This window comes from Oncorhynchus mykiss, chromosome 23 (assembly GCF_057628025.1).
Source record: "Oncorhynchus mykiss isolate SJ-2025 chromosome 23, ASM5762802v1, whole genome shotgun sequence".
Classification (NCBI taxonomy): Eukaryota; Metazoa; Chordata; class Actinopteri; order Salmoniformes; family Salmonidae; genus Oncorhynchus; species Oncorhynchus mykiss.
This window is the reverse complement of record NC_143044.1, coordinates 42,588,055-42,660,143: the sequence shown is the minus strand read 5'-3', so window position 1 is coordinate 42,660,143 and position 72,089 is coordinate 42,588,055. Positions and strand designations below refer to the sequence as shown.

The 72,089-nt window shown below is 46.8% G+C and overlaps 1 long non-coding RNA gene across 1 annotated transcript; it reads left to right on the top strand.

Moving 5' to 3' along the window:
- The first annotated feature begins 50,992 nt into the window (after positions 1–50,992).
- Positions 50,993–68,775, top strand: LOC149972607 (uncharacterized). The gene is made up of 2 exons (XR_016491217.1): positions 50,993–51,210; positions 62,861–68,775. It is a non-coding gene; the product is annotated as an uncharacterized LOC149972607 (long non-coding RNA).
- Positions 68,776–72,089: the final 3,314 nt, after the last annotated feature.

The following is a 72,089-nucleotide window of genomic DNA, read 5'->3' as shown; positions in this document are numbered from 1 at the left end:
TGACCTAACCAAAATATATAAAGAAAACAAAGAATACTCAGGTCAGGGCGTGACACAGATGAAGATCTTCAAAAGTAAGGGATTTATTTTATCGCTATTTCAGACTTTCGCAATGCATCTTCTTGGTTGGAAAATGTTTTTAATGCTTTTGTATGCGGGGTGCTGTCCCCAGATAATCGCATGGTGTGCTTTCGCCATAAACACAGTTTAGCTTGTTGTTAATCCACCTGTCGTGTCAGATTTTGAAAATATGCTTTACAGCCAAAGCAATCCAAGCGTTTGTGTGAGTTTATCGATCACTAGACAAAACATTATGAACACCTAGCATCAAAGTAGCTTGGTCACGAAAATCAGAAAAGCAATAAAATTAATTGCATACCTTTGATGATCTTCGGATGTTTTCACTCACGAGACTCCCAGTTACATATTAAATGTTCCTTTTGTTCCATAAAGATTATTTTTATATCCAAAATACCTCCATTTGTTTGGCCCATTATTTTCAGAAATCCACAGGCTCGAGCGGTCACGACATCGCAGACGAAAATTCCAAATAGTATCCGTAATGTCCACAGAAACATGTCAAACTTTTTTTATGATCAATCCTCAGGTTGTTTTTAAAATATAATATACAATCGCTTTTTCAATAGGAGAGGGAGAGACAATGGCTGCCCCACTCTGTTGCGCAAGCAAAACTTATACAAACGCCCAGCTATCCACTGACGCAATGTTATCTTTCTCGCTCATTTTTCAAAATAAAATCCTGTAACTATTGTCTAAAGACTGTTGACACCTTGAAGAAGCGATAGGAAAAGGAATCTGGTTGATATCCCTTTAAATGGAGCGAAGGCAGGCTATGGTACATGGAGCTTTCAAAATAGAGGCCACTTCCTGGTTTGATTTTCGTCAGGTTTTCACCTGCAATATCAGTTATGTTATACTCACAGACAATATTTTGACAGTTTTGGAAACTTTAGAGTGTTTTCTATCCTAATCTGACAATTAAATGCTTATTCTAGTTTATGGGCCTGAGAAATAGGCAGTTTAAAATGGGTACGTTTTTCATCCAAAAAATCAACAGGAAATGGAAGTGCGCAATGCCAAATGCTAATAGTATTCGATAAAACTCAAACTTTCATTAAAACACACATGCAGGGTACTGAATTAAAGCTACACTCGTTGTGAATCTAGCCAACATGTCAGATTTTTAAAATGCTTTTCGGCGAAAGCATGAGAAGCTATTATCTGATAGCATGCAACACCCCAAAATACCCGAAGGGGACGTAAACAAAATAATTAGCGTAGCCGGCGCTACACAAAACGCAGAAATAAAATATAAAACATTCATTACCATTGACAAGCTTCTTTGTTGGCACTCCTATATGTCCCATAAACATCACAATTGGGTCTTTTTTCCGATTAAATCCGTCCATGTATACCCAAAATGTCCATTTATATAGCCCGTCTGATCCATGGAAAAGCAACATTCCAAAACGCAACGTCATCTTTTTAAATTAAAAAAGTTGCCTATAAACTTTGACAAAACACTTCAAACCTACTTTTGTAACCCAACTTTAGGTATTTGTAAACGTTAATAATCGATCAAATTGATCACGGGGCGATCTGTATTCAATAGCAGCTACTCTTGAAATCATCGTCCATTGTCTCTCTCCCATAAGCCTCTTCCTGTATACTGGATGAGAGGAAGGGTCTATTTCTCATTCCACCAAGGATTAAATCCCATGAAATTGACAGTACTGCCGACATCGTGTGGAAGCTGTAGGAACTGTCAACTGATCGCCATCTATTTTCTCTTGCCATAGACAATTCAGAGGCTGGTGGATGAATACTTTTTTTCTTTTTTTTTGTGACCAGGTTTTTCTTGGGATTTCGCCTGCTGTTCACGTTCTGTTATAGTCACAGACATGATTTAACCAGTTTTAGAAACTTCAGAGTGTTTTCTATCCACACATACTAATCATATGCATATACTATATTACTGGCATGAGTAGCAGGACGTTGAAATGTTGCGCGATTTTTAACAAAATGTTGAAAAAATGCAGGGGAGCCTTATTAATGACGGGTTTCGAAGGTACTATGGTTTTAAATGCTGAGCTGTGTTCAATTAACAGCATTCTTACATAGGTATTCCTCATGTCCAGATGGGATAGGGCAGTGTGCTGTGTGAATTGATTGCGTCGTCTGTGGACCTATTGGGGCGGTATGCAATTGGAGTGGGTCTAGGGTATCAGGAAGGGTGGAGGTGAAATGATCCTTGACTAGTCTCTCAAAGCACTTCATGATGACAGGAGTGAGAGCTACGGGGCGTTAGTCATTTAGTTCAGTTACCTTAGCTTTCTTTGGAACATAAACAATGGTGGCCCTCTTGAAGCATGTGGGCACAGCAGACTTTGATAGAGATTGATTGAATATGTCCGTAAACACACCAGCCAGCTGGTCTGCTCATGCTCTGAGATGCGGCTAGGGATGCCCTCTGGGCCAGCAGCCTGTGAGGGTTAACACGTTTAAATGTTTTACTCACATTGGCCACTGGCATTATATTCTCCTCAAAGGGAGCAAAGAAGTTGTTTCATTTGTCTGGGAGCAAGACGTCGGTGTCTGCGACGTGGCTGGTTTTGTTTTTGTAATCCGTGATTGACTGTAGACCCTGCCACATATGTGTATGTATGCCAGCGTATGTGTGTGTGTCCGTGTGTGTCCGTGTGTCCGTGTGTGTCTGTGTGCCCGTGTGTGTGGGTCTGTATGCCAGTGTTTGTGGGTGTGTGTATGCCAGTGTGTGTGTACACCAGTGTGTGTGGATGTGTGTGTATGCCAGTGTGTATGCATGTCGTGTGCATATTGTGTGCATGCACATGTGTGTTTCTATAATTACATTGGCACGGTGCCAGTATTATTTACTCATAAAAAGGCAACAGAGGGGCCTCCCGGGTGGCGCAGTGGTTAAGGGCGCTGTACTGCAGCGCCAGCTGTGCCATCAGAGACTCTGGGTTAGTGCACAGGCTCTGTCGTAAAGGTCCGTGGGGCGACGCACAATTGGCCTAGCGTCGTCCGGGTTAGGGAGGGCCTGGCCGGTAGGGATGTCCTTGTCTCATCGCACACCAGTGACTCCTGTGGCGGGCCGGGCACAGTGCGCGGTGTTTCTTCTGACACATTGGTGCGGCTGGCTTCCGGGTTGGATGTGCGCTGGGTTAAGAAGCAGTGCGGCTTGGTTGAGTTGTGTATCGGATGACGCATGACTTTCAACCTTCATCACTCCCGAGCCCGTACGGGAGTTGTAGCCACGAAATTGGGGAGAAAAAGGGGTAAAAAAAAAAAAGAAGGCAACAGGCTCATATCAGTCTAAAATCTACAAATAGCCACTTGCTGGCATGTGCTCGCTTGCATGTGCTCGCTGGCATGTGCTCGCTGGTATGTGCTCGCTGGCATGTGCTTTCCTCTGTTTCTCTTTATGTATGCTGTGTCATACGTTCAGACGTCACTGTAGATGTACTAGTGGGAGTATTTTCAGCTTGAGAACCATTCATCGTTTTAACGATCCTGATGGCTCTGCTTTATGTCTCACTAGATGGACAGAAACCCAGTTGTTAGATATCATGTTAACACTGATGTTCCCCATCTGTTTCCATCTGTTGTAGCCATGTTGAAGTCATGCAGTTGACAGTATAGATTGAGTATTGATAGGCCTATATTTCCTCACCACGGGACACCGTTAAAATCAGCCTCAAAAGCTGCTCTTCTGTCTATCTCTCTGATTGTGTTGTGTTGTCAATCATGCAGAGTTCCTTGCCTTCCTGTTTCACAGCCAATAAAATGATAAGAACTTGCGAGTGAGTGTGTTTGTATAAGTGAGGTTGATTGATGAAGGGGGAGAAGGGGTTAGTTGATTTAGTTCAGGCACTGCATCAGCCCTGAGAATTTCCTTTATGGCCGGGACATGATGGACTCCCAAAAGGTCAGAGGTCAAACCTGTGTGACAATGACCTTGGGCTCAGTTTTGACCTTGGGGAACCTTGACGAGAGAGTTTGGAGAGTCTGATATCCCCGAGAAAGGCAGTTCAATGGCCAGGGGGGTCCAATAAACCATGGGCCGCTGGGCTTTTCCCCTTCATGATGAATAACTGTCTCAGCCACTGGAGAGATGGGGAAAAACCCAGCCTGTCCAACTCTTCAAACAGCACTCTGGGGATGGCAGGGTTAGTTCTATCAGGGCCCATGAAATTGACCTGTTCCTGGGTTACACGTGATGACTAGAGCCACAGCTGACCGAGATCATGTTCTTCAACAACCACCGCCCTCAGACTCCAACCCTTATGGATTTATAGACCCTTTGGGAAAGAGGTGCACCTTGAGCAAGGGTCATCTTTGAAGAGGACGGTGAAGTGAAAGCACAAGAACTCTGTATGTGTGTGTTGGGTGATATGTCTGTGTGTCTCTGTCTGTGTGTGTCTGTGTGTGTGTCTGTGTGTGTGTGTGTGTATGTGTGTGTGTGTGTGTGTATGTGTGTGTGTGTGTGTATGTGTGTGTATGTGTGTATGTGTGTGTGTATGTGTGTGTGTATGTGTGTGTGTATGTGTGTGTGTATGTGTGTGTGTGTGTGTGTGTGTGTGTGTGTGTGTGTGTGTGTGTGTGTGTGTGTGTTTAAAGCAAGCAAGGTCAGATCTCAGATCACAGCCACCTTTCTAATCTCACACAGCTGCATGTCCAGGCAAGTCACATCAGATCGACTTCAGGATTCAACGTTTGTCCAGGTCCCAGGATATCGGGAGAATCCTTCACTACAGTCCACTAGGGGAAATGTGAGTGACTATTAACATCTAGTAGGCTGGAAGCTTGCTAAAGTGTTGTGGTTGGGGAGAGAGGAAAGGATTTACCAGCATGCTAGGGCATTGTGATTGGGGATAGAGGAAAGGATTTATCATCTTGCTAGGGCGTTGTGGTTGGGGATAGAGGAAAGGATATACCAGCTTGCTAGGGTCTTGTGGTTGGGGATAGAGGAAAGGATTTACCATTATGCTAGGGCATTGTGGTTGGCATAGAGGAAAGGATTTACCAGCATGCTAGGGCATTGTGGTTGGGGATAGAGGAAAGGATTTACCAGCTTGCTAGGGCGTTGTGGTTGGGGACAGAGGAAAGGATTTACCAGCTTGCTAGGGCGTTGTGGTTGGGGATAGAGGAAAGGATTTACCAGCATGCTAGGGCGTTGTGGTTGGGGATAGAGGAAAGGATTTACCAGCATGCTAGGGTATTGTGGTTGGGGATAGAGGAAAGGATTTACCAGCATGCTAGGGCATTGTGGTTGGGGATAGAGGAAATAATTTACCAGCATGCTAGGGTGTTGTGGTTGGAGATAGAGGAAAGGATTTACCAGCTTGCTAGGGCGTTGTGGTTGGGGATAGAGGAAATTATTTACCAGTATGCTAGGGCATTGTGGTTGGGGATAGAGGAAAGGATTTACCAGCATGCTAGGGCATTGTGGTTGGGGATAGAGGAAAGGATTTACCAGCTTGCTAGGGCGTTGTGGTTGGGGATAGAGGAAAGGATTTACCAGCCTGCTAGTGCGTTGTGGTTGGAGATAGAGGAAAGGATTTACCAGCTTGCTAGGGTGTTGTGGTTGGGGATAGAGGAAAGGATTTACCAGCTTGCTAGGATGTTGTGGTTGGGGATAGAGGAAAGGATTTACCATTATGCTAGGGCATTGTGGTTGGCATAGAGGAAAGGATTTACCAGCATGCTAGGGCATTGGGGTTGGGGATAGAGGAAAGGATTTACCAGCATGCTAGGGCATTGTGGTTGGCATAGAGGAAAGGATTTACCAGCATGCTAGGGCATTGTGGTTTGGGAATAGAGGAAATAATTTACCAGCATGCTAGGGCGTTGTGGTTGGAGATAGAGGAAAGGATTTACCACCAAGTTAGGGCATTGTGGTTGGGGATAGAGGACAGGCTTAACCAGCATGCTAGGGCATTGTGGTTGGGGATAGAGGAAAGGATTTACCAGCATGCTAGGGCGTTGTGGTTGGGGATAGAGGAAAGGATTTACCAGCATGCTAGGATATTGTGGTTGGGGATAGAGGAAAGGATTTACCAGCATGCTAGGGCATTGTGGTTGGGGATAGAGGAAATAATTTACCAGCATGCTAGGGCGTTGTGGTTGGAGATAGAGGAAAGGATTTACCACCAAGTTAGGGCATTGTGGTTGGGGATAGAGGACAGGCTTAACCAGCATGCTAGGGCATTGTGGTTGGGGATAGAGGAAAGGATTTACCAGCATGCTAGGGCGTTGTGGTTGGGGATAGAGGAAAGGATTTACCAGCATGCTAGGATATTGTGGTTGGGGATAGAGGAAAGGATTTACCAGCATGCTAGGGCATTGTGGTTGGGGATAGAGGAAATAATTTACCAGCATGCTAGGGCATTGTGGTTGGGGATAGAGGAAAGGATTTACCAGCTTGCTAGGGCGTTGTGGTTGGGGATAGAGGAAAGGATTTACCAGCCTGCTAGTGCGTTGTGGTTGGAGATAGAGGAAAGGATTTACCAGCTTGCTAGGGTGTTGTGGTTGGGGATAGAGGAAAGGATTTACCAGCTTGCTAGGATGTTGTGGTTGGGGATAGAGGAAAGGATTTACCATTATGCTAGGGCATTGTGGTTGGCATAGAGGAAAGGATTTACCAGCATGCTAGGGCATTGGGGTTGGGGATAGAGGAAAGGATTTACCAGCATGCTAGGGCATTGTGGTTGGCATAGAGGAAAGGATTTACCAGCATGCTAGGGCATTGTGGTTTGGGAATAGAGGAAATAATTTACCAGCATGCTAGGGCGTTGTGGTTGGAGATAGAGGAAAGGATTTACCACCAAGTTAGGGCATTGTGGTTGGGGATAGAGGACAGGCTTAACCAGCATGCTAGGGCATTGTGGTTGGGGATAGAGGAAAGGATTTACCAGCATGCTAGGGCGTTGTGGTTGGGGATAGAGGAAAGGATTTACCAGCATGCTAGGATATTGTGGTTGGGGATAGAGGAAAGGATTTACCAGCATGCTAGGGCATTGTGGTTGGGGATAGAGGAAATAATTTACCAGCATGCTAGGGCGTTGTGGTTGGAGATAGAGGAAAGGATTTAACACCAAGTTAGGGCATTGTGGTTGGGGATAGAGGACAGGCTTAACCAGCATGCTAGGGCATTGTGGTTGGGGATAGAGGAAAGGCTTAACCAGCACGCTAGGGCATTGTGGTTGGGGTTAGAGGAAAGGCTTAACCAGCATGCTAGGGCGTTGTGGTTAGCATAGAGGAAAGGATTTACCAGCTTGCTAGGGCGTTGTGGTTGGGGATAGAGGAAAGGATTTACCAGCATGTTAGGGTGTTGTGGTTGGCATAGAGGAAAGGATTTACCAGCTTGCTAGGGCGTTGTGGTTGGGGATAGAGGAAAGGATTTACCAGCTTGCTAGGGCGTTGTGGTTGGGGATAGAGGAAATTATTTACCAGTATGCTAGGGCATTGTGGTTGAGGATAGAGGAAAGGATTTACCAGCATGCTAGGGCATTGTGGTTGGGGATAGAGGAAAGGATTTACCAGCTTGCTAGGGCGTTGTGGTTGGGGATAGAGGAAAGGATTTACCAGCCTGCTAGTGCGTTGTGGTTGGAGATAGAGGAAAGGACTTACCAGCTTGCTAGGGTGTTGTGGTTGGGGATAGAGGAAAGGATTTATCAGCTTGCTAGGATGTTGTGGTTGGGGATAGAGGAAAGGATTTACCATTATGCTAGGGCATTGTGGTTGGCATAGAGGAAAGGATTTACCAGCATGCTAGGGCATTGGGGTTGGGGATAGAGGAAAGGATTTACCAGCATGCTAGGGCATTGTGGTTGGCATAGAGGAAAGGATTTACCAGCATGCTAGGGCATTGTGGTTTGGGAATAGAGGAAATAATTTACCAGCATGCTAGGGCGTTGTGGTTGGAGATAGAGGAAAGGATTTACCACCAAGTTAGGGCATTGTGGTTGGGGATAGAGGACAGGCTTAACCAGCATGCTAGGGCATTGTGGTTGGGGATAGAGGAAAGGCTTAACCAGCATGCTAGGGCGTTGTGGTTGGCATAGAGGAAAGGATTTACCAGCTTGCTAGGGCGTTGTGGTTGGGGATAGAGGAAAGGATTTACCAGCTTGCTAGGCCGTTGTGGTTGGGGATAGAGGAAAGGATTTACCAGCTTGCTAGGGCGTTGTGGTTGGGGATAGAGGAAATTATTTACCAGTATGCTAGGGCATTGTGGTTGGGGATAGAGGAAATGATTTACCAGCATGCTAGGGCATTGTGGTTGGGGATAGAGGAAAGGATTTATCAGCTTGCTAGGGCATTGTGGTTGGGGATAGAGGAAAGGATTTACCAACTTGCTAGGGCGTTGTGGTTGGGGATAGAGGAAAGGATTTACCCGCCTGCTAGTGCGTTGTGGTTGGAGATAGAGGAAAGGATTTACCAGCTTGCTAGGGCATTGTGGTTTGGGATAGAGGCAAGGATTTACCAGCTTGCTAGGGCGTTGTGGTTGGGGATAGAGGAAAGGATTTACCAGCTTGCTAGGGTGTTGTGGTTGGAGATAGAGGAAAGGATTTACCAGCTTGCTAGGGCATTGTGGTTGGGGATAGAGGAAAGGATTTACCATCATTCTAGGGCGTTGTGGTTGGGGATAGAGGAAAGGATTTACCAGCTTGCTAGGGCGTTGTGGTCGGAGATAGAGGAAAGGATTTACCAGCTTGCTAGGGCATTGTGGTTGGGGATAGAGGAAAGGCTTAACCAGCATGCTAGGGCATTGTGGTTGGGGATAGAGGAAAGGCTTAACCAGCATGCTAGGGCAATGTGGTTGGGGATAGAGGAAAGGATTTACCAGCATGCTAGGGCATTGTGGTTGGGGATAGAGGAAAGGATTTACCAGCATGCTAGGGCATTGTGGTTGGGGATAGAGGAAAGGCTTAACCAGCATGCTAGGGCATTGTGGTTGGGGATAGAGGAAAGGATTTACCAGCATGCTAGGGCATTGTGGTTGGGGATAGAGGAAAGGATTTACCAGCTTGCTAGGGCATTGTGGTTGGGGATAGAGGAAAGGATTTACCATCATTCTAGGGCGTTGTGGTTTGCGATAGAGGAAAGGATTTACCAGCATGCTAGGGCATAGTGGTTGGGGATAGAGGAAAGGCTTAACCAGCATGCTATGAGATTGTGGTTGGGGATAGAGGAAAGGCTTAACCAGCATGCTAGGGCATTGTGGTTGGGGATAGAGGAATGGCTTAACCAGCATGCTAGGGCATTGTGGTTGGGGATAGAGGAAAGGCTTAACCAGCATGCTAGGGCATTGTGGTTGGGGATAGAGGAAAGGCTTAACCAGCATGCTAGGGCATTGTGGTTGGGGATAGAGGAAATTATTTACCAGCATGCTAGGGCATTGTGGTTGGGGATAGAGGAAAGGATTTACCAGCATGCTAGGGCGTTGTGGTTGGAGATAGAGGAAAGGCTTAACCAGCATGCTAGGGCATTGTGGTTGGGGATAGAGGAAAGGATTTACCAGCATGCTAGGGCATTGTGGTTGGGGATAGAGGAAAGGATTTACCAGCCTGCTAGTGCGTTGTGGTTGGGGATAGAGGAAAGGATTTACCAGCTTGCTAGGGCATTGTGGTTGGGGATAGAGGAAAGGCTTAAGCTTTCCCTCGATATCAGATATGTGTATGTCCTGGGAAATGTTCTTGTTACTTACAACCTCATGCTAATCGCATTAGTCCACGTTAGTTCAACCGTCCGGTGGAAGGGACACCAATCCCGAAGAAGTTCACCAGCTTGCTGGGGTGTTGTGGTTGGGGATAAAGGAAAAGCTTAACCCTAGGCTTAAAAACCTCTCTGGGATAGGAGGGACAGTAGCGTCCCACTTGGCCAATAGCAAGGGAAAATGCAGAGCGCCAAATTCAAATAAAATACTATAAAAATCTAACTTTCATTCAATCACACATGTAAGATACCAAATTAAAGCTACACTCGTTGTGAATCCAGCCAACGTGTCAGATTTCAAAAAGGCTTTTCGGCGAAAGTATGAGGTGCTATTATCTGATGATAGCACAACAGTAAACAATGAGAGGGTAGCATATTTAAACTCTACAGGCGCGACACAAAACGCAGAAATAAAATATAAATCATGCCTTACCTTTGACAAGCTTCTTTTGTTGGCACTCCAATATGTCCCATAAACATCACAAATGGTCCTTTTCTTTAATTAATTCCGTTCATATACAGTGCTTTGCGAAAGTATTCGGCCCCCTTGAACTTTGCGACCTTTTGCCACATTTCAGGCTTCAAACATAAAGATATAAAACTGTATTTTTTGGTAAAGAATCAACAACAAGTGGGACACAATCATGAAGTGGAACGACATTTATTGGAAATTTCAATTTTTTTTAACAAATCAAAAACTGAAAAATTGGGCGTGCAAAATTATTCAGCCCCCTTAAGTTAATACTTTGTAGCGCCACCTTTTGCTGCGATTACAGCTGTAAGTCGCTTGGGGTATGTCTCTATCAGTTTTGCACATCGAGAGACTGAAATGTTTTCCCATTCCTCCTTGCAAAACAGCTCGAGCTCAGTGAGGTTGGATGGAGAGCATTTGTGAACAGCAGTATTCAGTTCTTTCCACAGATTCTCGATTGGATTCAGGTCTGGACTTTGACTTGGCCATTCTAACACCTGGATATGTTTATTTTTGAACCATTACATTGTAGATTTTGCTTTATGTTTTGGATCATTGTCTTGTTGGAAGACAAATCTCCGTCCCAGTCTCAGGTCTTTTGCAGACTCCATCAGGTTTTCTTCCAGAATGGTCCTGTATTTGGCTCCATCCATCTTCCCATCAATTTTAACCATCTTCCCTGTCCCTGCTGAAGAAAAGCAGGCCCAAACCATGAGGCTGCCACCACCATGTTTGACAGTGGGGATGGTGTGTTCAGCTGTGTTGCTTTTACGCCAAACATAACGTTTTGCACTGTTGCCAAAAAGTTCAATTTTGGTTTCATCTGACCAGAGCACCTTCTTCCACATGTTTGGTGTGTCTCCCAGGTGACTTGTGGCAAACTTTAAACAACACTTTTTATGGATATCTTTAAGAAATGGCTTTCTTCTTGCCACTCTTCCATAAAGGCCAGATTTGTGCAATATACGACTGATTGTTGTCCTATGGACAGAGTCTCCCACCTCAGCTGTAGATCTCTGCAGTTCATCCAGAGTGATCATGGGCCTCTTGGCTGCATCTCTGATCAGTCTTCTCCTTGTATGAGCTGAAAGTTTAGAGGGACGGCCAGGTCTTGGTAGATTTGCTGTGGTTTTTAACGCTTGCACAGTGCTCCTTGGGATGTTTAAAGCTTGGGAAATCTTTTTGTATCCAAATCCGGCTTTAAACTTCTTCACAACAGTATCTCGGACCTGCATGGTGTGTTCCTTGTTCTTCATGATGCTCTCTGCGCTTTTAACGGACCTCTGAGACTATCACAGTGCAGGTGCATTTATATGGAGAGTTGATTACACACAGGTGGATTGTATTTATCATCATTAGTCATTTAGGTCAACATTGGATCATTCAGAGATCCTCACTGAACTTCTGGAGAGAGTTTGCTGCACTGAAAGTAAAGGGGCTGAATAATTTTCCACACCCAATTTTTCAGTTTTTGATTTGTTAAAAAAGTTTGAAATATCCAATAAATGTCGTTCCACTTCATGATTGTGTCCCACTTGTTGTTGATTCTTCACAAAAAAATACAGTTTTATATCTTTATGTTTGAAGCCTGAAATGTGGCAAAAGGTCGCAAAGTTCAAGGGGGCCAAATACTTTCGCAAGGCACTGTATATTCAAAATGTCAATTTATTCCAACATGTTCCAACTTGACCAACGTAATTACAAAATACCTCAAAGGTTACCTGTAAACTTTACCAAAACATTTCAAACTACTTTTGTAATACAACTTTAGGTATTTTTAAACATAAATAATTGATAAAATTGAAGACTGAATGATCTTTGTTCAATACAGGAAGACAACAAACTCAAGCATGCCTTCTGGTCTTGCTCAACTATCAAACAGTACACATGACATGACACTTTTTCAAGATGGCCGTAATTCTTCATTACACAAAGGAATAACCTCAACCAATTTCTAAAAACTGGTGACATCCAGTGGAAGCTGTAGGAACTGCAAACAAGTCCCTTAGAAATATGGTTTCCCAATGAAACCCAATTGGATAGACAGTGACCTCAAAAAATAAATATTTTGTCCTCTGGGTTTTGCCTGTTACATAAGTTATGTTATACTCACAGACATGATTCAAACAGTTTTAGAAACTTCAAAGTGTTTTCTATCCAAATCTACCACTAATATGCATATCATATATTCTGAGGATGAGTAGCAGGAAGTTGAATTTGGGCACGCTATTTATCCAAAGTGAAAATGCTGCCCCCTATCCAAATCAAATCAAATTGTATTGGTCAAATACACATGGTTAGCAGATGTTAATGCGAGTGTAGCGAAATTCTTGTGCTTCTAGTACCGACCATGCAGTAATATCTAACAAGTAATCTAACCTAACAATTTCACAACAACTACCTTATACACACAAGAGTAAAGGAATGAATAAGAATATGTACATATAAATACATGGATGAGCGATGGCCGAACGGCATTGACAAGATGCAGTAGATGGTACAGAGTAGAGTATATACATATGAGATGAGTAATGTAGGGAATGTGAACATTATATAAGTGGCGTAGTTTAAAGTGACTCGTGATACATTTATTACATACAATTTTTAATTATTAAAGTGGATAGAGATTTGAGTCAGTATGTTGGCAGCATCCACTTAATGTTAGTGATGGCTGTTTAACCTCTCTAAGATAGGGGACGCTCGCGTCCCACTTGGCCAAAAACCAGGGAAATGCAGCGCGGAAAATTCAAATAAAATGTATATAAAAATCAAACTTTCATCAAATCACGCATGTAAGATACTTAATTAAAGCTACACTTGGTGTGAATCCAGCCAACATGTCAGACGTTAAAAAGGCTTTAGACGTTTAACAGTCTGATGCCCTTGAGATAGAAGCTGTTTTACAGACTCTCGGCTCGGGTGGTTGTTGTCCCTGATTATCTTTTTGGCCTTCCTGTGACATCGGGAGGTGTAGGTGTCTTGGAGGGCAGGTAGTTTGCCCCCGGTGATGCGTTGTGCAAACCTCACTACCCTCTCGAAAGCATTGCAGTTGTGGGCAGAGCAGTTGCAGTACCAGGCAGTGATAAAGCCCAACAGGATGCTCTTGATTGTGCATGTGTAAATGTTTGTGAGTGTTTTTGGTGACAAGCCAAATTTCTTCAGCCTTCTGACGTTGAAGAGGCGCAGTTGCGCCTTCTTCAAATCGCTGTCTGTGTGGATGGACCATTTCAGTTTGTCCGTGATGTGTACGCCGAGGGAGTTAAAACTTTTCACCTTCTCCACTACTGTCCCGTCGATGTGGATAGTGGGATGCTCCCTCTGCTGTTTCCTGAAGTCCACAATAATTTCCTTTGTTTTGTTGGTGTTGAGTGTGAGGTTGTTTTCCTGACACCACACTTCGAGGGCCCTCATCTCCTCCCTGTAGGCCGTCTCATCGTTGTTTGTAATCAAGCCTACCATTGTAGTGTTGTCTGCAAACTTAATGATTGAGTTGGAGGCGTGCATGGCCACACAATCGTGGGTGAACAGGGAGTACAGGAGAGGGCTGTGAACGCACACTTTTGGGGCCCCAGTGTTGAGGATCAGCGAGGTGGAGAGGTTGTTTCCTACCCTCACCATCTGGGGGCGGCCCTTCAGAAAGTCCAGGACCCAGTTGCACAGTGCAGGGTCAAGACTCAGGGACTCGAGCATAATGATGAGTTTGGAGGGTACTATGGTGTTAAATGCTGAGCTGTAGTCGATGAACAGCATTCTTATATAGGTGTTCCTCTTGTCCAGATGGGTTAGGTCAGTGTGCAGTGTGATTGAGATTGTGTCTTCTGTGGACCAATTGGGGAGGTAAGCAAATTGGAGTGGGTCTAGGGTATCAGGTAGGGTGGAGGTGAAATGATCCTTGACTAGTCTCTCTAAGCACTTCATGATGACAGGAGTGAGTGCGTGAGGGCGATAGTCGTTCAGCTCAGTTACCATAGCTTTCTTGGGAACAGGAACAATGGTGGTCCTTGAAGCATGTGGGAACAGCAGACTGGGATAGGGATTGTAAACACACCAGCCAGCTGGTCTGCGCATGCTCTAAGGAAGCGGCTAGGGATGTCATCTGGGTCGACAGCCTTGCGAGGGTTAACATGTTTAAATGTTTTACTCAAGTTGGCTTTTGGTAGCGGGCTGTGTCGGTGGCACTCCTCAAAGCGAGTGAAGAAGTTGCTGCAAGACAAACTAAACAAGACATCTGTCCGTGACGGGGCTGATTTTATTTTTGTTGTCCATGATTGACTGTAGACCCTGCCCCATTCCTCTCGTGTTTTGATCCATTGAATTGCGACACTACACTGATGCTTAGCTTGATTGATTGCCTTGGGGAGCTACACTGTTTGTATTCGGTCATGTTTCCGGTCGCCTTGCCCTGATTAAAATCAGTGGTTAGTGCGTACCATCAATCCACAGTTTCTGGTTGGGGAGGTTTTATTTATTTTACCTTTATTTAACTAGGCAAGTCAGTTAAGAACAAATTCTTATTTTCAATGACAGCCTAGGAACATTGGGTTAACTGCCTGTTCACGGGCAGAATGACAGATTTGTACCTTGTCAGCTCGGAGGTTTGAACTTGCAACCTTCCGGTTATTAGTCCAACGCTCCAACCACAAGGCTACCCTGCCGCCCCAACAGTCGCTGTTGGTACAACATCACCAATGCACTTGCTAATGAACTCGCTCACTGAATCAGCATACACATCAATGTTGCTGTTCGACGCTATCCGGAACATATCCCAGTCCACGTGACTGAAGCAATCTTGAAGCGTGGAATCAGATTGGTCGGACCAGCATTGAAAAGACCTGAGCACGGGCGTTTCCTGTTTTAGTTTCTGTCTATAGGCTGGGAGCAACAAAATGGAGTCGTGGTCAGATTTCCCAAACCTTAACCCTTGCCTTAACCAGTTGGAATCTTACAGACAAAAGTTGAATACTGAAGTTACAGCGTGAGATCTTGTTGGCACATCTTTGCCCCCTTTAGCCCTCTATATCCTTCCCTATTTTTTAATTAAGAGAGAAACTGTTTAAAGCTACTATTTACCTCCATCCCAAGGAGCCTTTACTGGGGTGAAAGCAAGCAGATGGTGACAGGGCCACATGAGGCAGAGAGAGATATACAACAACATTTGCATTTCATGAGCCTTAATTGCGTCTGTTGTCCCCTAACCCACCCTACGCCCACTACCCCACCAGCCTGGCGAAGTTATGCCTGTCACACACACACACAAATGTAACAATATTATATCCCCATAGACCCTATGCGAAAGGGGGCAGCAGGGTAATAATGATATTGGGCGTGGTAACATGGAAAGGGCGATGGGGGAGGTTGGGGTACAATGAATGGAAAAGAAGTGCTTATTTCAATGTCTTTTCTTTGACCCCATGAATGAGACAAGGATACCAATTGAGGTCCTATAGGGAGTGTTGTTGGACAAGTGTTGACAAAATATTGCCAATCAACAACATGAGTAATAATCATCAATGACCTCAGTGTATTGATTTGCTTTAAAAGTCTATTGGTTAATGTTCAGAAATGATGGCCTTTCAAGAGTAGGGTATTAGAAAGATAAACAAGTTCATAGACATTGTCGAGGGGACTGGGAAAGTACAATCACTGAACCGAGCAAAAGGTACTGAATTAAGCCGATTGAAGCCAAGAACCAGCATTTTTTTGGTAATGTTGGAGAGAGTATAATTCTAATGATTTCAACAGAACCATATGCTTCACCTGAAGAGTATATCTGATTTGGCCGAGCCCTAACAGAATGTTATTTTATTATGAAATGATTAATCTGTCTGATGTCTGTCTCATCCGTCCTAATACACATCCGTAGTAATGTGTCCTGAGGCTTGATTGATGGAAGGCCTGGGGATCGGGTGGATGTGTGTCTGTAAATGTGTGAGTGAGTGTTGGGGGTTCACTCAATAAAATCAACCCCAGATTGTGGAGGGGTGTAGTGGTGGCAGATCAGATTACAGATCGATCACTCCCAGAGGGAGAAAGACATCGGTGATGCTTGGGGTCCCCATGTTGCTTTAATCCAGACCCCCCCTTTTACCTCTCTTGTTCTTGTGTTGTCCTCTGTGCTTGTTCTACAGAATCCTTTACCACTGATCCAGTAGGCCTAATTCAGATTATTTTTTTTCAAGGTTTTCTCATGTAGGTCTTTAGCACCACAAGAAACACTCTAAGGAACCTCTCAACAAAGGGTTAGGGTAAGGGCAATATGAAACATGTCCCAAATGTTGCCATGTTTTGCATAGCATTTGTCTTGTCACCACGGGCCTGACTGTCCTGACTCTACTCAATAATGATGAGTTGTGCCATAAAACTTCCACATAGCCTCATAGTTGGACAAAAGAGGAGGATCATTCATTACTTTGACTGAAGGGTAAAGGGACCAGAAACACAGACAAAACACGGAACACATTGCTGTCAATTAGCAAGACAGACCTCGCAGCTGCACCACACACATAGACACGCACAGACAAACACACAATGAATGTAAATGACTGTGGGGTTCCTTCCCTCCTCGCAAACAAGCTGGGATGTATATACAGACTAATGATCAGTTAATGGCCCCTCACACAGTTCAATAAGACAAAATGATCAGTGAAGCTCTCATTGTCTGTCTGTCTCCTTGTGATCAAAATTAATTTGACTGAGGTGGATTTCTGGGGCAGTATGCATCAAGCACCTCAGAGTAGGAGTGCTGAGCTAGGATCAGTTTTGCCTGAGCTAGGATCAAATCTGATGCTAGATCAGCATCCTTCTCTAAGCCACTTTATGAATGCAGGCCCTGATAGACAAGCATTCGTCTGTCATACTCAGACCTCACCACAAGTGTTATAGTGTTAGCTAGAAAAACCTTCAGCTGGTGCGCAATGCTACTTGGCAGAATTTAACATATTTCATGACATCTTATATCCACAAGATGGCGGCACCTCCCAGGTCATTATAATGCCTGTGGGCTGCTAGCCCACACCTAGAGACCACTGTACATTTGAAGTAGATTTCCAGCATAGAATTGACTTTGGAATAAAATCATCCAGAAGTGCACTTATTAGACTGGGTTTGTGCTAGAAGTCAGTCTGACTTATTAGACTGGGTTTGTGCTAGAAGTCAGTCTGACTTATTAGACTGGGTTTGTGCTAGAAGTCAGTCTGACTTATTAGACTGGGTTTGTGCTAGAAGTCAGTCTGACTTATTAGACTGGGTTTGTACTAGATGTCAGTCTGACTTATTAGACTGGGTTTGTACTAGATGTCAGTCTGACTTATTAGACTGGGTTTGTACTAGAAGTCAGTCTTACTTATCAGACTGGGTTTGTACTAGTAGTCAGCCTGACTTGTTAGACTGGGTTTGTACTAGAGGTCAGTCTGACTCATAATTGCAGGTATAATGAGCATTGTTTGGTGTGTCATTCTAATGGCTCAGACTGACCTTTAGTGCAACCCAGTCTAATGAGTCAGACTTACCTATAGTACAAACCCAGTCTAATGAGTCAGACTTACCTATAGTACAAACCCAGTCTAATGAGTCTACTTCTGCTTTTAGCTGTAAGATTGTAAGAAATCTAGGGAGAGAGAGAGAGGGGGGGGGGGATGTTTTAATATTTCACAATCTGTGCAGAAATTACACTAAATTGCCAATTCAGCTGATTACAAGCCACTAAAGCATGGTAAGGGTTAGTGCTCAAAGATGCGCTCAGATGTGAATGTCTCAGAGATATGTGGACTGATACGGTCCCTGTCTGAGCTATTAGACTGAACTCAGTAATACTTTAACAGGTATTGTATGTACTGATGCCAGGGCTGACCAGACAGATTCACACCAGTAAGCTGCTGTTAGAATGGCCGTTGTTAACCACCACACTCAACACAATAGAGATACTATGTGGACGGACTGTGGCATGGTTGTTTTGATGGAAGCAGCGAGCACAGAGCCCCTGGCATGGCCAAGTGTCCGGGACAACACTGTTGACACTACATGTCCTGCCCGTTGCCATGGAGAAGTAGACCCACCATTCCCTTCATTTGTCCTCCCTGGTTTTCCTGCTGTCAGTGTACGGGTCCGGTCTGGGTGAAAGGCATCCTCTCCTCCACCCACCCTCTTTTAAAGGCTTCAACCCCAGCAGGGTGGAGTGGGTCAGCTTCCTTCCCCATTTAGGGAGGGATGGAGGATGGAGGGAGGAGGTACACGGCTGTATCGGGGAGCAATAACAGCTTAGGGAGGGTGGTGGTGGTGGGCCACACAGTGTTTACTGAAAACAAAGGCATGTCGCCTGGCCCCGGCCTGCACATTCCTTCCCTCTCCTTCATTCATAGCCCTGAGAGGAGAGGTGGGCTGGAGATAGACTGTAAAACCCAAAACCCAGAGAGAGAGAGAGAGAAAGGAGGAAATGGACCGTACCTTGCCACTTCATTGTCTGCTACTCCTTTTCCTCTAACGTGATTATTTTCTATGTGTGTGTGTGTGTGTGTGTGTGTGTGTGTGTGTGTGTGTGTGTGTGTGTGTGTGTGTGTGTGTGAATGTGTGTCTTCCCAAAGGAAGGGCTTTGGCAGAGGCTCCAGACCTGAAAGACTGAAGGCCTTGAGGACTCTCCCCACCCCAGCATGGGCAGTTAGGTCCCACTCTATCAATCAGTTCATCCTGTACCATGTCCACATCCAATGTTGGAAAATGATACCGACAGACAGACAGATACACACACACACACTTTCCGATGCCTTAGCCTCTCTGGTTAATCAAACACGTGTGACCAGACTCCAACATTCCAGAATGTGGCCTGAGCTTTGGGTCCTCATCGCTCTGCAGACAGTTCCCAAGACAGTTCCCATGAGACGCAATGTTCTAGAGGGGCGGAGTGTTTGGGTTCACTCAAACAGTCATTTCATCTAAGGGGTGGATGAAATTGATGATTTTATGACAGTTTGATTGATGACAGTGGTTCATCCGTTTTCTTTCTCTCCCCACCAATTCGATATGCGTTGTTCAGTATGTCTGCGTTGGAGAAGTGGTTGTGTCAGCTTTACCTCATTACAAGGAGTACAGTGTACAACAGCACATAACAAACCCATTGATGACACTGATAAGTAATGCACCATTTTAAGTGTGTTTGTATGTGGGATTTAAATAGATTATTTAATTATTATGTATTTCTAAAGACAGACAGGAAGAGGATGAATACTACTATGTAGCTGTTTCCCTGATCCCTTCAGCCCCTAGTGAGTTCCGTTCATCTAGCATATCCTGGCCTCTCCTGTTTACCTAGCCTCTCCATCTGTATACCTAGCCTCTCGTGACCTCTCCTTTTGTTTCCATAGGCTCTCCTGGCCTTTCCTTCTATTTGCCTAGGCTCGCCTGGCCTCTCCTTCTGTTCATCTATCCTTTCCTGGCCTCTCCTTCTGTTCATATATCCTCTCCTGGCATCTCCTTCTGTATACCTAGCCTCTACTGGCCTCTCCTTACTTCCGTTTACCTAGACTCTCCTGAACTCTCCTTACTTTGCATAATAAACTTCCCATCCCAGGCTGTATTGGGTCCTTGGCCTTTGTAAATATTGTGGGTTTAATCCTTAACCCCTATCATTTATTTTGCCAACCAGCAGGCCCCTGGTGACGGACAGCAGTCACAGCCACTGGGGGATTAATGAGCCCTTTAGCCAGCCATTTGCAAACACTGGGACACTAGGCTGGCCAGCCTCCAGAGTTACGCACCAACAGTGGCTGCCAGGAAGGGTCTAGTTGTTTGGTACAATCACCATGGCAACATAGACTTGAACAGGGTGGCTTAGTGAAATCAAAGGCTTGCGCTGGGGTAGAAGTTTGACCAGGAGATGAGGCATTGGCAGGATGTCTGTCTGCACAGAGAGAAGCATTTGAATGAACTTCATTGACAGTTTATGTGATGGGTGGGAAGTTTTTCTCGAAGGAGCTGCGGGACCAGATAGGACACCACATATTTTACAGTCTGACCATATCAGATGCAAAGTTAACCCAGACACACTGCCTCAGGAAAGGTGAGCGCTCAACTGTTGGATCAGACTGGGTGTGTAAGAGATAGATTCCACAAATCAGTTGCATATTCCATTGATAAACTGTTGTGATATTTATGTTGTTTCTGAAGTAAAGGAATTGGTAGCTCTATAGTGTAGAGTAGCTAAACTACCTCAGGCTATCACGCGCTGACATGTAAAACAACTCCAGGCTGTCCCTCGCTCGCTGACAGGTCAAACTACTCCAGTCTATCCCTAGCTCACTGAAATGTCAAACTACTCCAGGCTGTCCCTCGCTCGCTGACAGGTCGAACTACTCCAGGCTTTCCCTCACTGACAGGTCAAACTACTCCAGGCTTACCCTCACTGACAGGTAAAACTACTCCAGGCTGTCCCTCGCTCGCTGACAGGTCAAACTACTCCAGGCTATCCCTAGCTGACAGGTAAAACAACTCCAGGCTTTCCCTCGCTGACAGGTCAAACTACTCCAGGCTATCCCTAGCTGACAGGTAAAACAACTCCAGGCTTTCCCTCTCTGACAGGTAAAACAACTCCAGGCTTTCCCTCGCTGACAGGTAAAACTACTCCAGGCTGTCCCTCGTTCGCTGACAGGTCAAACTACTCCAGGCTTTCCCTGGCTCGCTGACAGGTCAAACTACTCCAGGCTATCCCTCGCTCGCTGAAACGTCAAACTACTCCAGGCTGTCCCTCATTCACTGACAGGTGAAACTACTCCAGGCTGTCCCTCGTTCGCTGACAGGTCAAACTACTCCAGGCTGTACCTCGCTCGCTGACAGGTCAAACTACTCCAAGCTGTCCCTCGTTCGCTGACAGGTAAAACAACTGCAGGCTATCCCTAGCTGACAGGTAAAACTACTCCAGGCTGTCCCTCGTTCACTGACAGGTCAAACTACTCTAGGCCATCCCTCGCTGACAGGTCAAACTACTCCAGGCAGTGTTTCGCTCGCTGACAGGTCAAACTACTCCAGGCTGTCCCTCGTTCGCTGACAGGTCAATCTACTCTAGGCCATCCCTCGCTGACAGGTCAAACTACTCCAGGCTGTCCCTCATTCGCTGACAGGTCAAACTACTCTAGGCCATCCCTCGCTGACAGGTCAAACTACTCTAGGCCATCCCTCGCTGACAGGTTAAACTACTCTAGATTATCCCTCGCTCGCTGACAGGTCAAACTACTCCAGGCTGTCCCTTGCTTGCTAACAGGTTAACCTACTCCAGGCAATCCCTCGCTGACAAGTCAAACCACTCCAAGCTGTCCCTCGCTTGCTGACAGGTCAAACTATTCCAGGCTATCCCTCGCTCGCTGACAAGTCAAACTTCTCCAGGCAATCCCTCGCTGACAAGTCAAACCACTCCAAGCTGTCCCTCGCTGACAGGTCAAACCACTCCAAGCTGTCCCTCACTGACAGGTCAAACTACACCAGCCTATCCCTCGCTGTCAGGTCAAACTACTCCAGGCTATCCCTCCCTTGCTGACAGGTCAAATTACTCCAGGCTATCCATTGCTGACAGGTCAAACTACTACAGGCTATCCCTCGCTGACAGGTCAAACTACTCCAGGCTATCCATCGCTGACAGGTCAAACTACTCTAGGCTATCCCTCGCTGACAGTTCAAACCACTCCAGGCTATCCCTTGCTGACAGGTCAAACTACTCTAGGCTATCCATCGCTGACAGGTCAAACTACTCCAGGCTATCCCTCGCTGACAGGTCAAACTACTCCAGGCTATCCATCGCTGACAGGTCAAACTACTCCAGGCTATCCATCGCTGACAGGTCAAACTACTCCAGGCTATCCCTCGCTGACAGGTCAAACTACTCTAAGCTATCCATCGCTGACAGGTCAAACTACTCCAGGCTATCCATCGCTGACAGGTCAAACTACTCTAGGCTATCCCTTGCTGACAGGTCAAACTACTCCAGGCTATCCCTTGCTGACAGGTCAAACTTGTACGAGTGCAGTAGTGGGAGGTCCGGAATGTCCAAGGGAATGATGCTGGATTTAGTTTTCACAACAGAAAACTGAAAAGGGTGTGATGACCCACCTCAATCATCTAGTGCACTATTCCAGAAATATTTATTTCTCTAGTCAGAGGGAGAAGAGTGCAACCACACACAGACGAACCTCACAGCTCCACTTGATGGTGAGGGCAGGGGTTTATACAGTATACCATTACCCTTCAATTCAACAGGGAATGTTTCTGAAAACTACTGTTTTAATGTTTCAGTTCATGGCTCTAGTAACAAGAGTGGAAGTTTATAATTTTCAAAGTTGTTACAAAGTGGGAATGTTTTTAATTAGGCATTAAAACTTCTGATACCTCAAGAATTGCATTGCTAACTCTAAACCTAGGGTTAGCAACCCTAATTTTAAGCCTAAACCTAACCTTAACCCCAAAACCTAACCTTAACACTAGAACTAGCCCTAGCGTCTAACACTAAACCTAATTCTAACCCTAACACTAGTTTTAGCTTTAACCCTAAACCCCCAAGCATTTGACCTTGTGGGGACTAACAACATTTTTCATTTACTATTATTTTGGGGATTTCTGGTCCCCAAAGTATAGTTAAATACGAAACTGCAAGCCTCTAGTATTTATCACACTGGATGACCATGAAGATTTCTGGTCCCAACAATGATAGTAAAACCAAAAACACACACATAAACGCTCATACTGACACAGTTGATTAGCCACCATCACAGCTAAGGCAACATCATTTGAGCAATACATTTGAATGGTGTAGCCTAGAACAAATACATTTTTGAATGTGTAACTGATCTCCTATTTTTCTATGTTATTAACCATAATAATGTGACTTTATTCTACTGAGCTGCATAGGAACTGCCATGTTAAGGTCCACATTGCTTAGCGTGTGGCTGTAGGTCAAAAGGCTAGTCATTCCTCTGGTGTAAACAAAGTGGCTATTTTGGAGGTGTTCAGTGCTAACCTTCATTAGGGGGTGTGAAACTGCAAGACTCTAGTATTTATCACACTGGATGACCATGAAGCCACCGGAAACTATGTATCCTCTTACTGGGTTCAGACCCTAAGGTCGATGTCTGCGTCCACATTGGATGCATCTCAATCCATTTCCACATCTGTGGTGAAAGCTAACAGCTAGAGTGGTGTTTGTCAGAGCTTGAGAAATCCTGAAAATCAATCTTCTCACAAAATCATCTGTAGCGTCAGAATGGTTTGGCCTACTATTATGACCCCTTTATGGAAAGATGGGACTCTCACAAACAGGATGCTGTTCTCCATTGTGCTCTATGACAACCACAAGTGTCTTATGACTCGCCTGAAGTTGGTACAGCCAATCTGCCAACTTCTGTCTGTAGCATCCAAACAGTTTGGGCAAAAAAATCCATGACAATTGAGAACTTCAATAAGCATTTTTCTACGGCTGGCATTGCGTTCCACCTGGCTACCCCTACCCCAATAAACAACCCTGAAACCCCCACAGCAACTTCCCCAAGCCTCCCCAATTTCTCTTTCACCCAAATCCAGATAGGTGATGTTCTGAAAGAGCTGCAAAATCTGGACCCCTACAAATCGGCCGGGCAAGACAATCTGGACCCTCTTTTTCTAATATTATCCACCACAATTGTTGCAAACACTATTACTAGCCTGTTCAACCTCTCTTTTGTATTGTCTGAGATCCCCAAAGATTGGAAAGCTGCCGCAGTCATCTCCCTCTTCAAAGGGCGAGACTGTCTAGATCCAAATTGCTACAGACCTATATATACTGTATCCTACCCTGCCTTAGTAAGGTCTTCGAAAGCCAGGCTAACAAACAGATCACTGACCATTTCGAGTTCCACTGTACCTTCTCCCCTATTCAATCTGGTTCCCGAGCTGGTCATAGGTGCACCTCAGCCACGCTCAAGGTTCTAAACGACATCATAACCGCCATTGATAAGAGACAATACTGTGCAGCTGTATACCTTGACCTGGCAAAGGCTTTCGACTCTGTCAATCACCACATTCTTATCGGCAGACTCAACAGCCTTGGTTTCTTAAATGACTGCCTCGCCTGGTTCACCAACTACTTCTCAGACAGAGATCAGCCCCGTCAAAACGGAGGGCCTGTTGTCCGGAACTCTGGTAGTCTCTATGGGGGTGCCACAGGGTTAATTTATCACCTTGCTCTTGCTGCTGGTGATTCTCTGATCTTCATATGTGCAGACGACAACATTTTGTATACTTCTGGCCTTCTTTGGACACTGTGTTAACTAACCTCCAGACGAGCTTAAATGCAATACAACATTCCCTCTGTGGCCTCTAACTGCTCTTAAATGCAAGTATAACTAAATGCATGCTCTTCAACCGATTGCTGCCCACACCTGCCTGCCCATCCTGTATCACTACTCTACGTGGACTACAAACTACAAATACCTAGGTGTCTGGTTAGACTGCAAACTCACCTTCCAGACTCACATAAGGCATCTCCAATCCAAAATTAAATCTAGAATCGGCTTCCTATTTTGCAACAAAATATATTTCACTCATACTGCCAAACATCCCCTCGTAAAACTGACCATCCTACCGATCCTTGACTTTGGCGATGTCATTTACAAAATAACCTCCAACTAAATAAAACCAACTTCAAATAAAACCACTCTACTCAACAAATTGGATGCAGTCTATCACAGTGCTGTCCATTTTGTCCCCAAAGCCCCATATAGAACCCACCACTGCAACCTCTATCCTCTCATTGGCTGGTCCTCGCTTCAAATTTGTTGCCAAACTCACTGGCTCCAGGTCATCGATAAGTCTTTGCTAGGTAAAGTCCCTCCTTATCTCAGCTCACTGGTCACCATAGCAGCACCCACCAGTAGCACACGCTCCAGCAGGTATATCTCACTGGTCATCGCCAAAGCCAATTCCTACTTTTCTTCCAGTTCTCTGCAGTCAATGACTGGAGTGAACTGCAAAAATCACTGAAGCTGGAGACTCATATCTCCATCACTAACTTTAAGCACCAGCTGTCAGAGCAGCTCACAGATCACTTCACCTGTACATAGCCCATCGGTAAATAGAACATCCAACTACCTCATGACCCATAGTGTTATTTATTTAGCTCCTTTGCACCCCAGTATCTCTACTTGCACACTGGAATTGTGAAAAACTGAGTTTAAATGTATTTGGCTAAGGTGTATATAAACTTTTGACTACAACTGTGCATTCTATTATAAGTTGTATTATGTTACTAGTCTCTGCTCAGTAGCCTGAACTATACGCTGCCACATGGTCATGTGTGGAGTGCATGGAACAGCAGTTGTTCTTGTAAAAAGTTACATTTCGAAATAGAGCATCATTTTTTTTTAAAAGCAGAGTAATTCAAATGTTTTGTACATTTGTTTTGTGTCCACATGGCTTTCTCAGCTTTTCTAGTGCTAGAGGGGTATATTTCTAAGTGTCTTGCCTGCCTAGCCTTGACTAGCCTGCCTAGCCTTGCCTAGACTAGCCTGCCTAGCCTGCCTTGCATAGCCTGCCTTGCATAGCCTGCCTAGCCTAGCCTGCCTAGCCTATCATGCCACAGATGGTTGGCATGTTACCAGACTTGCCACCAAAGGCCAAGCTAAATTCCTGAAGCCTTCTGCATTAGATAATGGTTATAACGTACTATATAGAAACACAGTCAGCTCCTCTCCCATCCACATCACTATACATTAGTCCTCGTCTTGTTGATGCTGATGCTGCGACAGAGTCCAGGCTCTGTCGCAGCCGTCCGCGACCGGGAGTCCCATGGGGCGGTGCACAATTAGCCCAGCGTCATCCTGGTTAGGGGAGGGTTTGTCCGGTAGGGATGTTCTTGTCCCATCGCGCACTAGCGACTCCTGTGGCGGGCCAGGTGCAACTCATGCTGACTCTGTCACCAGGTGTACGGTATTTCCCCCGACACATTGCTGCGACTTGGCTGGGTTGTGTTTTGGAGGATGCATGGCTCTCGACTTTCGCCTCTTTCGGATCCGTACGGGAGTTGTAGCAATGGGACAAGACTGTAGAACTACCAAATGGGGAGAAAAGGGGGTAAAAAAGAAAAACAAGTCCTAATGGAAGGTTGCCAAGGCTGTGTGGATAAGGTTTCTATTGGAGGCTGGGGGTTGGATTCCTGTCATGTAAGTGATGGGTGTGTCTGCTACAATATTCTGACTGGCAAGGATAGGTTGCCAGGTCATGGGGCACTGCCCTCCTCTTTATGAGGGCAACAGGAAGACACGTGGTGAAAAAATACAGCTGATTTTGCTTTCTCTCCAACTCTCTCTCCCTCTCCCACTCTCTTTCTCTTACTGAAGCCTGCCTCGTGTTAAGTTTCCATTCCTCCATTTATCCATCTCCTGTTTCAAATAAAACCAACAATCCACTCTGCTTATATTTAGCCTCAGAATCTGCAGTAAATTATCAGACTAATGCATGAAGGGCGTGGGTCTCCATTTCTCAAGCCGAGAGAATAAAAGCGGAAGAGCTGTGACCAATTGTGATTTGAACCTCCTTTAGCTAAGCCACAAGACCGTGTTAGCCCACTGAGCCACAAGGCTGCTACTCATGTGTGAGGGCTTAAGAAGCAGGTTCAACCTAGGACCTTCATGTTCTCCTGTCCTTCAGAGAACCACAGTCACTCACAGCCAGACAGTCCCTCTGAACTCCCAACTCCTGACAATACCGAGGACCAGGAATACAACCACGGTCCCGGTCTCTGAATTCCAACTCCCAGCCTTTCCTGCCCTGTCAGCAGAGGAATTAGAAGCAGATCTTTGGCATAGATGAGGATGGTGTAGTGGGGAAGTGGGAGTTGCACATACTGCTACTAAAACCTACTTTGAAGGTTAGCAGATGCCTGCCTTTCAATGGTCCCCCATAAAAATACTGTAGGCTTACAGCTGGACTGAGGGCCATGATGAGGTTCTATGTGATTGTTCCAGGGGGTCTAAGGGGCCTGTTTAGGAGAGGACTGGAGAAAGCTAAAAATAAAAAAAAGCTGTTTCCATTTAGTTTAGTAAGAAGCACCATGCCAAAGCAAAAGAGGACATTGGTAGCCTTTTCTCTGTCATTTACATGCAGCAAGCAATAATAGATTATTGACAGAGACAGTGGTTAAAATCCCCTCCTCAGGCTTTGTCCCTGTCCAGATGCGGGGGCCTACAGTCCCATTCACTGGAGCCCATCCCTACAGCCAGCCGATCTTTAACCATTGGGCTGTGTGACCAGGCAAGAAGTACTTCCAGATAAAAGGCCCAGGGAATATCCACAGTGCTAAGAGAGAGAGAAAGAAGAACAATCCTCCTCTCTACTTCCTTTTCTCATATAAAGCAGACAACAGAGACGCATAAGAAGAGAGAACAGTGTGGAGGACAAGAGAGAATAGGTGGAGGACGAGAGAGAATAGCGTGGAGGACGAGAGAGAACAGTGTGGAGGACGAGAGAGAATAGTGTGGAGGACGAGAGAAAATAGTGTGATGGATGAGAGAGAATAGTGTGGAGGACGAGAGAGAATAGTGTGGAGGACGAGAGAGAATAGTGTGGAGGACGAGAGAGAATAGTGTGGAGGACGAGACAGAATAGTGTTGAGGATGAGACAGAATAGTGTGGAGGACGAGACAGAATAGTGTGGAAGACAAGAGAGAATAGTGTGGAGGACGAGAGAGAATAGTGTGGAGGACGAGAGAAAATAGTGTGATGGATGAGAGAGAATAGTGTGGAGGACGAGAGAGAATAGTGTGGAGGACGAGAGAGAATAGTGTGGAGGACGAGACAGAATAGTGTTGAGGATGAGACAGAATAGTGTGGAGGACGAGACAGAATAGTGTTGAGGATGAGACAGAATAGTGTGGAGGACGAGAGAGAACAGTGTGGAGGACGAGAGAGAATAGTGTGGAGGATGAGACAGAATAGTGTGGAGGACGAGAGAGAACAGTGTGGAGGACGAGAGAGAATAGTGTGGAGGATGAGACAGAATAGTGTGGAGGACGAGACAGAATAGTGTTGAGGATGGGGACAGAATAGTGTGGAGGACGAGAGAGAATAGTGTGGAGGACGAGACAGAATAGGGTGGAGGACGAGAGAGAACAGTGTGGAGGACGAGAGAGAATAGTGTGGAGGACGAGAGAGAACAGTGTGGAGGACGAGAGAGAACAGTGTGGAGGACGAGAGAGAATAGTGTGGAGGACGAGAGAGAATAGTGTGGAGGACGAGACAGAATAGCGTGGAGGACGAGAGAGAACAGTGTGGAGGACAAGAGAGAACAGTGTGGAGGACGAGAGAGAATAGTGTGGAGAAAGAGAGAGAATAGTGTGGAGAACGAGACAGAATAGCGTGGAGGACGAGAGAGAACAGTGTGGAGGACGAGAGAGAACAGTGTGGAGGACGAGAGAGAACAGTGTGGAGGACGAGAGAGAATAGTGTGGAGGACGAGACAGAATAGTGTGGAGGACGAGAGAGAACAGTGTGGAGGACGAGAGAGAACAGTGTGGAGGACGAGAGAGAACAGTGTGGAGGACGAGAGAGAATAGTGTGGAGGATGAGACAGAATAGTGTGGAGGACGAGACAGAATAGTGTGGAGGACGAGAGAGAACAGTGTGGAGGACGAGAGAGAACAGTGTGGAGGACGAAAGAGAACAGTGTGGAGGACGAAAGAGAACAGTGTGGAGGACGAGAGAGAATAGTGTGGAGGATGAGACAGAATAGTGTGGAGGACGAGACAGAACAGCGTGGAGGACGAGAGAGAACAGTGTGGAGGACGAGAGAGAATAGTGTGGAGGATGAGACAGAATAGTGTGGAGGAGGAGACAGAACAGTGTGGAGGACGAGACAGAATAGTGTGGAGGACGAGACAGAATAGTGCGGAGGACGAGACAGAATAGTGTGGAGGACGAGACAGAATAGTGTGGAGGACGAGAGAGAACAGTGTGGAGGACGAGACAGAATAGTGTGGAGGACGAGAGAGAATAGTGTGGAGGACAAGAGAGAATAGTGTGGAGGACGAGAGAGAATAGTGTGGAGGACGAGTGAGAATAGTGTGGAGGATGAGACAGAATAGTGTGGAGGACGAGACAGAACAGTGTGGAGGACGAGACAGAATAGTGTGGAGGACGAGAGAGAACAGTGTGGAGGACGAGAGAGAACAGTGTGGAGGACGAGAGAGAACAGTGTGGAGGACGAGAGAGAATAGTGTGGAGGATGAGACAGAATAGTGTGGAGGACGAGAGAAAATAGTGTGATGGATGAGAGAGAATAGTGTGGAGGACGAGAGAGAATAGTGTGGAGGACGAGAGAGAATAGTGTGGAGGACGAGAGAGAATAGTGTGGAGGACGAGACAGAATAGTGTTGAGGATGAGACAGAATAGTGTGGAGGACGAGACAGAATAGTGTTGAGGATGAGACAGAATAGTGTGGAGGACGAGAGAGAACAGTGTGGAGGACGAGAGAGAATAGTGTGGAGGATGAGACAGAATAGTGTGGAGGACGAGAGAGAACAGTGTGGAGGACGAGAGAGAATAGTGTGGAGGATGAGACAGAATAGTGTGGAGGACGAGACAGAATAGTGTTGAGGATGGGGACAGAATAGTGTGGAGGACGAGAGAGAATAGTGTGGAGGACGAGACAGAATAGGGTGGAGGACGAGAGAGAACAGTGTGGAGGACGAGAGAGAATAGTGTGGAGGACGAGAGAGAACAGTGTGGAGGACGAGAGAGAACAGTGTGGAGGACGAGAGAGAATAGTGTGGAGGACGAGAGAGAATAGTGTGGAGGACGAGACAGAATAGCGTGGAGGACGAGAGAGAACAGTGTGGAGGACAAGAGAGAACAGTGTGGAGGACGAGAGAGAATAGTGTGGAGAAAGAGAGAGAATAGTGTGGAGAACGAGACAGAATAGCGTGGAGGACGAGAGAGAACAGTGTGGAGGACGAGAGAGAACAGTGTGGAGGACGAGAGAGAACAGTGTGGAGGACGAGAGAGAATAGTGTGGAGGACGAGACAGAATAGTGTGGAGGACGAGAGAGAACAGTGTGGAGGACGAGAGAGAACAGTGTGGAGGACGAGAGAGAACAGTGTGGAGGACGAGAGAGAATAGTGTGGAGGATGAGACAGAATAGTGTGGAGGACGAGACAGAATAGTGTGGAGGACGAGAGAGAACAGTGTGGAGGACGAGAGAGAACAGTGTGGAGGACGAAAGAGAACAGTGTGGAGGACGAAAGAGAACAGTGTGGAGGACGAGAGAGAATAGTGTGGAGGATGAGACAGAATAGTGTGGAGGACGAGACAGAACAGCGTGGAGGACGAGAGAGAACAGTGTGGAGGACGAGAGAGAATAGTGTGGAGGATGAGACAGAATAGTGTGGAGGAGGAGACAGAACAGTGTGGAGGACGAGACAGAATAGTGTGGAGGACGAGACAGAATAGTGCGGAGGACGAGACAGAATAGTGTGGAGGACGAGAGAGAACAGTGTGGAGGACGAGACAGAATAGTGTGGAGGACGAGAGAGAATAGTGTGGAGGACAAGAGAGAATAGTGTGGAGGACGAGAGAGAATAGTGTGGAGGACGAGTGAGAATAGTGTGGAGGATGAGACAGAATAGTGTGGAGGACGAGACAGAACAGCGTGGAGGACGAGAGAGAACAGTGTGGAGGACGAGAGAGAATAGTGTGGAGGATGAGACAGAATAGTGTGGAGGAGGAGACAGAACAGTGTGGAGGACGAGACAGAATAGTGTGGAGGACGAGACAGAATAGTGCGGAGGACGAGACAGAATAGTGTGGAGGACGAGAGAGAACAGTGTGGAGGACGAGACAGAATAGTGTGGAGGACGAGAGAGAATAGTGTGGAGGACAAGAGAGAATAGTGTGGAGGACGAGAGAGAATAGTGTGGAGGACGAGTGAGAATAGTGTGGAGGATGAGACAGAATAGTGTGGAGGACGAGACAGAACAGTGTGGAGGACGAGACAGAATAGTGTGGAGGACGAGAGAGAACAGTGTGGAGGACGAGAGAGAACAGTGTGGAGGACGAGAGAGAACAGTGTGGAGGACGAGAGAGAATAGTGTGGAGGATGAGACAGAATAGTGTGGAGGACGAGACAGAATAGTGTGGAGGACGAGAGAGAACAGTGTGGAGGACGAGAGAGAACAGTGTGGAGGACGAAAGAGAACAGTGTGGAGGACGAAAGAGAACAGTGTGGAGGACGAGAGAGAATAGTGTGGAGGATGAGACAGAATAGTGTGGAGGACGAGACAGAACAGCGTGGAGGACGAGAGAGAACAGTGTGGAGGACGAGAGAGAATAGTGTGGAGGATGAGACAGAATAGTGTGGAGGAGGAGACAGAACAGTGTGGAGGACGAGACAGAATAGTGTGGAGGACGAGACAGAATAGTGCGGAGGACGAGACAGAATAGTGTGGAGGACGAGACAGAATAGTGTGGAGGACGAGAGAGAACAGTGTGGAGGACGAGACAGAATAGTGTGGAGGACGAGAGAGAATTGCGTGGAGGACGAGGCAGAATAGCGTGGAGGACGAGGCAGAATAGCGTGGAGGACGAGAGTGAATAGTGTGGAGGACAAGAGAGAATAGTGTGGAGGACGAGAGAGAATAGTGTGGAGGACGAGTGAGAATAGTGTGGAGGATGAGACAGAATAGTGTGGAGGACGAGACAGAACAGTGTGGAGGACGAGACAGAATAGTGTGGAGGACGAGAGAGAACAGTGTGGAGGACAAGAGAGAATAGTGTGGAGGATGAGAAAGAATAGTGTGGAGGACGAGACAGAATAGTGTGGAGGACGAGAAATCAAATAATAAATAATAAATAAATAAATTAAATTTTATTTGTCACATACACATGGTTAGCAGATGTTAATGCGAGTGTAGCGAAATGCTTGTGCTTCTAGTTCTGACAATGCAGTAATAACAAGTAATCTAACTAACAATTCCAAAACTACTGTCTTGTACACAGTGTAAGGGGATAAAGAATATGTACATAAAGATATATGAATGAGTGATGGTACAGAGAGCAGCATAGGCAAGATACAGTAGATGGTATCGAGTACAGTGTACAATACATATGAGATGAGTATGTAAACAAAGTGGCATAGTTAAAGTGGCTAGTGATACATGTATTACATAAGGATACAGTCGATGATAGAGTACAGTATATACGTATGCATATGAGATGAATAATGTAGGGTAAGTAACATTATATAAGGTAGCATTGTTTAAAGTGGCTAGTGATATATTTACATCATTTCCCATCAATTCCCATTATTAAAGTGGCTGGAGTTGAGTCACTGTCAGTGTGTTGGCAGCAGCCACTCAGTGTTAGTGGTGGCTGTTTAACAGTCTGATGGCCTTGAGATAGAAGCTGTTTTTCAGTCTCTCGGTCCCAGCTTTGATGCACCTGTACTGACCTCGCCTTCTGGATGATAGCGGGGTGAACAGGCAGTGGCTCGGGTGGTTGATGTCCTTGATGATCTTTATGGCCTTCCTGTGACATCGGGTGGTGTAGGTGTCCTGGAGGGCAGGTAGTTTGCCCCCGGTGATGCGTTGTGCAGACCTCACTACCCTCTGGAGAGCCTTACGGTTGAGGGCGGAGCAGTTGCCGTACCAGGCGGTGATACAGCCCGCCAGGATGCTCTCGATTGTGCATCTGTAGAAGTTTGTGAGTGCTTTTGGTGACAAGCCAAATTTCTTCAGCCTCCTGAGGTTGAAGAGGCGCTGCTGCGCCTTCTTCACAATGCTGTCTGTGTGAGTGGACCAATTCAGTTTGTCTGTGATGTGTATGCCGAGGAACTTAAAACTTGCTACCCTCTCCACTACTGTTCCATCGATGTGGATAGGGGGGTGTTCCCTCTGCTGTTTCCTGAAGTCCACAATCATCTCCTTAGTTTTGTTGACGTTGAGTGTGAGGTTATTTTCCTGACACCACACTCCGAGGGCCCTCACCTCCTCCCTGTAGGCCGTCTCGTCGTTGTTGGTAATCAAGCCTACCACTGTTGTGTCGTCGGCAAACTTGATGATTGAGTTGGAGGCGTGCGTGGCCACGCAGTCGTGGGTGAACAGGGAGTACAGGAGAGGGCTCAGAACGCACCCTTGTGGGGCCCCAGTGTTGAGGATCAGCGGGGAGGAGATGTTGTTGCCTACCCTCACCACCTGGGGGCGGCCCGTCAGGAAGTCCAGTACCCAGTTGCACAGGGCGGGGTCGAGACCCAGGGTCTCGAGCTTGATGACGAGCTTGGAGGGTACTATGGTGTTGAATGCCGAGCTGTAGTCAATGAACAGTATTCTCACATAGGTATTCCTCTTGTCCAGATGGGTTAGGGCAGTGTGCAGTGTTGTTGAGATTGCATCGTCTGTGGACCTATTTGGGCGGTAAGCAAATTGGAGTGGGTCTAGGGTGTCAGGTAGGGTGGAGGTGATATGGTCCTTGACTAGTCTCTCAAAGCACTTCATGATGACAGAAGTGAGTGCTACGGGGCGGTAGTCGTTTAGCTCAGTTACCTTAGCTTTCTTGGGAACAGGAACAATGGTGGCCCTCTTGAAGCATGTGGGAACAGCAGACTGGTATAGGGATTGATTGAATATGTCCGTAAACACACCGGCCAGCTGGTCTGCGCATGCTCTGAGGGCGCGGCTGGGGATGCCGTCTGGGCCTGCAGCCTTGCGAGGGTTAACACGTTTAAATGTCTTACTCACCTCGGCTGCAGTGAAGGAGAGACTGCATGTTTTCGTTGCAGGCCGTGTCAGTGGCACTGTATTGTCCTCAAAGCGGGCAAAAAAGTTATTTAGTCTGCCTGGGAGCAGGACATCCTGGTCCGTGACTGGGCTGGATTTCTTCCTGTAGTCCGTGATTGACTGTAGACCCTGCCACATGCCTCTTGTGTCTGAGCCGTTGAATTGAGATTCTACTTTGTCTCTGTACTGACGCTTAGCTTGTTTGATAGCCTTGCGGAGGGAATAGCTGCACTGTTTGTATTCGGTCATGTTACCAGACACCTTGCCCTGATTAAAAGCAGTGGTTCGCGCTTTCAGTTTCACGCAAATGCTGCCATCAATCCACGGTTTCTGGTTAGGGAATGTTTTAATCGTTGCTATGGGAACGACATCTTCAACGCACGTTCTAATGAACTCGCACACCGTTGAATTGAGATTCTACTTTGTCTCTGTACTGACGCTTAGCTTGTTTGATAGCCTTGCGGAGGGAATAGCTGCACTGTTTGTATTCGGTCATGTTACCAGACACCTTGCCCTGATTAAAAGCAGTGGTTCGCGCTTTCAGTTTCACGCGAATGCTGCCATCAATCCACGGTTTCTGGTTAGGGAATGTTTTAATCGTTGCTATGGGAACGACATCTTCAACGCACGTTCTAATGAACTCGCACACCGAATCAGCGTATTCGTCAATGTTGTTGTCTGATGCAATACGAAACATGTCCCAGTCCACGTGATGGAAGCAGTCTTGGAGTGTGGAGTCAGCTTGGTCGGACCAGCGTTGGACAGACATCAGCGTGGGAGCCTCTTGTTTTAGTTTCTGTCTGTAGGCAGGGATCAACAAAATGGAGTCGTGGTCAGCTTTTCCGAAAGGGGGGCGGGGCAGGGCCTTATATGCATTGCGGAAGTTAGAGTAACAATGATCCAAGGTCTTTCCACCCCTGGTTGCGCAATCGATATGCTGATAAAATTTAGGGAGTCTTGTTTTCAGATTAGCCTTGTTAAAATCCCCAGCTACAATGAATGCAGCCTCCGGATAAATCGTTTCCAGTTTGCAAAGAGTCAAATAAAGTTCATTCAGAGCCATCGATGTGTCTGCTTGAGGGGGGATATATACGGCTGTGATTATAATCGAAGAGAATTCTCTTGGTAGATAATGCGGTCTACATTTGATTGTGAGGAATTCTAAATCAGGTGAACAGAAGGATTTGAGTTCCTGTATGTTTCTTTCATCACACCATGTCACGTTAGCCATAAGGCATACGCCCCCGCCCCTCTTCTTACCAGAAAGATGTTTGTTTCTGTCTGCGCGATGCGTGGAGAAACCCGTTGGCTGCACCGCCTCGGATACCGTCTCTCCAGTGAGCCACGTTTCGGTGAAGCAAAGAACGTTACAGTCTCTGATGTCCCTCTGGAATGCTACCCTTGCTCGGATTTCATCAACCTTGTTGTCAAGAGACTGGACATTGGCAAGAAGAATGCTAGGGAGCGGTGCACGGTGTGCCCGTCTCCGGAGTCTGACCAGAAGACCGCCTCGTTTCCCTCTTTTTCGGAGTCGTTTTTTTGGGTCGCTGCATGGGATCCGCTCCGTTGTCCTGTTTGTAAGGCAGAACACAGGATCCGCGTCGCGAAAAACATATTCTTGGTCGTACTGATGGTGAGTTGACGCTGATCTTATATTCAGTAGTTCTTCTCGACTGTATGTAATGAAACCTAAGATGACCTGGGGTACTAATGTAAGAAATAACACGTAAAAAAACAAAAAACTGCATAGTTTCCTAGGAACGCGAAGCGAGGCGGCCATCTCTGTCGGCGCCGAAATCTGACTAGAGAGAGAGAACAGTGTGGAGGACGAGAGAGAACAGTGTGGAGGACGAGAGAGAACAGTGTGGAGGACGAGAGAGAATAGTGTGGAGGATGAGACAGAATAGTGTGGAGGACGAGACAGAATAGTGTGGAGGACAAGAGAGAACAGTGTGGAGGAAGAGAGAGAATAGTGTGGAGGACGAGACAGAATAGTGTGGAGGACGAGACAGAATACTGTGGAGGACGAGAGAGAATAGTGTGGAGGACGAGAGAGAACAGTGTGGAGGACGAGAGAGAACAGTGTGGAGGACGAGAGAGAATAGTGTGGAGGACGAGAGAGAATAGTGTGGAGGACGAGACAGAATAGCGTGGAGGACGAGAGAGAATAGTGTGGAGGACGAGAGAGAATAGTGTGGAGGACGAGAGAGAACAGTGTGGAGGACGAGAGAGAATAGTGTGGAGGACGAGAGAGAACAGTGTGGAGGACGAGAGAGAACAGTGTGGAGGACAAGAGAGAACTGTGTGGAGGACGAGAGAGAATAGTGTGGAGGACGAGAGAGAATAGTGTGGAGGACGAGAGAGAACAGTGTGGAGGACGAGAGAGAATAGTGTGGAGGACGAGAGAGAACAGTGTGGAGGACGAGAGAGAACAGTGTGGAGGACAAGAGAGAATTGTGTGGAGGACGAGAGAGAATAGTGTGGAGGACGAGAGAGAATAGTGTGGAGGACGAGAGAGAATATTGTGGAGGACGAGAGAGAACAGTGTGGAGGACGAGAGAGAACAGTGTGGAGGACGAGAGAGAATAGTGTGGAGGACGAGAGAGAATAGTGTGGAGGACGAGACAGAATAGCGTGGAGGATGAGAGAGAATAGTGTGGAGGACGAGAGACAATAGCGTGGAGGACAAGAGAGAATAGTGTGGAGGACGAGAGAGAATAGTGTGGAGGACGAGACAGAACAGTGTGGAGGACGAGAGAGAATAGTGTGGAGGACGAGAGAGAATAGTGTGGAGGACGAGAGAGAATAGTGTGGAGGACGAGACAGAATAGTGTGGAGGACGAGAGAGAACAGTGTGGAGGACGAGAGAGAATAGTGTGGAGGACGAGAGAGAACAGTGTGGAGGACGAGAGAGAACAGTGTGGAGGACAAGAGAGAATTGTGTGGAGGACGAGAGAGAATAGTGTGGAGGACGAGAGAGAATAGTGTGGAGGACGAGAGAGAATATTGTGGAGGACGAGAGAGAACAGTGTGGAGGACGAGAGAGAACAGTGTGGAGGACGAGAGAGAATAGTGTGGAGGACGAGAGAGAATAGTGTGGAGGACGAGACAGAATAGCGTGGAGGATGAGAGAGAATAGTGTGGAGGACGAGAGACAATAGCGTGGAGGACAAGAGAGAATAGTGTGGAGGACGAGAGAGAATAGTGTGGAGGACGAGACAGAACAGTGTGGAGGACGAGAGAGAATAGTGTGGAGGACGAGAGAGAATAGTGTGGAGGACGAGAGAGAATAGTGTGGAGGACGAGACAGAATAGCGTGGAGGATGAGAGAGAATAGTGTGGAGGACGAGAGACAATAGCGTGGAGGACAAGAGAGAATAGTTTGGAGGACAAGAGAGAATAGTGTGGAGGACAAGAAAGAATAGTGTGGAGGACAAGAAAGAATAGTGTGGAGGACAAGAGAAAATAGTGTGGAGGACAAGAGAGAATAGTGTGGAGGACGAGAGAGAATAGTGTGGAGGACAAGAGAGAACAGTGTGGAGGACGAGAGAGAATAGTGTGGAGGACAAGAGAGAACAGTGTGGAGGACGAGAGAGAACAGTGTGGAGGACAAGAGAGAACAGTGTGGAGGACGAGAGAGAATAGTGTGGAGGACAAGAGAGAACAGTGTGGAGGACGAGAGAGAATAGTGTGGAGGACAAGAGAGAACAGTGTGGAGGACGAGAGAGAATAGTGTGGAGGACAAGAGAGAACAGTGTGGAGGACGAGAGAGAATAGTGTGGAGGACAAGACAGAATAGAGTGGAGGACGAGAGAGAATAGTGTTGAGGACAAGACAGAAAAGCGTGGAGGACGAGAGAGAATAGTGTGGAGGACAAGACAGAATAGCGTGGAGGACGAGAGAGAATAGTGTGGAGGACGAGAGAGAATAGTGTGGAGGACGAGAGAGAATAGTGGAGAGTATGAGACAGAATAGTGTGGAGGACGAGAGAGAACAGTGTGGAGGACGAGAGAGAACAGTGTGGAGGACGAGAGAGAATAGTGTGGAGGACGAGAGAGAATTGTGTGGAGGACGAGAGAGAATTGCGTGGAGGACGAGGCAGAATAGCGTGGAGGACGAGAGAGAACAGTGTGGAGGACGAGAGAGAATAGTGTGGAGGATGAGACAGAATAGTGTGGAGGACGAGAGAGAACAGTGTGGAGGACGAGACAGAATAGTGTGGAGGACGAGAGAGAATAGTGTGGAGGACAAGAGAGAATAGTGTGGAGGACGAGAGAGAATAGTGTGGAGGACGAGTGAGAATATTGTGGAGGATGAGACAGAATAGTGTGGAGGACGAGACAGAACAGTGTGGAGGACGAGACAGAATAGTGTGGAGGACGAGAGAGAACAGTGTGGAGGACGAGAGAGAACAGTGTGGAGGACGAGAGAGAACAGTGTGGAGGACGAGAGAGAATAGTGTGGAGGATGAGACAGAATAGTGTGGAGGACGAGACAGAATAGTGTGGAGGACGAGAGAGAACAGTGTGGAGGACGAGAGAGAACAGTGTGGAGGACGAAAGAGAACAGTGTGGAGGACGAAAGAGAACAGTGTGGAGGACGAGAGAGAATAGTGTGGAGGATGAGACAGAATAGTGTGGAGGACGAGACAGAACAGCGTGGAGGACGAGAGAGAACAGTGTGGAGGACGAGAGAGAATAGTGTGGAGGATGAGACAGAATAGTGTGGAGGAGGAGACAGAACAGTGTGGAGGACGAGACAGAATAGTGTGGAGGACGAGACAGAATAGTGCGGAGGACGAGACAGAATAGTGTGGAGGACGAGACAGAATAGTGTGGAGGACGAGAGAGAACAGTGTGGAGGACGAGACAGAATAGTGTGGAGGACGAGAGAGAATTGCGTGGAGGACGAGGCAGAATAGCGTGGAGGACGAGGCAGAATAGCGTGGAGGACGAGAGTGAATAGTGTGGAGGACAAGAGAGAATAGTGTGGAGGACGAGAGAGAATAGTGTGGAGGACGAGTGAGAATAGTGTGGAGGATGAGACAGAATAGTGTGGAGGACGAGACAGAACAGTGTGGAGGACGAGACAGAATAGTGTGGAGGACGAGAGAGAACAGTGTGGAGGACAAGAGAGAATAGTGTGGAGGATGAGAAAGAATAGTGTGGAGGACGAGACAGAATAGTGTGGAGGACGAGAAATCAAATAATAAATAATAAATAAATAAATTAAATTTTATTTGTCACATACACATGGTTAGCAGATGTTAATGCGAGTGTAGCGAAATGCTTGTGCTTCTAGTTCTGACAATGCAGTAATAACAAGTAATCTAACTAACAATTCCAAAACTACTGTCTTGTACACAGTGTAAGGGGATAAAGAATATGTACATAAAGATATATGAATGAGTGATGGTACAGAGAGCAGCATAGGCAAGATACAGTAGATGGTATCGAGTACAGTGTACAATACATATGAGATGAGTATGTAAACAAAGTGGCATAGTTAAAGTGGCTAGTGATACATGTATTACATAAGGATACAGTCGATGATAGAGTACAGTATATACGTATGCATATGAGATGAATAATGTAGGGTAAGTAACATTATATAAGGTAGCATTGTTTAAAGTGGCTAGTGATATATTTACATCATTTCCCATCAATTCCCATTATTAAAGTGGCTGGAGTTGAGTCACTGTCAGTGTGTTGGCAGCAGCCACTCAGTGTTAGTGGTGGCTGTTTAACAGTCTGATGGCCTTGAGATAGAAGCTGTTTTTCAGTCTCTCGGTCCCAGCTTTGATGCACCTGTACTGACCTCGCCTTCTGGATGATAGCGGGGTGAACAGGCAGTGGCTCGGGTGGTTGATGTCCTTGATGATCTTTATGGCCTTCCTGTGACATCGGGTGGTGTAGGTGTCCTGGAGGGCAGGTAGTTTGCCCCCGGTGATGCGTTGTGCAGACCTCACTACCCTCTGGAGAGCCTTACGGTTGAGGGCGGAGCAGTTGCCGTACCAGGCGGTGATACAGCCCGCCAGGATGCTCTCGATTGTGCATCTGTAGAAGTTTGTGAGTGCTTTTGGTGACAAGCCAAATTTCTTCAGCCTCCTGAGGTTGAAGAGGCGCTGCTGCGCCTTCTTCACAATGCTGTCTGTGTGAGTGGACCAATTCAGTTTGTCTGTGATGTGTATGCCGAGGAACTTAAAACTTGCTACCCTCTCCACTACTGTTCCATCGATGTGGATAGGGGGGTGTTCCCTCTGCTGTTTCCTGAAGTCCACAATCATCTCCTTAGTTTTGTTGACGTTGAGTGTGAGGTTATTTTCCTGACACCACACTCCGAGGGCCCTCACCTCCTCCCTGTAGGCCGTCTCGTCGTTGTTGGTAATCAAGCCTACCACTGTTGTGTCGTCGGCAAACTTGATGATTGAGTTGGAGGCGTGCGTGGCCACGCAGTCGTGGGTGAACAGGGAGTACAGGAGAGGGCTCAGAACGCACCCTTGTGGGGCCCCAGTGTTGAGGATCAGCGGGGAGGAGATGTTGTTGCCTACCCTCACCACCTGGGGGCGGCCCGTCAGGAAGTCCAGTACCCAGTTGCACAGGGCGGGGTCGAGACCCAGGGTCTCGAGCTTGATGACGAGCTTGGAGGGTACTATGGTGTTGAATGCCGAGCTGTAGTCAATGAACAGTATTCTCACATAGGTATTCCTCTTGTCCAGATGGGTTAGGGCAGTGTGCAGTGTTGTTGAGATTGCATCGTCTGTGGACCTATTTGGGCGGTAAGCAAATTGGAGTGGGTCTAGGGTGTCAGGTAGGGTGGAGGTGATATGGTCCTTGACTAGTCTCTCAAAGCACTTCATGATGACAGAAGTGAGTGCTACGGGGCGGTAGTCGTTTAGCTCAGTTACCTTAGCTTTCTTGGGAACAGGAACAATGGTGGCCCTCTTGAAGCATGTGGGAACAGCAGACTGGTATAGGGATTGATTGAATATGTCCGTAAACACACCGGCCAGCTGGTCTGCGCATGCTCTGAGGGCGCGGCTGGGGATGCCGTCTGGGCCTGCAGCCTTGCGAGGGTTAACACGTTTAAATGTCTTACTCACCTCGGCTGCAGTGAAGGAGAGACTGCATGTTTTCGTTGCAGGCCGTGTCAGTGGCACTGTATTGTCCTCAAAGCGGGCAAAAAAGTTATTTAGTCTGCCTGGGAGCAGGACATCCTGGTCCGTGACTGGGCTGGATTTCTTCCTGTAGTCCGTGATTGACTGTAGACCCTGCCACATGCCTCTTGTGTCTGAGCCGTTGAATTGAGATTCTACTTTGTCTCTGTACTGACGCTTAGCTTGTTTGATAGCCTTGCGGAGGGAATAGCTGCACTGTTTGTATTCGGTCATGTTACCAGACACCTTGCCCTGATTAAAAGCAGTGGTTCGCGCTTTCAGTTTCACGCAAATGCTGCCATCAATCCACGGTTTCTGGTTAGGGAATGTTTTAATCGTTGCTATGGGAACGACATCTTCAACGCACGTTCTAATGAACTCGCACACCGTTGAATTGAGATTCTACTTTGTCTCTGTACTGACGCTTAGCTTGTTTGATAGCCTTGCGGAGGGAATAGCTGCACTGTTTGTATTCGGTCATGTTACCAGACACCTTGCCCTGATTAAAAGCAGTGGTTCGCGCTTTCAGTTTCACGCGAATGCTGCCATCAATCCACGGTTTCTGGTTAGGGAATGTTTTAATCGTTGCTATGGGAACGACATCTTCAACGCACGTTCTAATGAACTCGCACACCGAATCAGCGTATTCGTCAATGTTGTTGTCTGACGCAATACGAAACATGTCCCAGTCCACGTGATGGAAGCAGTCTTGGAGTGTGGAGTCAGCTTGGTCGGACCAGCGTTGGACAGACATCAGCGTGGGAGCCTCTTGTTTTAGTTTCTGTCTGTAGGCAGGGATCAACAAAATGGAGTCGTGGTCAGCTTTTCCGAAAGGGGGGCGGGGCAGGGCCTTATATGCATTGCGGAAGTTAGAGTAACAATGATCCAAGGTCTTTCCACCCCTGGTTGCGCAATCGATATGCTGATAAAATTTAGGGAGTCTTGTTTTCAGATTAGCCTTGTTAAAATCCCCAGCTACAATGAATGCAGCCTCCGGATAAATCGTTTCCAGTTTGCAAAGAGTCAAATAAAGTTCATTCAGAGCCATCGATGTGTCTGCTTGAGGGGGGATATATACGGCTGTGATTATAATCGAAGAGAATTCTCTTGGTAGATAATGCGGTCTACATTTGATTGTGAGGAATTCTAAATCAGGTGAACAGAAGGATTTGAGTTCCTGTATGTTTCTTTCATCACACCATGTCACGTTAGCCATAAGGCATACGCCCCGCCCCTCTTCTTACCAGAAAGATGTTTGTTTCTGTCTGCGCGATGCGTGGAGAAACCCGTTGGCTGCACCGCCTCGGATACCGTCTCTCCAGTGAGCCACGTTTCGGTGAAGCAAAGAACGTTACAGTCTCTGATGTCCCTCTGGAATGCTACCCTTGCTCGGATTTCATCAACCTTGTTGTCAAGAGACTGGACATTGGCAAGAAGAATGCTAGGGAGCGGTGCACGGTGTGCCCGTCTCCGGAGTCTGACCAGAAGACCGCCTCGTTTCCCTCTTTTTCGGAGTCGTTTTTTTGGGTCGCTGCATGGGATCCGCTCCGTTGTCCTGTTTGTAAGGCAGAACACAGGATCCGCGTCGCGAAAAACATATTCTTGGTCGTACTGATGGTGAGTTGACGCTGATCTTATATTCAGTAGTTCTTCTCGACTGTATGTAATGAAACCTAAGATGACCTGGGGTACTAATGTAAGAAATAACACTAATAACACAAAAACTGCATAGTTTCCTAGGAACGCGAAGCGAGGCGGCCATCTCTGTCGGCGCCGAAATCTGACTAGAGAGAGAGAACAGTGTGGAGGACGAGAGAGAACAGTGTGGAGGACGAGAGAGAACAGTGTGGAGGACGAGAGAGAATAGTGTGGAGGATGAGACAGAATAGTGTGGAGGACGAGACAGAATAGTGTGGAGGACAAGAGAGAACAGTGTGGAGGAAGAGAGAGAATAGTGTGGAGGATGAGACAGAATAGTGTGGAGGACGAGACAGAATACTGTGGAGGACGAGAGAGAATAGTGTGGAGGACGAGAGAGAACAGTGTGGAGGACGAGAGAGAACAGTGTGGAGGACGAGAGAGAATAGTGTGGAGGACGAGAGAGAATAGTGTGGAGGACGAGACAGAATAGCGTGGAGGACGAGAGAGAATAGTGTGGAGGACGAGAGAGAATAGTGTGGAGGACGAGAGAGAACAGTGTGGAGGACGAGAGAGAATAGTGTGGAGGACGAGAGAGAACAGTGTGGAGGACGAGAGAGAACAGTGTGGCGGACAAGAGAGAATTGTGTGGAGGACGAGAGAGAATAGTGTGGAGGACGAGAGAGAATAGTGTGGAGGACGAGAGAGAACAGTGTGGAGGACGAGAGAGAATAGTGTGGAGGACGAGAGAGAACAGTGTGGAGGACGAGAGAGAACAGTGTGGAGGACAAGAGAGAATTGTGTGGAGGACGAGAGAGAATAGTGTGGAGGACGAGAGAGAATAGTGTGGAGGACGAGAGAGAATATTGTGGAGGACGAGAGAGAACAGTGTGGAGGACGAGAGAGAACAGTGTGGAGGATGAGAGAGAACAGTGTGGAGGACGAGAGAGAATAGTGTGGAGGATGAGAGAGAACAGTGTGGAGGACGAGAGAGAATAGTGTGGAGGACGAGAGAGAACAGTGTGGAGGACGAGAGAGAACAGTGTGGAGGACGAGAGAGAATAGTGTGGAGGATGAGAGAGAATAGGGTGGAGGACGAGAGACAATAGCGTGGAGGACAAGAGAGAATAGTGTGGAGGACAAGAAAGAATAGTGTGGAGGACAAGAAAGAATAGTGTGGAGGACAAGAGAAAATAGTGTGGAGGACAAGAGAGAATAGTGTGGAGGACGAGAGAGAATAGTGTGGAGGACAAGAGAGAACAGTGTGGAGGACGAGAGAGAATAGTGTGGAGGACAAGAGAGAACAGTGTGGAGGACGAGAGAGAACAGTGTGGAGGACAAGAGAGAACAGTGTGGAGGACGAGAGAGAATAGTGTGGAGGACAAGAGAGAACAGTGTGGAGGACGAGAGAGAATAGTGTGGAGGACAAGAGAGAACAGTGTGGAGGACGAGAGAGAATAGTGTGGAGGACGAGAGAGAACAGTGTGGAGGACAAGAGAGTATAGTGTGGAGGACAAGACAGAATAGAGTGGAGGACGAGAGAGAATAGTGTTGAGGACAAGACAGAATAGCGTGGAGGACGAGAGAGAACAGTGTGGAGGACAAGAGAGAATTGTGTGGAGGACGAGAGAGAATAGTGTGGAGGACGAGAGAGAATAGTGTGGAGGACGAGAGAGAATATTGTGGAGGACGAGAGAGAACAGTGTGGAGGACGAGAGAGAACAGTGTGGAGGACGAGAGAGAATAGTGTGGAGGACGAGAGAGAATAGTGTGGAGGACGAGACAGAATAGCGTGGAGGATGAGAGAGAATAGTGTGGAGGACGAGAGACAATAGCGTGGAGGACAAGAGAGAATAGTTTGGAGGACAAGAGAGAATAGTGTGGAGGACAAGAAAGAATAGTGTGGAGGACAAGAAAGAATAGTGTGGAGGACAAGAGAAAATAGTGTGGAGGACAAGAGAGAATAGTGTGGAGGACGAGAGAGAATAGTGTGGAGGACAAGAGAGAACAGTGTGGAGGACGAGAGAGAATAGTGTGGAGGACAAGAGAGAACAGTGTGGAGGACGAGAGAGAACAGTGTGGAGGACAAGAGAGAACAGTGTGGAGGACGAGAGAGAATAGTGTGGAGGACAAGAGAGAACAGTGTGGAGGACGAGAGAGAATAGTGTGGAGGACAAGAGAGAACAGTGTGGAGGACGAGAGAGAATAGTGTGGAGGACGAGAGAGAACAGTGTGGAGGACAAGAGAGTATAGTGTGGAGGACAAGACAGAATAGAGTGGAGGACGAGAGTGAATAGTGTGGAGGACAAGACAGAATAGCGTGGAGGACGAGAGAGAATAGTGTGGAGGACGAGAGAGAATAGTGTGGAGGACGAGAGAGAATAGTGTGGAGGACGAGAGAGAATAGTGTGGAGGACGAGACAGAATAGTGTGGAGGACGAGAGAGAATAGTGTGGAGGACGAGAGAGAATAGTGTGGAGGACGAGAGAGAATAGTGTGGAGGACGAGAGAGAACAGTGTGGAGGACGAGAGAGAATAGTGTGGAGGACAAGAGAGAACAGTGTGGAGGATGAGACAGAATAGCATGGACTAGAGAGAATAGCGTGGAGGACGAGACAGAACAGTGTGGAGGATGAGACAGAATAGTGTGGAGGACGAGACAGAATAGTGTGGAGGACGAGAGAGAATAGTGTGGAGGATGAGACAGAATAGTGTGGAGGACGAGAGAGAACAGTGTGGAGGACGAGAGAGAACAGTGTGGAGGACGAGAGAGAATAGTGTGGAGGACGAGAGAGAATTGTGTGGAGGACGAGAGAGAATTGCGTGGAGGACGAGGCAGAATAGCGTGGAGGACGAGAGAGAACAGTGTGGAGGACAAGAGAGAATAGTGTGGAGGACGAGACAGAATAGTGTGGAGGACAAGAGAGAACAGTGTGGAGGACGAGAGAGAATAGTGTGGAGGATGAGACAGAATAGTGTGGAGGACGAGAGAGAACAGTGTGGAGGACGAGAGAGAATAGTGTGGAGGACGAGAGAGAATAGTGTGGAGGACGAGAGAGAATAGTGTGGAGGACGAGAGAGAATAGTGTGGAGGACGAGAGAGAATAGTGTGGAGGACGAGAGAGAATAGTGTGGAGGACGAGAGAGAATAGTGTGGAGGACGAGAGAGAATAGTGTGGAGGACGAGACAGAATAGTGTGGAGGACGAGAGAGAATAGTGTGGAGGACGAGAGAGAATAGTGTGGAGGACGAGAGAGAATAGTGTGGAGGACGAGAGAGAACAGTGTGGAGGACGAGAGAGAATAGTGTGGAGGACAAGAGAGAACAGTGTGGAGGATGAGACAGAATAGTGTGGAGGACGAGACAGAATAGTGTGGAGGACGAGAGAGAATAGTGTGGAGGATGAGACAGAATAGTGTGGAGGACGAGACAGAACAGTGTGGAGGATGAGACAGAATAGTGTGGAGGACGAGACAGAATAGTGTGGAGGACGAGAGAGAATAGTGTGGAGGACGAGAGAGAATAGTGTGGAGGACGAGAGAGAATAGTGTGGAGGACGAGAGAGAACAGTGTGGAGGACGAGAGAGAATAGTGTGGAGGACAAGAGAGAACAGTGTGGAGGATGAGACAGAATAGCATGGACTAGAGAGAATAGCGTGGAGGACGAGACAGAACAGTGTGGAGGATGAGACAGAATAGTGTGGAGGACGAGACAGAATAGTGTGGAGGACGAGAGAGAATAGTGTGGAGGATGAGACAGAATAGTGTGGAGGACGAGAGAGAACAGTGTGGAGGACGAGAGAGAACAGTGTGGAGGACGAGAGAGAATTGTGTGGAGGACGAGAGAGAACAGTGTGGAGGACGAGAGAGAACAGTGTGGAGGACGAGAGAGAATAGTGTGGAGGACGAGAGAGAATTGTGTGGAGGACGAGAGAGAATTGCGTGGAGGACGAGGCAGAATAGCGTGGAGGACGAGAGAGAACAGTGTGGAGGACGAGAGAGAATAGTGTGGAGGATGAGACAGAATAGTGTGGAGGACGAGAGAGAACAGTGTGGAGGACGAGAGAGAATAGTGTGGAGGACGAGAGAGAATAGTGTGGAGGATGAGAGAGAACAGTGTGGAGGACGAGAGAAAATAGCGTGGAGGACGTGAGAGAATAGTGGAGAGTATGCATCATGCAGGACAGAGAGCCATCATGCAGGACAGAGAAGAGACATCATGCAGCACCGAGAAGGGATATCATGCAGGACAGAGAAGAGACATCATGCAGGACAGAGAAGAGACATCATGCAGGACAGAGAAGAGACATCATGCAGGGCAGAGAAGAGACATAATGCAGAACAGAGAAGGAACATCATGCAGAACAGAGAAGAGACATCATGCAGGACAGAGAAGAGACATCATGCAGGACAGAGAAGAGACATCATGCAGGACAGAGAAGAGACATCATGCAGGACAGAGAAGAGACATCATGCAGGACAGAGAAGAGACATCATAGATGATAGTAACAAGGAGCAGGAAGTCAACCTAATGGAGCCCATCAATAGTGTAGGCGCCTCTGCCTCTTTACCCCATCTCTTAAAATTGGATTTTCTGTTTCATATTTTTTTTTATGTTGCACAACTTTATGCTACAATGTGCCCTAATGAATATGACCCTCAATTCTCAGTTTCACCAACCCAGTGAGGAGGAAAAAGTTCCTAAAGTGTTAGAGAGTGCTGTTTATGATCATAACATTCCTTTGTATGTGGAGATGTGTGTTCTGGGATGTTTTTGTCCTGGTATAGTAGGTATGTTTCAGTGTGTGTTCTGGGGTGTTTTTGTCCTGGTATAGTAGGTATGTTTCAGTGTGTGTTCTGGGGTGTTTTTGTCCTGGTATAGTAGGTTTGTTTTCAGTGTGTGTAGCTCCGGATGCCCACTGACTTCCTCTCTCTGACGTTTTATAAGCACAGTTGAAAAATGTGTTTGACTGGGCCTTGGAGTCAGGAAATTAGATATTTAGAAAAAATAAAAGTGGCCCGCCCTTCAGTGCTGTTTTAGTACTTTGAACCTATTTAGGTTGAGACAGGAAGAGAGGGGCCTCTTATGAAAAGCCAAATACAAGCAACTTTACAGTACTGTGTCGTATAGCTAGAATTAGGAATGGACTGTAACTCTCTCATACAATCTAAGATATATGATAATAATCACTTAACTGATTGCCTTGCTCTGCCTGCTATAGTACACTGATCAACAGCACCCTTATTGTACACTACAAGTCATACTGAGATGATTAAATGTGCTTCTATTCACACGTACACGCAACATACAGTTCAATCTGTTTTTTAAATGGCAACAACCTGAAAAACAAACAGTTCATCCCAAAGCAACTCTTCCCTCTTTCCGCAGCAGCTGCAGTCCAGGAGCAGGCTGGCCAGGCTAGTAACAGGGATGATGATGACCATGAGGTTGTGTTTAAAAAGTAAAGGTCAACTCCAGACAATCCCGAATTGGTCAGTAATTGTGAACAGCCAACCACATCCCTGGAATCCTCTCCTCTGACGAGAACTGACAGACGCTAAGAGGTAGAACACAGGCTCTTCCATGTGGTGACTCTGACCCTGCTCTGTGTCCCAGGCTCTTCCATGTGGTGACTCTGACCCTGCTCTGTGTCCTATAGTTTGCTAACAAGAAATTTAGTGAGATGTTGAAAACAAGTTTTAAGACTCCAACCAAAGTTTATATAAATTTCTGACTTCAACTGTATGTGTCTGACACTGTCCGAGACCAGCAGGAGAGTAAGAAGAGGAGAAATGGAGGGATCACTACCATTTTCACTCAGACCGCAAGGGAGTCACCCAACTTCCAGCCGCTAACAAGTCATGGGGGTGGCAGCCCATCGCACAGTGACAACCTAGAGGTAGTTTCCATGGCTAACTGGACCAACTGTAAATCTACAGTTTCAGTGATGAATAGCTAATCATCTCCAGCGTCTTGCACAGAGTTTGACATTTACAGCAACACAAGATCTCTTTCTTTTCCTCCCTCCAGTTTACTGTCTATCACCCCTCGCTCTTAGTTCCTTGTCCGCTCTTCTGACCTCTCCATATTCTGCCTCTCCTCTCTCTGTTGGGTCAGCCCATTCTCTTCCTCCTGCCTCCTCTCTTCTCTCTCTCCAGCCTCTCCCCTCCCCCCTCCAGACTTCTCTCCTCTCCTCTCTCTTTCCAGCCTCTCCCCTCCCATCTCCAGACTAATTTCCTCTCTCTCTCTACCCTAAACACTCTCCAGACTCCTTTCCACTCCTCTCTCTCTCCAGCCTTTCCCCACCCTTCTCCAGACTCTTCAATTCTCTCTCTCCAGCCTCTCCCCTGAGCAGACTCTTCATTTTACACCATCTAACTCCCTTCTCCAGACTCCTTACCATTCTATCTCCAGCCTGTGCACTCTGCTGACTCCTCTCCTCTCTCTCTCCAGCCTCTCCCTCCCTTCTCCAGACTCCTTACCATTCTATCTCCAGCCTGTGCACTCTGCTGACTCCTCTCCTCTCTCTCTCCAGCCTCTCCCTCCCTTCTCCAGACTCATTACCATTCTATCTCCAGCCTGTGCACTCTGCTGACTCCTCTCCTCTCTCTCTCTAGCCTCTCCCCTCCCCTTTCTAGAATCCTTTCTCTCTCCAGCCTCTCCCTCCCTTCTCCAGACTCCTCTCATCTCTCTCCAGCCTCTCCCCTCTGCAGTCTTCTCTCGGTCTCCAGCCTCTCCCCTCCCTTCTCCAGACATCTCTCCTCTCCCTTTCCAGCCTCTCCCCTCCCTTCTCCAGACATGTCTCCTGTCTCTTTCCAGCCTCTCCCCTCCCTATCATCTCCCTCTCCAGCATCTCCCCTCCCGTCTCAAGACTCCTCTCCAAACTATCTCCAGCCTCTCTTCTCCCTTCTCAAGACTCCCCTCCCAACTCTCTCCAGCCTCTCCCCTCCCTTCTCCAGACTCTTCTCCTCTCTCTCTTCAGCCTCTCCCCTCCCTTCGCCAGACTCTTCTCCTCTCTCTCTCCAGCCTCTTACCTCTCCAGACTCCTCTCCCATCTATCTCCAGCCTCTCCCCTCCACCCTCCAGACTCCTCTCCTCTCTCTCCAGCCTCTCCCCTCTCCAGACTCCTCTCCCATCTCTCTCCAGACTCTCCCCTCCCTTCACCAGACTCCTCTCCTCCCTGTCCCCAGCCTCTTCCGTCTCCAGACTCCTCTCTCTCTCTTCAGCCTCTCCCCTCCCTTCGCCAGACTCTTCTCCTCTCTCTCTCCAGCCTCTTACCTCTCCAGACTCCTCTCCCCTCTATCTCCAGCCTCTCCCCTCCACCCTCCAGACTCCTCTCCTCCCTGTCTCCAGCCTCTTCCGTCTCCAGACTCCTCTCTCTCCAGCCTCTCCCTTCTCTAGTTTGTTTTCCTCTATTTCTCCAGCCTCTCCCCTCTCCAGACTCCTCTCCAGCCTCTTCATTCCCAGACTCCTTTTCTCTATCTCTCCAGTCTCTCCCTCCCCTCTACAGACTCTCCCCTACTTTCCTTCCATCTATAGCATTTATTAGTATTGTGCAGTTCCTTGAGTATGATTGAGTATGACAATACTGGTAGACACTGATTTTGCTGTGATCTGATAGGAGTTTTATCCAGAGGTAAACAATTAATCGGCCAGAGCGTCAAGTGTGCGCTCCGAGAGTGAAACGAGATGGGTGGGGCTAAAGCTTAAGAGGGTGTGAACGATGCTGAATGGGTGTAGACAAAGAAGAGCTCTTCACTAGATACGAAAACATTAGAAGGCGATTTTCTCAAAAGTTGATCAACTTTCAAAGCAGAATTACTTTCCCATTGTTACCCAAAGGCAGTGTATGATATACAATTTTCTAGCTGTAAAAAACACAATTTCAGATTTTGCTACATAAGACCGAAGTAAGGTGGTGAGGCACATATATCCTGCTGTCATTTTGAGGTCCTAGCTGCAAGGGCGAGGGGCATAGGTCTGATCTGGAGCGGCCTATATAGGGTGTGGCCAGGGTTTGTTTGGGGGTGGTCTCAGCTGGTTGGGGTCTCTCTCTCTCTCTCTCTCTCTCTCTCTCTGACTCTCTCTCTCTCTCTCTCTCTCTCTCTCTCTCTCTCAAACACACCAATTACTGTTAGTTGTGGGACGCTGGTATGCTGTCTATGCTGGAGGTAGGAGGAGGGTGGGCAGGATAATAGCACAGCATAGACAATGAGATGGGGGCATTGGTGAGAATGTTGAAGCGACTATTGATCTGTGTGTGTTACAGTGCAGCTCTTTGTCTCTCTCTACAGACAGGGGCACTGGGCAGCCATCCTCACGCCTCCTCTCTCTGCCCCAGACACACAGCCAAGGAACGGAGGAGAGAAAAGGTGTGTGTGGCTTTCCCAGAAAACACCCTGGAGATGTGTGTGAGTAGCTAACAACCAACTCCCTGAGTGACACTTAATATGTTGTACAGTTGACTATTTATTTATTTCCTGTCGTTGTACAGTAATCATGTGGTTTGTATGCATTAGGCAGAGTTCAAACCAGGACTGTTGAGGTCAGAGTTCAAACCAGGACTGTTGAGATCTGTTCTCACACCAATATGCTGCATTCGTCATAATCTGGAGCTAAGTAGAGGACACCAAAAAAGGCAGTGTGCTTGAGTGTGTGTGTTTGTGTGTGTGTATGTGTGTGTGCGCGTGTGCATACATGTAAAAGAAAGAGCGCGAGAGAGTGTGGGAGTGCGTGAATGACTGAGCGAGTGAGAGGCTGAGACTGTGACTAGTAAAGAGAGAGAAAGCGAGAGACAACAACCCTGTTTTCTGACATACATGAACATATTTTCTTTCAACATACAGAGCTGCCCAGCCAGAACCTTATCTCACCATCTACAAAGAACACCCACATACACCCCCATAAAGAACACCCACATACACCTCCATAAAGAACACACACATACACCCCCATAAAAACACCCACATACACCCCCATAAAGAATACCCACATACACCTCCATAAAGAATACCCACATACACCTCCATAAAGAATACCCACATACACCTCCATAAAGAACACACACATACACCCCCATAAAAACACCCACATACACCCCCATAAAGAATACCCACATACACCTCCATAAAGAATACCCACATACACCCCCATAAAGAATACCCACATACACCCCCATAAAAAACACCCACATGCACCCCCAGAAAGAACACCCACATACACCCCCATAAAGAATACCCACATACACCCCCATAAAAAACACCCACATACACCCCCATAAAAACACCCACATACACCCCCATAAAGAACACCCACATGCACCCCCAGAAAGAACACCCACATACACCCCCATAAAGAATACCCACATACACCCCCATAAAGGACACCCACATAAACCCCCATAAAGATTACCCACATACACTCCCATAAAGAACACCCACATACACCCCCATAAAGGACACCCACATAAACCCCCATAAAGAATACCCACATACACTCCCATAAAGAACACCCACATAAACCCCCATAAAGAATACCCACTTACACCCCCATAAAGAACACCCACATACACCCCCATAAAGAATACCCACTTACACCCCCATAAAGAACACCCACATACACCCCCATAAAGAACACCCACATACACCCCCATAAAGAACACCCACATACACGCACATAAATAACACCTATATACACCCCCATAAAGAACACCCATATACACCCCCATAAAGAACACCCATTTAAGCACCCATCTCTCCCCAGTTTCTCGGCTATCTCCAGCAGGACCTTCATGATTTGGAGTTGGAACCTCATAAGAAGAGGCTGTGATCTCTCCGTACAGTATTACCAATCCAGTGGAATATCATCTGTGATTGCCAAATTTCAAACAAACCATTCAAAATGTTGTGAAGGGATGTTTGCACTGAACGGGCCAAAATAAGCAAAAGGGAGATTTTTACTGCAATAAACCAAGTTGGGCAAATAATCATCAATCAAATGTGAGCCGTCTCGCATCTGTTCAGATTCTAGCGATATGGGAGAAAAATGATGCATGCTTTTTTCCATGTGGCCTTGGTTCAGCAGCTCTAACCCGGTATGACAGTAACAGTGCCTTGCATTACAACCTGTAACCTGTAATTTAAATGGATTTTTATTTGGAATTCATGTAATGGGCATACACAAATAGTCCACATTGGTGAAGTGAAATGAAAAAAATAACCTGTTTCAAAAAATTAAAAACAATTAAAAATGGAAAAGTGGTACGTGCATACGTATTCACCCCCTTTTCTATGAAGCCCCTAAATAAGATCTGGTGCAACCAATTACCTTCAGGAGTCACACAATTAGTGAAATAAATCCTCTTACGGCTATCGTCCCGCTAGTGGAACCCAAGCCGACAACATCCGGTGAAATTGGAGGATGCGCAATTCAAATAAATATTTGTAATACTAAATTCCACTTGTGTGCAATCTAAGTGTCACATGATCTGTCACATGATCTAAGTATGTATACACTTGTTCTGAAAGGTCTGCAACAACCCTAAGCAAGGGGCACCATCAAGCAAGCAGCACCATGAAGACCAAGGAGCTCTCCAAACAGGTCAGGGACAAAGTTGTGGTGAAGTACAGATCAGGAGATTGGAGTATGTCCATAGGACCACTTTAAGCAGTACACTCCACAACGCTGGGATTTATGGAAGAGTGGCCAGAAAAAAACTATTGCTTAAAGAAAAAAATAAGCAAACACATTTGGTGTTCACCTAAATGTATGTGGGAGATGATTGTGGACTACAGGAAAAGGAGGACCAAACAAACAAAGTAGATTTGGTTACAAGGAAATTATAGGGGATGTGCCCTAGTGGGCTAAACCGGCATCGCAGCTTGGTAGACAAAGGGACTGAGAAGGGTGCGAAAGATAAGACACTACACAGTTAAAAATTCTAACAATTGAAATGCTAATCCTTTGCACATGAACGCTCACTCATTAGGGAATAATTGCAATCAATATATATATATATATATATATATATATATATATATATTTACGCTCAGTGTGTCATCGTGAACTCTGTTGGAAAGTTTGTTTCTGTTGGAGAGTTTGTCCGCACTCTCTCTCTCTCTCTTCCATGGTTAGAATGGATAGTTCAGAGTCCCATTCAGAAATGTTGTTAAAGAATAGATGTTTCAGCTGTTATCAGCCTTCACAGTCAATGGTATAGAATTCCTACCTGCAGACTAGTAATTAGTACCAAAGATGTGTTCTTATTCTGTCGGTATCGATAGTCTCAGAGTTTAACCACATGGTATAGTTGAAAGAATCAGCAATCTACTCAAACCTTAGCTCCCTCTGTGATGAGGTACTGGTCTCTCCTCAAACCTTAGTCCTCTCGTGGTAATCAAGGTAATCTGGTCTGAATGGAATTCCTCCAGGTGGGAGTTTTATTCGTAACAGTAGGAAGGGGCTGTCCCATGACCCATGTCTGTGCTCATGGGGTGGGCCAATGATTTAGTTAAACTTTAAATGGAATTGGATTCTCTTTCATTAAACAGTTTAAAATCACATTACATAATTTCACAAGTAGTGTCATCTTTACTCATTCATTTTATACAACAATTAGATGCAAACCTCACAACGGAGACTCTTGTATTAACAGAGTTATGGTAATATGGCTGTATTATCTCTCATGAGTTTCACAAAATTGTACAAAACGGACCAGTTCGTAGCTGGATTCTCCCCCGACCATGTACACATTCTCCAAAACATGGACATTGTTCAGTTCTCAAGTTCTATGATGTGGAAGAGGTTCCTTTGTTCTCCTGTGAAACTCCCTCTCTCTACACTCTAGCCATGAAGAGAGAGAGGTGGTGAGAGAGAGAGGGGGAAGGTGCAGAGAGAGGGAGATGGTGCTCGCTGTATCTGGTAGGCTCGTGTCACTGGGAAGCTCGCAGCTGTGCTTCCCTTTGTAGTCTGTAATAGTTTGCAAGCCCTGCCACATAAGACCAGCGTCAAAGCCGGTGTAGTATGATTCAATCTTAGCCCTGTATTGATGCTTTTCCTGTTTGATGGTTCATCACAGGGCATAGCAGGACTTCTTGTAAGGTTCCGGGTTAGAGTCCCGTACCTTGAAAGCGTCAGCTCTGTCCTTTAGCTCAGTGCGAATGTTGCCTCTAATCCATGGCTTCTGGTTATGGTATGTACATACAGTCACTGTGGGGACAACGACCTCGATGCACTTATTGATAAAGCTAGTGACTGATGTGGTGTACTCCATCGGAAGAATCTCGGAACATGTTCCAGTCTGTGATAGCAAAACAGTCTTGTAGTTTAGCATCTGCTTCATCTGACCACTTTTTTATAGGCTTTGTCACTGGTGGTTCCTGCTTACATTTTTGCTTGTAAGCAGGAATCAGGAGGATAGAGTTGTGGTTGGATTTACCAAATGGAGGGCGAGGGAGAGCTTTGTATGAGTCTCTGTGTGTGGAGTACAGGTGATCTAGAATTTTTTTCCCTCTGGTTGCACATTTAACATGTTGATAGACATTTGGTAGAACTGATTTAAGTTTCCCTTCATTAAAGTCTCTGGCCACTAGGAGCACCGGCTCTGGGTGAGTGGTTTCCTGTTTACTTATTTCCTTATACAGCTGACTGAGTGTGGTCTTAGTGCCAGCATCTGTCTGTGGTAGTAAATAAACAGCCACGAAAAGTATAGCTGAAAACTCTAGGCAAATAGTGTGGCCTGCAATTTATGACAGTATACTCTACTTCAGGCGAGCAAAATCTAGAGACTTCCTCAGATTTCGTGCACCAGCTGTTGTTTACAAATATGCAGACTTAACCATACAGAAAGCACCCAGCATAGCAGCAGCTGACCCCAACAATGGAGTGGAAGCCTTCACTTTGATAGGCCTAGGATATAGGATGCTTCAGGTGCCCAGTTTAGGGTGGGCGATGAGAGGTAAACGGTTGTTTCTGTGGTTCTATCGTTCTGAGTCAGGAAAGTGAAACCCATTCCGAGGTGATAATGCACCCTGCTCTCCCTGGCAACTGTGGCACGCTGTACTGTGGGCACATGTGATGCCCGGGGCGTTGCATGCACTGGGAGAGAGGCGGGAAGGGCCTCCTCAGGTTCCCATGTGATTCCTCTACTCGGAGAGAGAGACTGTTTGCACATCGTTATAACACTGTATATAGAAATAATATTATATTTGAATTGTTTTTATTATTTTGTAACTTATGTGATTGTAATGTTTTATGTACATTTTTATTGTTTATTTCACTTTTGTTTATTATCTATTTCATTTGCTTTGGCAATGTAAACTTATGTCTCCCAGGCCTATAAAGCCCCATGAAATTGAATTCAGCGAGAGACAAGAGAGGGAAAGCAACAGAGAGAGAGCAAGGGGAGGGGCAGAGAGAGGGTTTAGAGAGAGAGAGAGAGAGATAGAGAGAGAGATAGAGACACAATTAGACCCAACCAAATCATGAGAAAACAAAGAGATAATTACTTGACACATTGGAAAGAATTAACAAAAAAACAGAGCAAACTAGAATGCTATTTGGCCCTAACAGAGAGTACCTGACCACTGTGACTGACCCAAACTTAAGGAAAGCTTTGACTATGTACAGACTCAGTGAGCATAGCCTTGCTATTGAGAAAGGCCGCCATAGGCAGACATGGCTCTCAAGAGAAGACAGGCTATGTGCACACTGCCCACAAAAGGAGGTGGAAACTGAGCTCAATGTTTGACCATATTAGAGAAACATATTTCCCTCAGATTACACAGATCCACAAAGAATTCGAAAACAAACCCAATTTTGATGAACTCCCATGTCTACTGGGTGAAATTCCACAGTGTGCCATTACAGCAGCAAGATTTGTGACCTGTTGCCACAAGAAAAGGGCAACCAGTGAAGAACAAACACCATTGTAAATACAACCCATATTTATGCTTATTTATTTCCCTTGTGTACTTTAACCATTTGTACATTGTTACAACACTGTATAAATACATAATATGACATCTGTAATGTATTTATTATTTTAAAACGTCTGTATGTGTAATGTTTACTGTTGATTTTTATTGTTTATTTCACTTTTATAGTATATATATATATATATATATATATATAATTGACTTGAGAGAGAGAGAGAGAAGGATAAACTATTAGGCAACAACAAATTCAATCCCTTTTAGACAACTTCCCGGACTTCCCGGACAAAACATTTCACTATAATAGTGAAGGTGTAAACTTGGCAGTAGAAAAGGAAAAGCACATCAGAAATCAGTTCAATACAATTGAAGAATCCATAGAATCTAACGACTTCTGGGAAATTAGGAATAAACTAAACAAACAACAATACGAAAAGTTATCTATCCAAAATGGCGCTGTATGGATAAACCACGTCTCCTGTCGTTTTGGCCCTACATCAAAGAAAACAGCAAAAACACGTACATGATCAAATTAAAATCTTAAAATCAACAATTAAAGACTACAAGAGCCCACTGGATTCTACAATTACATTGAATGAACTACAGGAAATAAAATACAAACCCTCCAACCCAAAAAGGATGGTGTTGATGGTATCCTAAATTAAATGATAAAATATACAGACCACTAATTCCAATCGGCTATACTTAAACTCTTTTACACTATCCTTAGCTTTGGCATCTTCCCAAAAATGTGGAACCAAAGACTGATCACCCCAATCCACAAAAGTGGAGACAAAGTTGACCCCAATAACTACTGTGGGATATGCGTCAACAGCAACCTTAGGAAAATCCTCTGCATTATCATTAACAGCAGATTCGTACATTTCCTCAGTGAAAACAATGTACTGAGAAAATGTCAAATTGGCTTTTTACCAAATTACCGTATGACAAATCAAGCATTCACCCTGCACACAATCTAAATGACAAACAAACAAATGAATACAATGCATAAGCCCAACCCTCTTCAACATAGTGCCTTCAGAAAATATTCCGACCTCTAGACTTTTTCCACATTTCCACATTTTGTTAGGTTACCACCTTATTCTAAAATACATCACAGTTTTTTCCCCTCATCAATCTACATACAATACACCAAATGACAAAGCAAAAACAGGGTTTTAGAATTTTTGCAATTTTATAAAAAATTAACACTGAAATATCACATTTACCTAAGAATTTAGACTCTTTACTCAGTACTTTGTTGAAGCACCTTTGGAAGATATTAGTCTCGAGTCTTCTTGGGTATGGCGCTACAAGCCTGGCACATCTGTATTTGGGGAGTTTCTCCCATTCTTCTCTGTAAATCCTTTCAAGCTCTGTCAGGTTGGATGGGGAGCATAGCTACACAGCTATTTGCAGGTTTCTCCAGAGATGTTTGATCGGGTTCACGTCCGGGCTCTGGCTGGGCCACACAAGGACATTCAGAAACTTGTCCCGAAGCCACTCCTGCATTGTCTTGGCTGTGTGCTTAGGGTCGTTGTCCTGTTGGAAGGTGAACCTTCACCCCAGTCTGAGTTGCTGAGTGCTCTGAAGTATCTCTCTGTACTTTGTGCCGTTCATCTTTCCCTCAATCCTAACTAGTCTCCCAAAAAATACCCACAGCATGATGATGCCAACACCATGTTTCACCATAGGGATGGTGCCAGGTTTCCTATAGAAGTGACACATTCAGACCAAAGAGACCAATCTTGGTTTCATCAGACCAGAGAATCTTGTTTCTTGTGGTCTGGGAGTCATAGGTGCGTTTTGGCAAACTCCAAGTGGGATGTCATCTGCCTTTCAAGAAGTGGCTTCCGTCTGGCCACTTTACCAGAAAGGCCTGATTGGTGGAGTGCTGCAGAGATGGTTGTCCTGCTGGAAGGTTCTCCCATCTCCACAGAGGAACTCTAGAGCTCTGTCAGACTGACCATCGGGTTCTTGGTCACCTCCCTGACCAAAGCCCTTTCCGCAGATTGCTTAGTTTGGCCAGGCAGCCAGCTCTAGGAAGAGTCTTGGTGGTTACAAACTTCCATTTAAGATTGATGGAGGCCACTGTGTTCTTGGGGACCTTCAACGCTGCAGAATTGTTTTGCACCCGTTACTGCAATGGTTGATCCTAAAATGAACTGTTGGTTTTCCTAACCCTGGCTGGATTCGGATAGGAATTACACATCACTTTACAAAACAGCATAATGTGACTTGCAGGTAGGATTTCAAAATTCTGCGAAATTTCCCAGGTTGGAAGATCCCTGGAAATCACTTTAAGTAACTGTACTCAGATAAACTAAGTGCATTGAGTTTTCTGAAAAGTTTTGAATAACGACATAACATTGGGGTTCACAGTGTCCGTTGGTCACCCTGCATCACTGTCTCCTAATGAAGTGGTGACCTTGCCTCCTCCTAGTGAGGTCAGTCAGTGTCTATGTGCATTCCCAGCGGCTGCATCCTTTAGAGTGTCCACACACCATGAGGCCCTAGCTACCACAAGGCCACCTGCGGCTAACTAACACACATACTATGAGGGCCCGCTCTGAAGCCACCAGGGGCCAACAGCCTGCCTGGGACTAGCTAACACACAAAGGCATGTCCACACACACCTTGAGGGCCTGCTCCGAAGCCACCAGGATCCACTAAAACACAAAGGCATGTCACTACTGCTGACATGGCCCAGGTACCTGACATGTACACACACACACCATCCCTATGATCAGGAATAGTATCATGGGGAGGAAGGCTTAGGGTGGGTGAAAAGTAAAGTGCTGTGTTGGCTGTTGGGAATTCCTCTAAAATACGTTTTTATTACTGCTCTTTTCTTGGGTATCTGTTCACTACCTAAATAAATGGCTGAGTGCCCTTCTTTGCCACATACCATCACCCTTACATCCTGGCACCTCTCTGCATACCAACGTCCTGAAGGAGTTTCCGATCAGCTCACCCTACGTCCACAAAAAGGAGGGAAGGTCATTAAAACTTGACTTTTGCAAAATGGCTGACCATTCTACTCTGTGTATTTCTGTTGGATTGTGAGGCTGTGCAGATGGCTGCTTTTCAGTTCTGCTCTTGCCTTCCTTCATGAAAGAGAAGAATAGCCCTATTCTACTTCAGTACAATTTGGCTGAGTTGGGGGGAACAATTTGAAAGCTTGTGAGGAGCTCTCCCCAACCAGACATCGGCATTTGGGACAGAGAGAGAAGGGGCAGGGGTCGGAAAATGTTGGCGAACAAAAAAAGGAATGTTTCTGCATTCCACTTTTTTCCGCCTCAATGTTTATACTGGATATTGGGTTGGCCTTTTGCTTGGATACAGAGTGATCTGTGAGAGGGGAATGCAGAGAGCCAAAGTCTCAAAATCCGTTACGCTTCACACAAAATAGCTTTTTTACAGCTTTTTTACACACCGTAGGGCTTATCCTGATGCAGGAAAAGTACAATTGAACATTATACTTTCAGCCCGTCCTTCTCTGCATAACGTTGGGAAGGTCACAAAACAAAGTACCAGCTATTGTACTAAAAGCTATGTCTATCAACTCAGTATGAGGGTAAACATATTATTCCTACACAACCTCAAACTACACCACATGTGAAATCTCAAATCTCAGCCCCAGTACCGGCATCCATACAGCCCCAGTCCAGCCCCAGTAGCAGCAGCCATACAGCCCCAGTCCAGCCACAGTAGCAGCAGCCTTACAGCCCCAGTCCAGCCCCAGTAGCAGCAGCCATACAGCCCCAGTCCAGCCCCAGTGCAGCCCCAACAGCAGCAGCCATACAGCCCCAATCCAGCCCCAACAGCAGCAGCCATACAGCCCCAGTCCAGCCCCAGTGCAGCCCCAAAAGCAGCAGCCATACAGCCCCAGTCCAGCCCCAGTGCAGCCACAACAGCAGCAGACATACAGCCCCAGTCCAGCCCCAGTAGCAGCAGCCATACAGCCCCAGTCCAGCCCCAGTAGCAGCAGCCATACAGCCCCAGTGCAGCCCCAACAGCAGCAGCCATACAGCCCCAGTCCAGCCCCAGTCAAGCCCCAACAGCAGCAGCCATACAGCCCCAGTCCAGCACCAGTGCAGCCCCAACAGCAGCAGCCATACAGCCCCAGTCCAGCCCCAGTGCAGCCCCAACAGCAGCAGCCATACAGCCCCAGTCCAGCCCCAGTGCAGCCCCAACAGCAGCAGCCATACAGCCCCAGTCCAGCCCCAACAGCAGCAGCCATACAGCCCCAGTCCAGCCCCAGTGCAGCCCCAAAAGCAGCAGCCATACAGCCACAGTCCAGCCCCAGTGCAGCCCCAACAGCAGCAGACATACAGCCCCAGTCCAGCCCCAGTAGCAGCAGCCATACAGCCCCAGTCCAGCCCCAGTAGCAGCAGCCATACAGCCCCAGTGCAGCCCCAACAGCAGCAGCCATACAGCCCCAGTCCAGCACCAGTGCAGCCCCAACAGCAGCAGCCATACAGCCCCAGTCCAGCCCCAGTCCAGCCCCAACAGCAGCAGCCATACAGCCCCAGTCCAGCCCCAGTAGCAGCAGCCATACAGCCCCAGTCCAGCCCCAGTCTAGCCCCAACAGCAGCAGCCATACAGCCCCAGTCCAGCCCCAACAGCAGCAGCCATACAGCCCCAGTCCAGCCCCAACAGCAGCAGCATTACAGCCCCAGTCCAGCCCAAACTGCAGCAGCCATACAGCCCCAGTCCAGCCCCAACAGCAGCAGCCTTACAGCCCCAGTCCAGCCACAGTAGCAGCAGCCATACAGCCCCAGTCCAGCCCCAGTAGCAGCAGCCATACAGCCCCAGTCCAGCCCCAACAGCAGCAGCCATACAGCCCCAGTCCAGCCCCAACAGCAGCAGCAATACAGCCCCAGTCCAGCCCCAACAGCAGCAGCATTACAGCCCCAGTCCAGCCCAAACTGCAGCAGCCATACAGCCCCAGTCCAGCCCCAACAGCAGCAGCCATACAGCCCCAGTCCAGCCCCAGTAGCAGCAGCCATACAGCCCCAGTCCAGCCCCAATAGCAGCAGCCATACAGCCCCAGTCCAGCCCCAACAGCAGCAGCCTTACAGCCCCAGTCCAGCCACAACAGCAGCAGCCATACAGCCCCAGTCCAGCCCCAATAGCAGCAGCCTTACAGCCCCAGTCCAGCCACAGTAGCAGCAGCCATACAGCCCCAGTCCAGCCCCAGTAGCAGCAGCCATACAGCCCCAGTCCAGCCCCAACAGCAGCAGCCATACAGCCCCAGTAAAGCCCCAACAGCAGCAGCCATACAGCCCCAGTCCAGCCCCAACAGCAGCAGCATTACAGCCCCAGTCCAGCCCCAACAGCAGCAGCCATACAGCCCCAGTCCAGCCCCAGTAGCAGCAGCCATACAGCCCCAGTCCAGCCCCAATAGCAGCAGCCATACAGCCCCAGTCCAGCCCCAGTAGCAGCAGCCATACAGCCCCAGTCCAGCCCCAACATCAGCAGCCTTACAGCCCCAGTCCAGCCCCAGTCTAGCCCCAACAGCAGCAGCCATACAGCCCCAGTCCAGCCCCAGTCCAGCCCCAGTAGCAGCAGCCTTACAGCCCCAGTCCAGCCCCAGTAGCAGCAGCCATACAGCCCCAGTCCAGCCCCAACAGCAGCAGCCATACAGCCCCAGTCCAACCACAGTAGCAGCAGCCATACAGCCCCAGTCCAGCCCCAATAGCAGCAGCCATACAGCCCCAGTCCAGCCCCAACAGCAGCAGCCATTCAGCCCCAGTCCAGCCCCAGTCCAGCCCCGACAGCAGCAACCATGCATCCCCAGTCCACCCCTGACAGCTCCAGTCCAGCCCCAGTAGCAGCAGCCATACAGCCCCAGCCCCAGTCCAGCCCAATTTCTGATAGACACCTCAATGTATGGATGGACATGGGCTGACTCTCTCTGGCTTTAAAGTGGATAGAGGGAAATTTGAAAATGTAACACTTAACAAGCAATTGAAAAATGGGGGAGCAGAGTGAGAGACAGAGAGACAGAGAGCGAGGGACAGAGAGGCATAGAGAGAGAGGCATAGACAGAGAGAGGCAGAGAGAGAGAGAGGCAGAGACAGTGATTTAACCCTTTCCTTCCTCTCTTTATTTGTTTTTTTGTCAGGGACGCCCTGCAATCCCCTCGCCCTTCTGGAGAAAAAAATTATAATTTCCTCATGACGAAGTCGGAAGATATTCTTCTGGCTGACGATGACTTCCATGATTATGAGTCACAATACAAACATCAGATCAGGGTTTTCTAGAACCCTGACTCATTGTTCCTATGCCAAATGCACCCTATTCCCTCTTTGGTGTACTACTTTTGACCAGGGCCCATTGGGCACACACTATATGTCAAATGGAATCATGTAGTAACCAAAAAACTATTAAACAAATCAAAATATATTTTGTGGGTTTAGATTCTTTAAAGTAGCCACCCTTTGTCCATCTTAATTGGGTTGAGGTTGGATGACTGTGGAGGCCAGGTTATCTGATGCAGCACTCCATCACTCTCCTTCTTGGTCATATAGCCCTTACACAGCCTGTAGGTGTGCTTTTGGATCACTGTCCTTTTGAAAAACAAATTATAGTACCACTAAGCGCAAACCAGTTGGGATGGCATATCGCTGCAGAATGTTGTGGTAGCCATGCTTGTTAAGCATAACCATTCACTGACAGTTTCACCAGCAAAGCACCCCCACACCATAACACGTCCTCCTCCATGCTTCACGGTGGGAACCACACATCTGGAGATCATCCCTTCACCTACTTAGTGTCTCAAAAAGACAAAAATCGCAAATTTGGACTCATCAGACCAACTGACAGATTTCCATCGATCTAATGTCCATTGCTCGTGTCAATGGGCCCAAGCAAGTCTCCTCTTCTTATTGGTGTCCTTTAGTAGTGGTTTCTTTGCAGCAATTCGACCATGAAGCCCTGATTCAAAAAGTTTCCCCTTGACGTTGAGATGTGTGTTACTTTAATTCTGTGAAGTATTTATTTGGGCTGAAATCTGAGGTGCAGATAACTCTAATGAACTTTTCCTCTGCAGCCGAGGCAACTCTGGGTCTTCCTTTCCAGTGGCGGTCCTCATAAGAGCTAGTTTCATCATAGCGCTTGATGGTTTTTGTGACTGCAAAGTTCTTGACATTTTTGCATTGACTCATGTCTCAAAGTAGTGATAGACTGTTGTTTCTCTTTGCTTATTTGAGCTGTTCTTGCCATACTATGGAATTGGTCTTTTATCAAATAGGGCTATTTTCTGAATACTTCCCCATACCCTGTCACAACACAACTGATTGGCTCAATCACATTATGAAATAAAGAAATTCCACAAATTAACAAGGGACACCTGTTAATTGAAATGCATTCCAGGTGACTAGCTGATGAAGCTGGTTGAGAGAATGCCAAGAGTGTGCAAAGCTGTCATCAAGGAAAAGGGTGGCTACTTTGAAGAATCTCAAATATAAACTATATTTTAATTTGCTTAACACTTTTTTGGTTACTACATGATTCCACATGTGTTCTTTCATAGTTCTGATGTCTTCACTATTATTCTACAATGTAGAAAATATTACAATTAAAGAAAAACCCTTGAATGATTAGGTGTGTTCAAACTTTTGACTGGTACTGTATATGTGCACTATAATTGGAATAGGGTGCCATTTGGGACTCAGACTTTCACTTGCCCTGCCTTGTTCCTTCATGATGTGCTGTCACAAAGCAGTTTTCTTAAATTTGGGGTAAAATGTCTGTGTTCCACAAACACCCCCATGCATGGTTTGATGGTTTGATCCTACTGAGTCAAGCACAGGGCATCATAAAACTGCTTGTTTGTCCAGAAATGACCACAGCCATTATATCAGCTCATACAAAAGTGTGTTTAATATTGAAGGGATATATCAAATATAATGTTATTGTATTTCCACAAAACATCATACAAGAAGAGAGTGTGGGCAAAATGTGGAGGTGTCTGTAAAACAACAAATTAGTTTGATATGGGGAAAGCATGTTTTCACACAGCCATCCAAGAGATGAAACATACTGACCACTGTATCACTCCTTCATTCTGAATTCCACTCTTCGGATATATGTAGCTACATCAGAAGCCTAACAGAGAGAGCCAGAGCCAGAACTTTATTACTCCACACTGTAACCCACCACACCACACATCATTCAACAGCACTGCGATGTACTGCCACATACTGACCTATGGGTGCGCTGTCCTATTCTAAATCACATTAATTGTGAGCTCATCAGACCCAAAGAGGCAAGCAGGGTTCATGTTTCTCAGCATGGCACTCTGTAAATATCAACAATATTGCAGTAGGGCCTTTGACTCCAAGATAGCTGTTCCGAATGGGCCCTTATTCACAAAACTTTACCATAGTTCTGAATTCACTTTTCCACAGCGCTAAACTCACTTCTCTTTTGAGAACTATTCCCTCATAACTAAGAGTTGTTTCCAAAACAGACTATGTCTGATATGTCAGATGCCTGTGATGTTGCTACAGTATGTGTTTTGGGGACAGATGACCGGAGAGACCCTGGCTGGATCCCTGGTGCTACATTGTGGCTCTGTGCCCAGCCTGGCTAGTCCAGCCCTCTCCTCTCCTCCGCTCTGCTGCGCTCTGAGTCCACACACACAGTGGCTCCAGTGGAATGTGATGACCGTGTGCTGGACAAAGCCCTACATTCATATCCTCGTGTTCCACGTCCCACTCCACTTTGGGAGCCTGGTCACTGCCGGGCAGAGAACTAGGCTAGGGGGACACAGTCAGTCCACCCTGACCCTGACTCTGACCCTGGTGCCTCCCTACACACACCCCTGCACTAGATCCAGCCTAAGCCACCTTGCCTCCCTACCTCCCCTCTCATTCAACTTCTTCCCCTTTCACCTTTGCTCCCTTACCTCGCCCATCTTCAGACTAATCCAGCTCTAAGCGATTCGGTGCCATTTCATTGAGGGAGGGTGAGGGAGGGAGTGGGGGAGGGATGGGGAAACTGAAACATGCCTCACTTAAGAATGGAAGGTTATGCTTCAGGGAGTGATCAGTGAGCTGGAGTTCATTTACGACGATTAGGGTTATGGCAGGGCGAAGAAGAAGCCCACCCGCACGCAAGAAGGTGGTGAGTGTGTGTGTGTCCACAAGGGAAAATGTCCAACATCCCCATGTGGACAAAGCTTAGGATTAGTGTTACAATTAGGGTTAGACTTAGAATTAGGGTTAGGGTTAGGGTAAGGGTTAAGGTTAGGGAAATAGGATTTTGAATGGAAATCAATCCCACAAGGATAGAAAAACAAAATGTGTGTGTGTACGCAGTAGTGGCATCTGGAATGAAACCGCTGAATAAGCACCATTCCAGATATAGGTTTGTGGCTGTTAGGACTAGGGCTGTGGCTGGTAGGGCTGTGGCTGGTAGGGCTGTGGCTGGTAGGAGTAGGGTTGTGGCTGGTAGGACTAGGGCTGTGGCTGGTAGGGCTGTGGCTGGTAGGGCTGTGGCTGGTAGGGCTGTGGCTGGTAGGAGTAGGGTTGTGGCTGGTAGGAGTAGGGCTGGGGCTGGTAGGGCTGTGGCTGGTAGGACTAGGGCTGTGGCTGGTAGGGTTGTGGCTGGTAGGACTAGGGCTGTGGCTGGTAGGGCTGTGTAGGACTAGGGCTGTGGCTGGTAGGACTAAGGCTGTGGCTGGTAGGGCTGTGGCTGGTAGGAGGAATAGGGCTGGGGCTGATAGGAGTAGGGCTGGAGCTGGTAGGACTAGGGCTGGGACTGGTAGAACTAGGGCTGGGGCTGGTAGGAGTAGGGCTGTGGCTGGTAGGACTAGGGCTGGGGCTGGTAGGACTAGGGCTTGGGCTGGTAGAACTAGGGCTGGGGCTGGTAGGAGTAGGGCTGTGGCTGGTAGGACAAGGGCTGTGGTTGTTAGAACTAGGGCTGGGGCTGGTAGGAGTAGGGCTGGTAGGACTAAGGCTGTGGCGGTCATGACATTTTGTCTCAAGGTAATTGATCGTTAATTAACTTGAACACATTTAGCATCTCCCAGCTTCCACGCATAGCCACTGAAAGTAAGCCACTACATAATAATGGCGCCGGAGGTGATAGCTGCCGATTTACAGGCTCCTAACTAACTGTGCTATTATGTTAGTTTTTTCGCGATGTTTGTAACTTATTTTGTACATAATGTTGCTGCTACCGTCTCTTATGACCGAAAAGGAAATGGATATCACACACAGCAATTACTCACCTCGAACTGGACAAAGATTGTTTCTTTAAACCTGTCTGCTCCAGTCCCCTGTCTCCTCCTGCAGCAGCTCCTACACCCCCTCGGATCATCAATGACCATCTTGCCTATACTGTGAAGCAGCTTTTGGACGTGCACCGTCAGGGTCGTGGCTGGCAGTACCTGGCAGATTGGGAAAGATACGGGCCTGAGGAGCGCTGCTTGGTACCCCGCCGTCACATTCTGGACCCCTTCTTCTTGCGGTATTTTTATACCGCACACCCAGAAAAGCCTGGTCGGGCGACACTGTCACATCTGCTCCTGCAACGCCCTCTTCTGCTCATCCTGTGTCTCCTTGACCTGCCACCACTCCCCCAGTACTCTCTCCCTCTCCCTCTCCCTCTCCCTCTCTCTCTCTCTCTCCCCCTCTCCCTCTCCCTCTCCCTCTCCCTCAGATTGTGTGGGCGGAGACAGGTGTGCTGGAGTCAGAGCAGAGCAGATCCCCAACAGCTGCAATCTGTCCTAAGTATTGAGAAATGGGTCCTAGCGATTGAAAAAAACGTAATATTAAGACAGTAGAGAAATAAATATAGTAGGCCTAGCCTATAGAAACCTTATGGGAACCGCCTCTTTTTTCTTTAAAAAAAAAACTTTTAAAAAATGTTACCCCTTTTTCTCCCCAATTTCGAGGTATCCAATTGTTAGTAATTACTAATATGTTCACCGTAACAGCCCTATCCAGATGTATTAATTTATCAAAAGAAAAGGTGTCTGTTGATGTGTCTGACGGCTATTACCTCTCTCTGTCTTCTTCTCCCTTGAACCATCTGTAACAGTCAGACCTATCTCAGTGTCTGGCTGACCGACTACAAATGAATGGGGGAAAAGTTTGGGTGTGAATGATGTCCTCTTCCTGAAGAGGAAGGAAGGAAGTAGGAGGATAATGATTTGCACACTCTAGAGACCAGGCAGGTGCCAAAACATGGAGTTGATTATCCTATCTTCCCCGGGCCACCACCCAAGAACACAAACCATTTCAGTCATATTAAAGGGGCAATGAAAGATTTAACAGTGGGGTTAGGGAGAGGTGTCCAAAGGCCTGCACCCAACACACAATACATGGAAGTAAGGACATCTTTAAGATGGTTATAGAATCAAATTAAATGTACCACTGTACCAGTCTCTCTGGTAGTAGAGACCATACAGTGTGTGGTGTGTTTACTGAAATATATTTTTGTCATGGTATTACTAGGCGGTGTCAGAGGAAAGCCCCAAAAAATTGGCAACGACTCCAGTCACCCAAGTCATAGACTGTTCTCTCTGCTACCACACTGCAAGTGGTACCGGAGCACCAAGTCCATGTCCAAAAGGCTACTTAACAGCCTCAACCCTCATGCCATAAGACTGATGAACAATTCATCAAATGGCCACCTGGACTACTTACATTGATCCCCCCCTTTGTTTTTACACTGCTGCTGCTCACTGTTTATTATCTATGCATAGTCACTTTAACCCTACCTACATGTACAAATTACCTCGACTAACCTGTACCCCTGCACACTGACTCAGTACCAGTACCCCCTGTATATAGCCTCGCTATTGTTATTTTATTGTGCTATTGTTATTGTATACCTTATTATTTTTTTACTTTAGTTTACTAACTCTTTCTTGAACAGCATTGTTGGTTAAGGGCTTATATGTAAAGTTCATGGTAAGGTCTACCTGTTATATTCGGCACATGTGACAAATAAAGTTTGATTTCATTTGTATGGAAAAAAAAGTGCCATGTATGTGAAATGTATTTAAAAATAAATCAATAATACTTTTTCCATTGTTTAATGAATGTGTTGAAACTGTCACAAAACATAAACTGCTGTCTGTCTGTCTGCTGTCTCTCTGCTCTGCTCCGTATTTCCTCTGATCTGATGAGAGCTGAGCACCCCGTGCCTCCAAGGCCTTTTCCTCCAGGCCCTCCAAAAGACACCAACATCACATGGAGGCAAAAACACTAAGATGCAACCACACATGAACTGCCATGAAGTCACACAGACACACACGTGCCATAGTGTCTCACATAACACAGATGTCTCTATTGTGTTTTATCATGAAGAGACATGGGAAATGTGGATATTGTGTTTGTAACCGACCTGATAGACAATGGAAACCAAAGAGACAAGATTTACAACATTCTTTGTATCTCTTAATAATAAGTTCTCACAAAACCCTCTGCAGTAGACCAGAAGTTAAAACAATAACCATACCAGAGGACTGTAGTCACCAAATACTATCACCCACTTATCAAATCAAGGTCATTTCACAACGTAGCTGGGCTATTGCAAGCGGGCAGACCATCCCTGATGGTTACAGCTTGCTGAGATAATATACCCAAGGGAAATGATTGTCCCTCTGTTTACAGAACAAAGTCAGACTAAGGCTTTTACAGTATAGTACAGGATACAGTAGCTTTCTTCATATTAGTAAGTTGTTTCTGATGCTCTTATACAATAGTGGGGTGCCAAGTAGCCCAGTGGCTAGAGTGTTAGGCCAGTAACCGAAAGGTTGCTAGATCGAATCCCTGAGCTGACAAGGCAAAAATCTGTCGTTCTGCCCCTGAATAAGGTAGTTAACCCACTGTTCCTAGGCTGTCATTGTAAATAATAATTTGTTCGTAACTGACTTGCCTAGTTAAATAAACAATATTTTCTATGTCAAAGGTTGTTATATTTGTTATATTTCAGTCTTCTGTGATGTCTATGAAGTGTAATACCTGGATGCAAACTCAAAATGTCTATATATATGACAATGGTGTCATCTTTTTTGTAAGCCCATAACCATGTGTGTGAGATGTATACTTTTGTTTTAAAGTAGATTTGTGTAAGACCACCAATAATCACTCTGTGTGACCCTGATTTAGCCCACTGTAGTAAAAGCTTAACACTGAAAGTGTGGACCTTTATACACCCTGTAACAGTGTTACTTTTAACACTGTGTTGATTTTGCTGTGTACATAGGGAATAGGGTGCCATTTAAGACACAAGTTAGGTCCTCAGATGAGCCCAGAGAGGTCATCTTACTTCCCCTGCAGGGCCACACCATCTGCTTGGCAGGGGAGCTCCTATAGTGTCAACAGATTTACCAGCTCACTTCCTCTCCTGTTCTCCTTCCAGGTGTGACAGCACTCTTTAAAGGCAGCCCCATGCACAATTCATGAGAGTAGATTGATTTCCTTACAATGGTGGCAGTGGGAGGGTCCAGGCCAACTGATATGTAAGTGTTGGTCTGAGGAAGCTCTGATAGTCAGCCACTCATGTAGCCAAGCAGGAAACACCAGTCTGAAGCTACACAACGGAGAGAGGAGTGAAAACATAGCAGTCAGAGAGACAACAGACCTGAGTGTGTTTTCAATGGAGCTCAACAGTGTTTAGAGAACGAATCAAACATCCTGATTCTGCCCCGGTCTATTCTTACCTGATAAGCGTGTGACATGTTTTGGGCTGTAGGATGGAGTGTTGAAGGGTTTGGCAAGGCTTAAACTGAGGCAGTGTGTTGTGTGTTTGTGTGCGTGTGAGACTGTCCAACTCCTTTCCCTAATGTGTTTGTGTAGTCCCAGTCACCCCAGGTTACTCTCACACTGTCACACACACTGGCTGACCGACGGAACTCTGAAATTCAAGCCCCTGCGTGCCGTGACTGTAGTCACCCAAGAGTGCTGGTTTTAGGTTCCGTGCTGGCGCCCATCTCTCCTCTCTCTCCAAATGCCACACGATGTCAAGTATCAGGTCTCATACTCATCAGGTACTGGCAGGGCCCAGTGAAACAAATCCAGTAAGGCCTCCCTGGCTCCCTTCACCACGCCCCGCTCAGGCCTCCCTGGCTCCCTCCACCACGCCCCGCTCAGGCCTCCCTGGCTCCCTCCACCACGCCCAGCTCAGGCCTCCCTGGCTCCCTCCACCATGCCCCTTTCAGGCCTCCCTGGCTCCCTCCACCACGCCCTGCTCAGGCATCCCTGGCTCCCTCCACCACGCCCAGCTCAGGCCTCCCTGGCTCCCTCCACCACACCCCGCTCAGGCCTCCCTGGCTCCCTCCACCACACCCCGCTCAGGCCTCCCTGGCTCCCTCCACCACACCCTGCTCAGGCCTCCCTGGCTCTCTCCAGCACACACCGCTCAGGCCTCCCTGGCTCCCTCCACCACGTTGTGTTATGATTCTATTTCAGGATTTCTCTGGATACCAAATCGGTTTACGTGTCTAGTTTCATTCTCATAGTCCCAGTACTGCAAGAACTGGTACTGAAGACAGAGACAGAGATCGAATATTACTGAGATGGTCCCCATGGGGATACAGACAGTGTTGTGATTGTTGATGTTGATCCCAATAATGTGGCTTCATTTTTAAGTTGGACTTATGGACTTGTCCTATATGACCTCATCTGTTCTATATGACCTTATCTGTTCTTTATGACCTCGTCTGTTCTTTATCTGTTCTATATGACCTCATCTGTTCTATATCTGTTGTATATGACACCTTCTGTTCTATATGACCTCATCTGTTCTATGTAACCTGATCTGTTCTACATCTGTTCTATATGACCTCATCTGTTCTATATGACCTCATCTGTTCTATATCTATTCTATATGACATCATATGTTATACATGACCTAATCTGTTCTATATGACCTCATCTGTTCTATATGACCTCATCTATTCTATATCTGTACTATATGACATCATCCCTTCTATATGACCGCATCTGTTCTATATCTGTTGTATATGACCCCATATGTTCTATATGACCTCATCTGTTCTATATAACCTGATCTGTTCTACATCTGTTCTATGTGACCTATTCTGTTCTATATCTGTTCAACATGACCTCTTCTGTTCTATATGACCTCATCTGTTCCCACTCTAAAACAAGTTAAACCCCTTTAAAATGAATACTCTAAGTAACGTGTAAAACTCAATTCAAGGAGAGCCGAGTGTCTGTGGGTTTTTGCTCCACCCTAGTACTTGATTGATGAATTAAGGTCACTAATTAATAAGTAACTTCCCTCAGGTGGTTGCCTGGGTCTTAATTAAAAGGGGAAAAAAACTAAACCGCAGACACTCTGTGGAATGAGTTTAGCACCCCTGCTCTAAG